Source organism: Megalobrama amblycephala, linkage group LG13 (assembly GCF_018812025.1).
Source record: "Megalobrama amblycephala isolate DHTTF-2021 linkage group LG13, ASM1881202v1, whole genome shotgun sequence".
NCBI classification, from domain to species: domain Eukaryota; kingdom Metazoa; phylum Chordata; class Actinopteri; order Cypriniformes; family Xenocyprididae; genus Megalobrama; species Megalobrama amblycephala.
The window spans coordinates 28993687-29065775 of NC_063056.1; the positions used below are offsets into that span (position 1 = coordinate 28993687).

The 72089-nt window shown below is 37.6% G+C and overlaps 3 protein-coding genes across 4 annotated transcripts in view; 1 reads left to right on the forward strand and 2 right to left on the reverse strand.

The window, feature by feature from the left end:
• The first annotated feature begins 19641 nt into the window (after positions 1 to 19641).
• pou3f2b (POU class 3 homeobox 2b) lies at positions 19642 to 22949 on the forward strand. The gene has a single exon (XM_048153242.1). The coding sequence runs from the start codon at positions 19642 to 19644 to the stop codon at positions 20917 to 20919; it is 1278 nt and encodes a 425-aa protein (XP_048009199.1). The 3' UTR covers positions 20920 to 22949.
• A 1962-nt stretch (positions 22950 to 24911) lies between these two features.
• On the reverse strand, positions 24912 to 37803 carry fbxl4 (F-box and leucine-rich repeat protein 4). 2 transcript variants are annotated; one of them, XM_048153218.1, is made up of 8 exons: positions 37650 to 37803; positions 35572 to 36198; positions 33301 to 33637; positions 32419 to 32663; positions 32112 to 32325; positions 28896 to 28967; positions 28006 to 28318; positions 24912 to 26243 (listed from the first exon to the last, which is right to left on the reverse strand). In XM_048153218.1, exons 2-8 carry the CDS (start codon positions 36075 to 36077, stop codon positions 26080 to 26082), a joined length of 1851 nt encoding a protein of 616 aa, XP_048009175.1. In that variant the 5' UTR covers positions 36078 to 36198; positions 37650 to 37803; the 3' UTR covers positions 24912 to 26079. The 2 variants fall into 2 exon arrangements, with proteins under 2 accessions (XP_048009175.1, XP_048009176.1); XM_048153219.1 differs by having other exon boundaries at positions 35572 to 36015; positions 37650 to 37799.
• A 24862-nt stretch (positions 37804 to 62665) lies between these two features.
• Positions 62666 to 72089, reverse strand: part of faxcb (failed axon connections homolog, metaxin like GST domain containing b) — a 10227-nt gene continuing 803 nt past the window's right edge. The window contains exons 2-6 of the mRNA XM_048153968.1: positions 70207 to 70342; positions 69749 to 69945; positions 67231 to 67448; positions 64294 to 64410; positions 62666 to 63244 (exon numbers count right to left, since the gene is read on the reverse strand). Of these exons, the coding sequence (XP_048009925.1) occupies positions 62952 to 63244; positions 64294 to 64410; positions 67231 to 67448; positions 69749 to 69945; positions 70207 to 70342 (961 nt within the window). The 3' untranslated portion in view covers positions 62666 to 62951. The remainder of the gene's footprint in view (positions 63245 to 64293; positions 64411 to 67230; positions 67449 to 69748; positions 69946 to 70206; positions 70343 to 72089) is intronic.

The following is a 72089-nucleotide window of genomic DNA, read 5'->3' on the forward strand; positions in this document are numbered from 1 at the left end:
TCTTCCTTGATAAAGAGAAAGCATGTATTTTGTTTCAGGTGGTGGACTGGGTTTCACTATCAACTCAGAGGCTTATAGTTGACAGCAAAACACTGAGGACCATGTGCAGGTCAGTGTGTGTGTGTGTGCCCTTTCTTTTCTGGAGGTCTGTGTTGAACTGTTTTTGTGTCCAATTCATTAGTTACTTTATCAGACTTTGAGTGATGGATGTGTCTCTATGGAAACCACTTGTAAATTGTGGTGATGTGTCTTTACAGCCTGTAACTCACTCATTTGTAGGTTAAACACTCACACTCACACTCTCACTCACATACACACACACACACACACCAGTATACACAGTCTAGCAGCTGTGCATTTGACCCTTAACTAAACTCCACCTTAAGAATGTTAGTGACCAATCCTACCTTAGCAACTGTTGCTTTCTGCCATATTATTAGAATTGAAAGATTTATTTCAAGGAAAGCTGCAGATAACAATGTTTTGCAATGCCACATATCATTTCATCCCATGTACAAATAAAATTAATTCAGTTTTTACCACTTTATGAGCAATTTTTACTTAACGCTCTGTAAAGCTTGTCTGATTAAGCAGTTCTTTTTTATTTCCTATTTTATTTTCTGTATTATTATTCTGCTCTCTGCAAGCAGCCACAAAATCTGTTGTGAGGAGCCGGAGTCATGTGAGATTTTAGGCCAGAACACCTATGTGGCACTCTCGGTATGTCCTGATCCCCTCTCTCATGGTCTAAAACTGTATCTCTTTCACTATATCTCTCTCTCACTCTCACACTCAGTGTCCTTTCTTTCCTCTCGCCTTTGCTGTGAAATGTCAAATGGAAATTCAGTTTTTCTGTTTATTACCCAATAGATGGAGGCAACATCAGGATCTCCTGATACATAAAGTCATTGTTGCATAGAGAGAGACTGTGTGTGTGTGTGTGTGTGTGTGTGTATGTGTGTGTGTGTGTGTGTGTGTGTGTGTTTTGTGTGTGTGTGTTTTGTGTGTGTGTGTGTGTGTCTGTCTGTTTGTGTGCAGGTGAATGTTTATGTGTATATATATTTGGAGAGAAATGAGAGTAAATGGTCGGTGGTTCACAGAAAATAGAGGTCTGCAGATGAAAGAGATGGACACACGCACATGTCGCCGACCCCCCTTACCAAAGATTTACTGTCGCCTTTGTGACTGGGACCCAGCTCCCCTCACATAAATACAAAGACAATGCCCAAAATGGGATTTTTGAGGGTCCGAGTTGTGATGTCATTGACCGCCATTTATAGGGGTTTAAAACGTTACAGAAGATCCTACAAATTACACAGTTTACATTCTTTAAAACATTATCACCTTCAAAGGCTGCAAACAGTTTACATAAGTTATGCAAAATAATAATACAATGGTAAAGATATAAACCTTATGTTGTTCTGAAGAACACAAAGGGTGAATTCTTGAAGAACATTTTGGTCACTCTTTTCAATAAAATGTGTTATGTTCCTCACACAAAACAATTGTTTGGCCTAGAAAGACGCAGAATTTGGCAAACAATTGACTCATTTTTTTATGTTGACCTTGTATCTTTTTTAAAAGTTTGAAAGCATTGCAATTGTATACAGAAGAGTGACTAGCGCATAATTTTAACTTTCTCTTTTGGTGTTCCACAGTAAAACAGGCTCAAAATACCCCATAGATTTTTTTAAATTATTTTTTTTAACTGCCTATTTTGGGGCATCATTAACTATGCACCGATTCAGGCTGTGGCCCCTTTAAATCCTCGCGCTCCCTGCCCCCGAGCTCGCGACTATAAAATAGTGCATAAACAAAGTTCACACAGCTAATATAACCCTCAAATCGATCTTTACAAAATGTCCGTCATGCATGCTGCATGCATGCTTCGGATCATGTGAGTATGGTATTTATTTGGATGTTTACATTTGATTCTGAATGAGTTTGATAGTGCTCTGTGGCTAAAACTAACATTACACACTGTTGGAGAGATTTATAAAGAATGAAGATGTGTTTATGAATTAAACAGACTGCAAGTGTTTAATAATGAAAATAGCGACGGCTCTTGTCTCCGTGAATACAGTAATAAACGATGGTAACTTTAACCACATTTAACAGTACATTAGCAACATGCTAACGAAACATTTAGAAAGACAATTTACAAATATCACTAAAAATATCATGTTATCATGGATCATGTCAGTTATTATTGCTCCATCTGCCATTTTTTGCTATTGTCCTTGCTTGCTTACCTAGTCTGATGATTCAGCTGTGCAGAGATCCAGACGTTAATACTGCCTGCCCTTGTCTAATGCCTTGAACATGGGCTGGCATATGCAAATATTGGGGGCGTACATATTAATGATCCCGACTGTTACATAACAGTCGGTGTTATGTTGAGGTTCACCTGTTCTTCGGAGGTCTTTTAAACAAATGAGATTTATATAAGAAGGAGGAAACAATGGTGTTTGAGACTCACTGTGTGTCATTTCCATGTACTGAACTCTTGTTATTCAACTGTGCCGAGGTAAATTCAATTTTAAATTCTATGGCACCTTTAAACTCGTTGCCTTCACAACTAACTGAAATAAAATAAGTTTGCATTGAAGTACTAAAACTAAAACTGAAATAAATTAAATCTAAATAGAAATATTTAAAAAACAAACTAATAAAAATGACAATCGCAGAACGAAATGACTAAAACTAACTGAAATTAAAATGAGAACTGAAAATATAAAATAAAAACTAATTCAGAATATTAATATTACCATAATAGCATATGAATTATACTAAAATAATACTGCACATGGGTTTTAAACAACATAGGGATGATTGAATGATGACTGAATATTAGTTTTTGGGTAAACTATCCCTTTAAGACAATTTTTACCAAATTCCAGTTCCATCATTATTGTAACTTTCAACCCCCTTTTTCTTCCCCATCAGCCCCTCACCATTACGGCCCTCTTGCTGCAGAACCGTGCCTGTAAGACAGGGCTCTGAGCCAGTGTTTCAGCATCCCGCTGTGTTTACACAGAATCCTGGGTAGACTCCAAGGGTTCCCGGTCTGCGAGACTCAATAATGTGAAGCCTAAAGCGCAAGGCCCACATGGGCACGTCTGTGACTGACAGCACCCGTATTTACACACAAACACCATCACCGTCACATGAGCAGCATCGCCCAGGCGGAGGGAGGGAATACCCATATGATCTCCGGTATAGCAAAAAGAGAATTCCCCCTCACTCACATACATGACTTCCGGGAAAGCACACACTGGCCCAAAGTGAATTTGTAGAGGTGCATATATTTGCATGTATTTGCATAGCTAATGAGTTTAGGGATGTTGTGTGTTTTTTTTGTTGTTGTTTTTTAAATGAATTGTACATGTGATGGAGTCAAAAGCCTGTTATATGTCATTCTAGAGATAAAGATGATAAAGGAACGTGGTCCTGCAGAGAGTGACTGATGCGATAGAGGGAGAAAGGGAAAGCTGGGGTTTAGCCAGCGCTATAGTCGTCAACACTACCGCTCCCCTGCTGCTCTACATATGTACACCCAGCAAGAGCCCTGCTGGCACACCCCACCGGCCCACCTCTACCGCCTCCTTTCTCGTCTGCCGCTCACCGTATGACCATCACGCCTTATACATCCTCTTTCTCTCCACCTTTCTTGCCGTTTCTTCCATTCTCATAATATCGCTTTCATTTCTGCCTGAACTCTACACAGCTCTCCTCATCTATCTCCTCCAATCTTTCCTGTCTCTAATCTCACTCGTTCCTGCTGTAGCACCATCCATCTCCTGCAATCTCTCACTTGCTCCATGAACATGCCTGCATTCTCATTTATAAACACCTTTGCTTTCATCTGTTTCAGACCCTGTGGCTACTGTTTTACATTGTTCTCTGAGTGCCTTTAGATGTAGCGCTCCTCCATGACGTGATATTGTATTGCTCATGTTGAGTGATAAACTCATAATCTATGTCACATTTCATGTCTGAGAATGAGAAACAGTCCTAGAAACAATTCAAAGTGTCATTGCATGTCTTTATTATTCATTGGGCCCTTTTCATGGACTGTGATGCCGCATATGTGACACAAGTTTATATATGGGTCAGTGACATGATGGGTAATTTTTTTTTGTCCAAAGGCCTTAATAATAATAAAAAACAAGTCGTTGCTTTGTTGTGAGAAAGAATGTCCGGAAAAATGAATTTCATTGATGTCATTCGGAGTCATGTGGTCAATATCATGTGACAGGATGAGACATCATTCAGACACCTGCAAAAGACCAAATGGTTGCAAAGTAACTAATTCTCTCTTAACTATTTGAAAAATGTAAAAGTTTTCACTTGCTCGTAAGCATGTCCCGAAATATCAGGTCATTCGGTACAACCACTATAAAACTTGGAAAATGTTGTAATATTTTAAAAACTTGTACTAAATATAAAACGTTTGAATGTCCTTTTGCTGGCTTGCTATCAAGGTAACTAGCTAGCTAGCTAGATATCAGCCCGTTAACATTGTTTGAAAATATCGTCATTTGGTATAACCGAAAGTGTCATTCGGTAAAACCGAGTGTCATTCGGTGACAAATTTTGCCCATCTCGTAATAAATAACAAAAGCAGTGTTAATTGATTATAAAAACCACATAATCTCATTGTTAATACTTAATAAAACTTCTAAATTAATTATATCTCAATTATATTTTTTGACACTTTTAAAAACCTTATTCGTCAATGACCCATATATATATGCACTGCCTTTTGGGTCAGATTTTCTTTAAGAGAAATTAATAGTTTAATTAGCAATGATGCATTAAATTGATAAAAACTGGCAGTAAAGACTTAAAATAAATAACAAATAAAGTGGACTTTCTATTCATTAAGTATCTTTCCACAAAAATATTAAACAGCACAATTGTTTTCAACATTGATAATAATAATAAGAAATGTTTCTTGAGCACCAAATCAGAATTTCAAAATAAAACTGTTTTTACTGTGTTTTTGATCAAATAAACATAGCCTTGGTGAGCATAAGAGACTTCAAAAAACAGTTTCAAAAATATTTAAAAAATGCTTTTAAAAGTATTAAAATAATTAACTAAAAATAATAAATTTTTATTTTATTTTTTATGTAATTTTATTTTAATATTTTATTTACATCATCAAGGTTCATACAGATTTGGGATAGACGTCCCAGTTTTTAAAATGCATGCTGAAATCTTTAACAAATGCTGTAAATGCTGAAGGAAGTGAACAGCATTGCTGTATGTATTGCTTCTCTCTTGGTTAGGTTAGAAAGGGTATTGATCCACCAGTGATGTCCAGTGGTTTATTTACCCACAACAAATCAATGCTGTGCTCAGCTGTGGGATCTTCTGACCTGATCCTTCTTAAAACATGTGGTGTTACTCTTGTATTACAAGCATCTTCAAGTGTTCTGCTCTGCAGATATATGAAGCATTCTATTACCTTATTATATAAAAATATATTAAAATACAATGCTTTTGTTCATTTAGAAGATGCTTATATCCAAAGTGACTTGCAGTAGCTGTATTCATGTCTGGAATAGTCCCCTTGGAGCAATCCAGGGTTAAGTGTCGTAATCAGTGGCACAATGGTGATAGCAAATAGGCTGCTCTTTCCGGGAATCAAACCTGCTACTTTTTGCTTACATTAACCACTACACCACCCACAGTTTTACCCATCTGGTGGCAATGACTTTGCCAAGAAATACAATTCCCTGGATCAACATGTTTTGTTTGTCCTGGAGCAACGATAATGTTCAAACTCGGTCCTAACTTTAACCCATCCCTAATCATTAACTACCAATAAAGTCAGAGGGATATTATTCCAGGACATTGATCCAGGAACATATCTTACTTACATTTACTTTTATGCATTTGGCAGAAGCTTCTATCCCACGCGAATTACATTTCATTGAAGGTATAAAGTACATTTGATCAATTAATACTTTGGGATTTGAACCCATGACCTTGGCGTTGCTAGTGCTCAGTAGTTCATTCACTGTCTGTAGAAAAGAGTAGTATGCCAATTCATATTTTGCTGAAAGTTGCATTTAATTGCATTTTACTTTATTGTGTATATTGTATTATTATGGTTCTTAAGATTTTAAGAGTATAGATTTACTTTTATTATTGTTATCTTTCAGATTTTTAAATGTTTTGTGTGTGTACGTATGTGTATTGTCGCTTGGCCAATATTGTATGTAAGACTATCATGCCAATAGTACTTTGAAACTGAAAAATGTAATCTTTAAAAGTAGAGCATGGCACTAGCAATACTAAGGTCATGGGTTCGAATCCTGAGGAATGCATGAAATAATAAACATGTGGTCAGGAAATTACAGACATTTCATTTTTTGGTGTTTTTTTTTTTTACAGGTGATAGATAACAAGGGTACAATAACGGCCTGCGAGCAAGACCACACAGTGAAGGCAGCACAAACAAGAAGAAATCTTCAGGTTAAAGAGGCTTCAGGTTTGTTTTCGAGAGCTTGCTTGGGACCGGCAGAGTCACACAGACCTCCACCCTGCCGGTGCGTACTGCTAATAATCACACTTTTCAGCACCTCTTCGTCTCCGCTCGCTTTGTTGTCTCCTCCTGCCTTGTAATCACTTTCTCACCGTGTGAGCACCGGCCACTCTCAGCGTGTGTCAGCACTATATGATGCTCTGCGTGAGAGTGTGTGTGTCACAGTAACCAGTGGCTGTAAGCTCAGCCGGCCTGCTGCTCACAGAGGGAGTTATATGTGTAATTACCGCATGACCCCTGCTGACCCCGGCCGTCTCGTGTCAGCGGTGTGTGTCGGCCGTGCCGCGCCAGCTACCTTCTTGTTAACCACAATGCCGAGGAGGGGACGGTATTTAGGGGTGAGACATGGACACTCAGCAGAGCATTAGCACAGTTCACACGGCTTGTCCATCTGCCAACTGTTCTAAGCACACATATACACACACACAAGACCTTTTGAAATAAATAATTATGTTTATACATAGCTTATTTTCTTCTGATCGTTTCAGTTTCATTAAGAGAAATCTGACTGGATGAACTATTTTTTTTTTTTTAATTGTTATAAAATAGCCAGTATACAGTACAGCACATGCACAGTAGTAAAATCATTCAAATTTAAATGTACTATTATGGACCTTTGTTTTAAAGCATTAACATGACTCAAAAATCAAAGGTTGTAGATCTGCACTATGAAAACTTTTTGTCAGTTCTACACAAAAAGGCAAAACTAAAAGCTAACTTTTGCTTTTAACAGTTTTTAAATAGTCTTTTACCTTCAACATTAATTTCCTATCACACCTTTCATTATATTTTATAATTGAGTGGAGTAGTATAGAGTGGACGGGAAATGATGGGGGACAGGGTTCAGGAAATATCACAAGTCAGACTTCTTGCTTGATGTGTCAGAACATTCGTGTTAAGCACAATGTTGCGGCTCTGATGTATATTATATACAGGGCCTAAAATTGATACTCACCAAGCGCCAAATGCGAGTAAAAATCGGTGGTGAGTCTGTGAAACTGTGTCAATTGCCAGATGGCCAGTAACATTTTTAGGAATTAACAATGCAATGTTATGAGAACATGTAAGTGAACAAACGTGAACGCCGCTCTGTACAGTTGACGGGTCAGTGCTGCATCATCACAGATGTTAAGCCTTTCTTATGTCAGTATTCAAGCACTAGAACACGTGAAAGGGCGCGCTATGTGAGAATTTATAAAAGACACTAATTTTGTACTTAAAGGGGGGGGGGATCACACACAGTTTCTGCCAATCTCATGTTAATCTTGAGATTAACTCTCAGTCCTGTGCAGCGCTGCTGATGACTTTCATAAAGCCGAACAAAGCGCGTTGATGGGCGTGATCTTGCTCTCTCACTCTGGCCGACATGTGCGCGTGCTCTTATGGGAGAAGTGCCCGTACGTGAGGATTTGGAACAGTATTTTTGGCACAGAAATACTTCGTCATACGTCCAACTCGTGTTTTGAAACTTTGGCCATATAGCATTATAATAGCATTATACCCCCCCCCCCCCCCTTTAATATATTAAAAATTAAGAACATCTAAGTGTACTCAACTGTGCTATTTTGAGACACCATGAATATGAACTAAAATGTGCTTTTAACATACTATCTCTGTATTAAACAACAACAAAAAATGTATTTAGTTACCACTTGTAGTACACTTGAGCCCATAAGTGCACTACAAGTGGTAACTAAATACATTTTTAATACAGAGAAAAAAGTAATCTCAATGGCAAAAAAGTGTCCCAATCACCCTGAATCTTATGTTTGCAGTTTTTGCTTAACTTACATATTGCACATACAATTGAATTCATGTAGTCACAATGTCATTGTGTTAGTCTAATGTGCCATGGGTGGAATTTTCAATAGGCTTTTAGATTGCTGGTTTGGATTTATGAATAGTTTAACATCATTTGAAGAAACTTTCCTGCTCTGTTCTACAAAGTACACTGTCATTCAAAAGTTTGGGGTTAGAAGGACTTTTTAATGTTTTTGAAAGAAATCTCTTCTGCTCACAAAGGCTTCATTTATTTTATTTATCTGAATTAAAGATATATTTTCTTTAAAACAAAACATCTTACTGTCCCCAAACAGTAGACTACATCCTTATGGTAGCTGTAGTTCTACCAGGAAGACTCGGGGAGGTAAGAAAACATGACAACCATATTTATTAACAATCAGCAAGCAAAATGTTGTAAAAGTTCTTTGGCGTAGGCCCCGTCCGTAGCTCAGATCCTGAAGGGCTGCGGACTCTGCATTTCCTGCCTGAAGATGAAGGCAGGGGCATAGCCGACCCCCCTGGGAGGTATGGACAGGGACCATCCTGGTGGTGGTGGGGAGGATGGAGGTGAAGGTTAGCGTCAGCATCTGCAAACTCAAACATGTGTCAGCAATCTTATATAAGCCTAAAGTGCAAGATAATGATTGGTTAGCTCTAAACTAAATGGTGACGTAACATTGAGTCTTCCTGGCAGAACTTACGCTAGAGCTTTCATTTCAGCAACTTATGTGTTTGTGTCGTAGAACAAAACTTAGAATTTCTCTTCCAATAATGATAACCGCAGACCTTCTTTTACTCATAAATCCAAAACCATCATTCTTAAAACCCCATATATCTCCTGAGGGAATTCCCAAGGGAAGCCATGGCTTGAAAATGCTAATTCCATTCCACATTTTAGGACTACAAACAGAACAGCTCTATATATTGGCTAATTAAATACAGATTGAGACATTTAGTGCTGGTGTCTGATGAAAATATAACTTCAGAAGTTCAAAACTCCTCACACAGCCTCAGACTTTAATAGCTGCAAGCGGCTCAGTGTATCAAAACACACCATCTCGTTTCTGCCAAAGCTATCAATGGTCCTGTCTCTCTTGCTGCGTTTCAGCCCATTGTGTTGTGAATTTGTAATTCTAGGCAATGGTGAATTGCAGTGATTATGTAGCCATAATTTAACCAGGATGATGTGTTTAATTGAATTGTTACTCCCTGATGTTTCTCTCTAGTGAGGATGCTGTTCTGTTGACAGATGTGTTTTGTCTGTGAATGCTTGTTGTTGTTTTCTTCTTTTCATCCCTTGCTGTGTGCGTCTGTTTGTGTGCGACTACGCGCTTTCTTCCTGAGTTTGTGACCTTGGATGTTTTCTTTAAATGTTAATGTCTAGACTTCTGATATAGTTCTCTGTAGCGTGCATCTGAGGACATTTTGCACTTGAGTACACAGTGTTGCCTTCATACCATTTTCTTTGGGTTGACGGCTATTTTATTCTGCAAAGTGCAGTGCTGAGAACCTATTTCACCGCAGTCGTCACCCTCCCCCACATCATCTTCTCTCCATGTAAACACACACTCGCTTTCCTCTTCCTCTCCTTCCACGCTCTCCCTTTCAGTCTCTAGACTCGTCCTCACCAGCCCCATCTCTGATATCCACTTTTTTCCACCTTCCCTCTCTCGCCATCTCCTTCTTTCTCTCCCGCTCATTTCCCTCCATCTCTGCGGAGGGGCAATTACCCCAGCGTCTCTAAACGCCGGCGATCTGAGCATCCTTGCACTATGCATTGTCTGCAGCAATTTACCAGCCGCATCTCCAGATGAATGCCTCCATTCACAATTACACCCCCTCCATTAGCTGCTGTCGCTGCTATGTTTGGAGGGGGGTTTGTTGTCTTGTTATTTTTCCCTTCACGTCTGTAAAAAAAAAAAGCAATTAAATGTGGACAAAGCAAGTGAGGATGGAATTGTGCCCTCTTTTCCTCCTCCGAATCAAGAAGTGAAGTTTTTAGGCCTCATTTTGCAATTTCTCCATTCCTTTTCTTGTCTTGGTCTCCTTTTGGGGGTTTGCACTTAGAATTTCTCTGTATTTTCACTTTGTGTAACTCTTTCAGAGGGCAGACTTTAAAGGGGTCATGAACTGAGAAATCAAATTTTCCTTCAGCTTTTGATATAAGAATTTCTTGTAAGTTTCAGAACTGAAAACTTAGTCCAAAAACAGCTTTTAATGTCACCAAGCCCAGCGAACGACTCGTCCTGGAATGTGCCTATTTATGACGTAATAGACTGGTGAAAGACCACCTCTGCAGAAGAAAATTAACACCTTCTTCACCATTGCAACTTTGGTGTTAGTGAGATGAGGAAGAGAGAAAAGCACAGGATCACTCACTGGACTAAAAATAATTGCCAATTCTAGGAATGTGATTATTTTATTTATTTTCAACAATGTCTCAGTTGAGCATTTATGCGGTACATTATACTGTGGAGTCTTTGGTAAATCAGTCACAATTTTGGAGCAGGCTTTGCAAACAGACGTTTATGATATGAACTCGACAGTAATGCAACAACATGTAAGTAACCGTGTTAATTCTAATGCCTGATCTGTAAACAGTGATTTATGATTTGTTCTGATTTATGTACAGTCAGATGTTCTTTGTCTATGTGCCAATAAATCAAACCAGTGATGACTTAACAGTCAACTTCTGTTTCTCTTAGTAGGATAAAAATAAGCTGTTAAATTAAACTGTGATTAAATTATAAATAGAAAGCGATCAAAGAATGCTTCCTTTGCAATCGCTTTGCAAAAGTTTTCGAGAGAGTTAAACATGTAATACTGAACTATTTCATTTGCAAAGATGCTAGCCAATCACAGCAGTGGGCGTTTACACTGAAGTCTCACAGCAGACGCAAAAACAGAGCATTTAAATCTGAGGGCTAAAATCAGGGTAGAAAAATGCCTTTTATTTCTAACTTATGGCAATTTTTGATGTAAAAATCATACTAACAGTATAAGTGCACACTAGGAAACATTCTAAAACAATAAAACAATGCAGTTCATGACCTCTTAAACTCTCTCTCTCAAAGTCATGAGAAACAGTATCTCACCATGCATCTGACTGGCCTATGATATTTCAAGTTTCACTCTGACGGCATCCCAGCAGCCTCAAAGTAGCACTGAAGGTACAGTATGACAGCCTGAATTGATTTAGTATTCCAATAAATCATTGAAACCATCTAATTTCCTATAGATTTCAATTTCCCCTGCCCAAATCTGCATTGATCCATTTCAGGTATAGGAGCATGTCAGGCCTCTCTCAGGACTCTTTTGTGAAGGATTGTTTCAGGAATGAGAGATGCTTGTTTTTACATCTGTACATCAGGACTGTTCTTTGCAAAAATAGATATGGCCAGAATAAATATGATTTCTTACTTGTTGGGTAATGAATACAGCACACATTGGAATCTCTTGGCCTATATGTATGTTCAAAATGCTTCTCATAATGATACCAATAAATAATAACTAAAATACTCATAATGCCACTCCCCTTTTACTGTAATTTAGAATAATGGCTTAGTTTGTATTAGTCATAGCTAGGATTATTTTTTTTAGATGTCTTTTGGTGCTAATATACACTACCATTGAAAAATTTGGGGTCAGTAAATTAATTTATTCAGCAAGAATGCAATGGATTGATCAAAAGTGACAGTAAAGAGTAAAGACATTTAACAAAAATCAAATAAATGCTTATTTTTGAACTTTCTATTCATCAAAGAATCCTAAAAAAAATGTATCATGGTTTCCACAAAAATATTAAGCAGCTGTTTTCAACATTTATAATGATAAATGTTTGTTGAGCACTAAATCAGCATATTAGAATGATTTCTGATGGATTTTGTGACACTGAAAACTGGAATAATGGCTCCTGAATTGTAAAAATATTTCACAGTATTACTGTTTTTGATCAAATAAATGCAGCTTTGGTGAGCATAAAAACATCTTCTGCTCAACAAGATATTACCAATCCCTAACTTTTGAATAGTACCCATTGAACCCATTTCTGTTTTTATTTTATTTATGTCACTTCTGTTGACAGCACTGATGAGATGTGACAGAAAACTATAAAGAGAAAAGGGGGAAATGGGATGGGAAATTACCGCAGGTTGATTCAAACTCTGATCATACTGCAAATATGCAAGACCACACAACATATTGGAGCATGTGGACTACCTTCCAAGCCATGTCTCTGAATTTTTATCGATTGTTTTCTTCAGCATAACTGGCATGCAAGATTTATGTTGATTGGCATTGCATTATGAGGATCAAGGAAGTCCCTTGATGGTTCAAAGTTCAGTAATATTGGCAACATATTTATCAATATATAAATCAGCAAAAACCATGTGTAGCACCTTGTAATTTATGACAGTCTGGGTAATGCTAAACATACTTTATATCAGATGCTTTCAGGGATGTTTTCTTCTCTGTGAAGTAAAGGTACATATCGGTTTATGTTGTGGAAGGCTGTATATCAGGTTTTGAATGTGTTGGGAGGCTGTTCGCCGTCTCTCCTCTGGTTCTTCCCCCAGAGGCAGGAGCCTTATGGATCGCAGGAACGAGGAGGAGAAATAAATTGGAGAGTAGGATAAATCGATGCTTGACGGAGAGGCAAATAGACCTTCCAACCTCAGTCCAAACGTAGAGCTTTGGTTATTTTCCTTAGGGCTGTATTGGATTGGTTGACGGAGGCTGAGGAGAGGGCTCAGACAAGACTTGGCCTACAAATGATGTCCTTTGTTTTATCCATTAATGTGGGGAGAACCTTTACCATTTTGGGGTGGACATTGGGAAGGGTGTCTGGAGTTTCAAACAGCAAGGTCAGATAGAGCAAAATTCTTGAATCTTGTTGTCTGTATTCAAATAGCTTTGAATTTCATCCTCAGCGATCCAAAGAGATGCATTCAAATCATGACTTCAACCCCATATATCGGGCTGACACTCAAACCACTACAGTAAACATCAAGCAACAGATTCAAGATCAACTGGTGCAAGTACAAGTCTCATGTCTCCGCTGCAGTGCAAACTTGTCCAAAAGGTCAAACTTAAGAGAGCGACTGTGCATGTGTGAATTTGTTTGCTTGTGCGCGTGTGCATGAGATGCTGAGTGAGTTCCTAATGGATGCTCTGAACCTATATGTACAGTTTATTGATGTAACAACTTGTCAATTAACAATAATGTTTTGAAGATGAACCAAAGCCTTATGGGTTTGGAACAACATGAGTGTGAGTAAATGATGACAGAATGTTCATTTTTGGGTGATCTATCCCTTTAACGCCCAGTTTAGACTACACGATTTTAGCCTGATTTTGCCACGATCTGCTTGATGTAGGTGTCGTGGGGATTCGTAAACAACAATGGGCATCGGGGCACAAGATTAGATTGTTTCAGCTCTTGTAGTGTCATCGTGGATAACAACCGATGCCGCGTCTGTGATGCTTCACGACGTCACGACAGAAAGACTAGCATGTTTAATTTTTTTCTCGGTCGTCCACGACGAGTTCTGTCACGTGTGACTCTGGCCAATAGAAGCTCAGAAGCTCCTTCCTACATGCTTTCAAACATGCCAAAATGAAAGAGAGAACATAGTATAATTCCTGCTAGGTGGAATTTACAATGGAGGAAATGTTTGTGGAGCTATAGCAACAATACTCCTGTATTTATGATGTTTCCTCAAGAGACTAAGTTACCGCGAGTGAAAAAAGGTAAATAAAACATATGTTACCTCAGTTCTCTTTGGAGGAAATACAAATATCCATGCAATCCAGATATGTGTCTACTTTTGGGCTTTTCTGACACACTGCTCACCATTGTTTGTTTATACTCACTGCACCTTCTGTCCGTCCATAGTCCCTTCTTCTCGATCACAGCATGCACGCGGTTAAAGACGGCACACGATGAATGTTCGGGTAGCAACGTCTAGTCTGACATGTTTCTTGTCCACGGCACGACAAGATTTTAGGAGTCAAAATCGTATAATCTGACACATTGACTATCATGACCGACAAAAATATTGTGGAGTCTGAAACTGGCATAAGACTTTTGAACACATGAACACCTTACTGTACTGTGTGTCTCTAATCTTATTTATGCATACAAAGTGTTACTATTAAAAGCATTGCAGGCCATGATGACTATTTTATTGTCTTAAGGATGCTGGTAACCCATCCCTTAGTGCTTACATATGCAATCCACACTACATTAAGGATCATAAAGTGATTTACATGAAAACTGTTCCCAGATGTAATTTCCAGGAGAACTTTCATCTGTAATCTTTGTCCAAACTTGCAGTGTTGTTCCACCGCGGGATTCTGCTGCAATATTGATGTTTCAATTAGAACAGCGTTACATACCGCCGCAGCCTCGTAACACGGTGCATCTCCGACCATCTGCTGCACTTCCACATATGAAGAACGAGACACGTGGGGCTAATCGAGCTTCACATGAGCGATGGGACCAGGAGCTCGCTCATGTCTCTATACAGATCGAGAGGAGTTTGTAGGCCCGGTATATCTCAGGTAGGCAACCTGCCTACAATCCCTCTAGCAATGTGTTTGATGCATTACAACTGTCCCTGAGATTGCTGTGCTAACCTCATTTGAAGACAACCAGAGTCACCAATAGAAAAGACATGTACTGTTTCTGAAGTAACTTGTCACTTGAGATATGGTTTTTTTTTTTAGGATTCTAAGTCTTAAATGACTCTTCGAATGTCACTAAGGCAGCCTTAAAGGTGCTCTCAGTAAGTTGTTATTTAGCTGTCTGTTATTCATCCCAATAGTACCAGTGGTTTTGACCTTTATAGTGACTCCTTTGGGACTGATTGCATGAAGTTTGTAACTGATGTTAGTATTATTATTATTAATGGTAACTTGATGAATTTTAACATGGTGGCAGCCATGATGGGGAATAACCAGCTTCATACAATAAAACAGCTTTATTTGGACTGACATGCTTAAATGTTTCATATGAACGTACATCAAGTGCTGTTTATTTCTTATAATTAATTAAAGTATAAATAATAAACCATTTTAATTAGCAAAAAGTATTGAGTGCTTTAACAGTAGACGTGTTTTGAAAATCAGTTTAATGTTTTAATTCTGCATCTCAAAAAGTTGAATGTAATGTAATGAAATATTGCAAGTGCATAGTTGAAATCCCTAAAATGGGGTTTTGTCTGCAACCTGTTGTTCATTGGAAAGCATGTTGAAGTGATTAAAGGTTTAGTTGCTTGATTCAAATTAATTCAGGCAGTCAGTCTGTTATTTGGCAGGGTTATTTATTCAGGGATAACAGTAAATAAAGCAAAGTATAGATGATTTCTCTCCATCTCGTAGGTTGTGTCATTTGATCATGGCTCTTGTGTGGAGGATAAAATACCACAGTTCTTCTACTGATCCTGCTCAAATGGAATGATACAGAGTGTCTGAATTTGCTGGAGTCACTTTTGGTGCGTGGATGGATCGCATAACAGGTCTCCACTTTGCCTCACAGGGGTGGTCTCTTGCGCCCCCCACAATGGATGCAGACAATCGGTAGCCAACTGTAGTGAGGGGCAGATTTAACGATGTCTTTGTGTGGATTAATTGCATGGAATTACTAGATTCTCGGTGCAAGACCTGTTCAACAAGGGCTGTAAGGATGCTCCCCCACTGACAGAGTTAGTTCTCCCCATCCCCAGCAATCACACACAGTCTGGCGCACGGTCTAATTTCCTTTTTATAATTAATAACTAATTCACTTTTTTCTAGAATGCTATATGCAACCCGGCTTTCAGTGTGCGAATTATATATTTACTTTCAGGAACCAGCTAGTTTTTAAATTCATTTTGAAACGTAGGCCTAATGTAAACAGTGGTAGTTTTGGGGGCGCAACCTGTCGAGGTTCTTTTTCGCAACGAAAATAGCTTGTTTACCTAAAGAAAATACTTCTTAAATAAAAAACTAAAGTTTTCATTCTATGTTTGTAATGTAATTAATGATTTTTGGTGCATTAGCTTACTGACTTACCGCCAGACACTTATCGCAAAGGAAAGCGCGTGACTGGCGTGCTGTTGCTATGGTTACCTGCTTATTTGCGGATTTGGCAACAGTTATAAAGTACACGCTCAGACGAACTTGTAATCTAACTAAAACCTATTGTACGTTTGAAAACGTTGTTGAAACCTCTATACAGGCTACCTGTATGAAACAATATGTAGGCTACTTCTACTAAGACATCCCCCCACCCCCAATTTCCTATCTGCATTCATTTTTAGATATTTTGATAATCCCAGCTTTTGCTTGGTTTCAGGTGACCAGACCGTCAATGATTAGCATAACTAGGAGAAGAGTTTGATTATTGTGTGATTTAAAGCATGTCTTTGTAAAATGTAATTAATTATTTTCAATCAGTATTTGAACATGACCGGGATCTTGTGTGAAATCCACAGAGGGAAATATGTTGATGTATGGGGAGACAGTTACCTAATTAGACCATAAAAAATGGAATCTTTACAGCATGCGGGTCATATAATTACTGTTAATTTAACGCTCAGATTCTCTGTCATTAATTTTTATTCCCTTAAATGTAGTTTGGCAGCGGCTCCCGGAGCTCAGAAATAGATTTCACTGTATTTGAGAGCGCGCTGGCCCTTCCAAATGAATTACCATAGACCCCACAGTCCAAATAACAAGACTCGCATCATTTATGCGTTGTTAAGCCATGTAATTGAACGATCCATAGTTTGCATATTATACCATTAAAGTAATGTGCTTTGGTTTTCTCCCAACACGACTATTTAAGCTTCTGTGGCGTTGTGGTAATTCTCTGAATTACAACCTTAATTGCCATAAATGTTCTTTTGATTTGGGTGATTTCACTGTTACGCTACAATGATGTTCATTATTACGCGGATGAATTTCCGGAACGTGTCTTTAAAGTTTTCTTTTTTTCGTTTTTGGAACGCCCTTTAACCCCCACGCGCTTTGACACAAATAGGCTGTCTGCCGAGATTTTCCTGCGTCTTTTACCTGTTTTCCCTGGTTGACTGATATGTGCCTCAGGGTTTTTCGTGTTTGTGTAATTTTATAAATCTTACTTTGATATCGGAAAATTATAAATCTAGACCACTGTGCAACAAGAACTTTAGAAGCTTTATAGGCCCTTCCTTTCTAGAAACAAATCAATTGAAAGATTTCAAACAAAATGAGTGTGTATGCCCACATTAAAACAACACTTTTACATTTCATAAACACCAAATAGGCTATTATTTCTCTTTTCTATAAGTTGCAAAAATTATTTTAATTAATATGTTTCACTTAGCCTATGTAAAAGACTGGAATTTGTAAGGGTAAATGTGTTGAATGTTTTTGCAGACCTATGTCATGGATTTTATTGGGATTTCTATCTTGTTTATCATGTAGTCTATTGTTCAGTGATGCGTAATTGGAAGGTGCTGTACGCCCTGCTTCAAAGTTCATTAGTTGTGCAAATTACACTTTATTTACTGCCTTTAAACAGTTCCTTAAAATCAGCTGATCTTTCTCTCTGTCTTTTTTGTTTCTTTTTGTCTTTTGTCCATTACCCATTCTGATTTACGTGGAGCCTTCCAGAGGAGGCGATACTGGTGACGTATGAGGCGTTGTTTAATTTACTGCTCTCTATAGCAACCAGCAGCGCTGCTGAAAAAATGTCCCCCTCCTCGGACAATGTCGTGTGCTTTTCTTTACAGAGGCTCACAGAGGAGCCAGCTGGTCAGCTTTAGACACCTGCGGTCCCAAACGGCCCACTCTTTTCCCTCTGAAATATTCCTTTGACGTGTGTACACCATGCAAACCCAGAGAATTTTTTTTTTTTTTTTTTTTTTTTTTTTTTTAGATTTATAGAGACAGTTGTTAGCTAAAAGAGAATTGTAATTAGATACCCTATTGAAAAATGCCCATTAGATGTTTGGAGTAATTCTATTTATATAATTCTATTTAAATTAAATTAGACATAAAGTAAAATAAACCTATTGGTCACTTACTACTCCTAATAAATGGCATGTTTTTGGCACCACTAGGTTTTGAAACATGTGCTTCTGTCTGTGAATTGTATCATCTGTTTGAACAAAACGGCAAAAAAAAAAAAATTTAAAAAAAATATTCTGAGATCACTTTAAGGTGAACGCAAACTATACCTAAAAACGTTTCATATGGGAGTTTTTTTCTTGCCTTTTTTGTGGCTTTTTTCAATAATAAAAATAATTGTCTTTTACTTTGTGTAAGTGCAGCTGTCTTTCATTCACATTTTATGTCTCTACTAACGCTTATATCATTTGTTTATGAGATGGTAAAGTAAAACTTTTACGCTGCAAACAACAAACATAAGAAAAATGACTACATAAAACAAAATGTCAAGTTTCTCTTTCTCATTATTTCTTACTTTAAAACTGTTGTAATGTACACTAATATATATAGCCTGTATATAAAATATGTATTAGAAACGAATGTTAAATGAAATACGTTCCTCAAAATAAATACCAATTTTTGTTTCTTTTTTATTATTATTATTTTGTTGTTGTTTGCGAGGTTCCAAAATTTTCACTTTGACTAATCTTCTCCAGATACAGCATAATTTCATTAAGAAGTTATTGCCTGTGGTGACCAAAAACCAGGTATTCGTTAAAGCCTTGTTTGTGGCAGTTCTTCAAAATCAAACGTCTGAATGAGACAAACGACATTTTAAAAATGAGTTAACACCTTTTCCTTGTCTAAAGCGGCAAAAAAAAAAAAAAAAAAAAAAAATCCCTAAAACTATGAACATACTGTGAAGTCCGTAAAGTTCACTGTGTCCAAATACCTTGCTCATAGTTAAGCCAGCAAACATCGCGCTAGAAAGATTAAATCGTTTCCCTTATTTGACAAATGAATCCCCAGAACCTGAAATCAATAAATGTATGAAAGGACATCATATAAAATAGATTTCATTTATTGTTTTTTTTGTTTTTGTTTTTTTGGCAAATGCATAAATTCTAATAAATAAGACAGATACATACGCATTCAATCGCAAATTCCATAACAGACAAGTTTGAAATGAATTTCTCTCCAAGTTATAAAAATCATAACCTTTGATGTTCTTCGCTCCGGTCTTGGTGGCCCGTCGGTCCCTCACATTTCAGAGGTGCTGCAGGACACGGAGTTCTTTTGAGGGAAAGAGGCAGTGTTTGTTTAGACTCTCGAGCATCCAATGAGCTGAAGGCTGCCTTCAAAAAAGCGCGTCCATCATCCCTTTCCACCCAATGAGCGTCGACGAGGGGCGGAGCTCAGGTGCGCGCCGCTGCGTCCACTTGGCAAAGAGCCTGGGAGACGCCTGTGGCAAAAGAGTAACTGTCAAATGCAAGGTTCCTTTAATAGGAGCGATCAGTCCGGCTCCGAGAGTCATGGCGACTACAGCATCCAATCATTACAATATCCTCACCTCCAGCCCATCTATTGTACACTCGGAGCCTGGGAGCATGCAGCAAGCTACGGCTTACAGGGACGCGCAAACCCTGTTGCAGAGTGACTACTCACTGCAGAGCAACAGTCACCCGCTCAGCCACGCGCACCAGTGGATAACAGCCTTGTCACACGGAGAAGGAGGACCGTGGTCGTCCAGTCCCCTCGGCGAGCAGGACATCAAGCCAGCGGTGCAGAGCCCCCGGGACGACATGCACAATTCCAGCAATTTACAGCATCAGTCGCGGCCACCCCACCTGGTACATCAGACGCACGGGAACCATCACGATTCAAGGGCATGGAGAACAACGACGGCAGCTCACATCCCCAGTATGGCCACTTCGAACGGACAGAGCCTTATTTACTCGCAGCCCGGCTTCAGCGTGAACGGTCTCATCCCGGGTAGCGGCCAGAGCATCCACCACCACAGCATGCGCGACGCGCACGAGGACCACCACAGCCCGCATCTCAGCGACCACGGCCATCCACCGTCCCAGCACCAGCACCAGCCGCACCAGAGTCACCACGACCACTCGGACGAGGACACGCCGACCTCGGACGACTTGGAGCAGTTTGCGAAACAGTTCAAGCAGAGGAGGATCAAGCTGGGCTTCACGCAGGCGGACGTCGGACTAGCTTTGGGAACGCTCTATGGAAATGTTTTCTCGCAGACGACGATATGCAGGTTTGAGGCCCTGCAACTCAGCTTCAAAAACATGTGCAAGCTCAAGCCTTTGTTGAACAAGTGGTTGGAGGAGGCAGACTCCACATCTGGCAGTCCCACGAGCTTGGACAAGATAGCTGCGCAGGGGAGGAAACGGAAAAAGAGGACTTCCATCGAGGTAAGCGTCAAAGGGGCTTTGGAGAGCCATTTCCTTAAGTGCCCAAAGCCAGCCGCGTCGGAAATTACTTCACTGGCGGACAGTCTGCAGTTGGAAAAAGAGGTAGTGAGGGTTTGGTTTTGTAACAGGAGACAGAAAGAGAAACGGATGACTCCTCCTGGCGGACCTCTACCGGGTACCGAGGACGTATACGGAGACACGCCGCCGCATCACGGGGTTCAGACGCCAGTTCAGTGAGAAAAAAAACAAAAACAATTTCAAAAACAAGGACATATCTATCATATTGACTGCCTCAGTCTTCATTTATGATTATGTTCACATTGGAACTATCCAAAATGAAAGCAGCTGCGGTTTAGACTACTGAGGCGGGAGAGCAGATTATATCCGTCTTCAATGTTACTCAAAATTCGTACTGCTGCAACCGAGGGGACCGTGCGTTCCCCGCGCGAGCAAAGAGAACGGTTGTTCTGTGAATACCCAGCACTGTGAAAAGACGCAGTTTTAAGGTGTAACCCTACTATTTATCAAACACTTTGAGACGAGCGAAATGTCCCTCAAACGCGAGCATGGGTGTCCCATAGACAGTAGTTTACATCTAGACACATTCACGGCATTTTCTTTTGCAGCATTAGCCTGAAAAGTGACTAGTGCTGCAGCATTTGACAAATAGTACACGCCATTTTTACTTTTGTTGTGGGCGACTGAGGGTGAACATCGATTCGATTGAAAAAACAACATCAGTGTGACATGCATCCACCCCGGAGCGTTCAACAATTTTCTTGGGATCAAAGGCCTTTAAACATCATTATTATTATTTTAGATACAGCATGGTTATGTACCAGTTCGCCTACTCGTGGAGTGAGGTGCAAGGTCACACTAAACAGATGTTGTAGTCTTGGCGCCAAGAAATTAGTCTCACACAATTGATCCTGGTCTCCTTCTCCATCTTATCAATACGGATGGGTCTAAATTGGAAAAATAAGAAGAAACTTCTAGCATCAAGCTGCAGACAGGTCACCGAAGGGCTAGTGATAGAAACCTGGCATTTCCTTCGATTTAGTCATATTACCATAAAATACAATTGTTTCACAGGACTCCACACAGTGCTGTACATATTGTATAATTTTTAAAGGACATAGTTACGTTATTCTCTCACTTGAGCACTTTTTCGTATTATTTTGAATTTGGAAAAGATTTTAGAGGTCTTTGTTTATTTTATTTTGGTCTCATTTGTTTTAACATTAGAGCTGGTATATTTTGCCTTTATATTTATAGTCATTTAGCCGAATATTGCTTGCTATCTCTTGCGTGAGTCAGTTGCTTTTTAACCCACATTCAGCTGCTTTTTTATAAATTATGAGCTGACTTTACTATATGTTTATGTATAGTAAACAATGTTCAGTCTTCAACAATGTTAGCACTATTTTCTACCCAACGAATTCAATATTATATATCTGAATCATTTGAATGTCTTTTTTAATTATTTTGAAATAGAGATTATTTACACAATATCGTGGAGAAAGGGAAAAGCAAGTGATGTGACCCGCAATATTTTCATTTCAAGTCAAACGATTCTTCATTGTTTCGTATGAAAGCGGTTTTGTGTATTTTATATTTCCATCATTTATCAAGCATATCAATTTGAAACATAGCACTATTATTATTATTATTATTATTATTATTATTAAATATTCTCCACGTTTACCCAACATTGGAGCTATAGTAAAAGGGTAGCCTTCTTGGGATTTTGGATTTAACTGTTTGTTTGTTTGTTTGTTTGTTTGTTTGTTTTTATTTCCTGTGCTTTATGGTTCTTCATTGTGGTAGTCCCGCGTTCGCATTTATAGGGACACGATGCAGTGATGATTTACTGAAAATGTAAACACTGGAAGATTTGAAAAATGGAAAGATTTCTCCAAGGGGCTTGCTATACATCACTATGTGTAAATACAATACAACAATCAGAAAATATTATTATTATTTTTATTTTCTTATTGTATTATTTTGCTTCTATTTTAATTCATATTTTTGTGTAAATCTATTCCACAGAAATTCCAGGGACATCTGTTATTATCGTTCTACTTTTTTGTTTTTCAAAAGAAACATTTACATAGATGAATTGATCAAACTGTCATGTAATTCTGCAAAGACTGTGGGAGCTATTTATTTGTCGTTTTATTTCCTCTGTCAGAAAGACTCCATCAAACGTTGAACTGGATGAATTTGTGGGTAAAATAAAATGCGCAGAGGTTGTGATAGAAATTTGATTTTTGTAGTAGGCTACATGATGTTTTTAAATCGAAGAATCAAAACTGACATTTTATGTCGTCGGGTGTAAAAAATTATGTGGAAAAAAACCCTGTATTTATTAACGTCTTGGTCATGTTTTTCAACGAATTTTTAAAATGTAAAACAGAAATAACAAAACAGCCTTTCGCTTTCAAATGGGTTGATATGTTAACGCAGTTGCAAATGAAATTGAGAGCGTGAAATGTGTAAACCACAACAAATGCAAACCGAGAAGTTTTGTTTATTTTCCTTGAAATGGAAAATATATATATATATATATATATATATATATATATATATATATATATATATATATATATATATATATATATATATATATATATATATAGGCCTATATAAGATATAGCTCTATTCTTTTGAATTCTGACACTGAGATGTTTTGCTAAGGCAGTGTCCTGTCTTCTTACGTTTAATAAAACACGCTGATTTTGTGGTAAAGGCAGTAGCCTATAAAATGTTCGACCAGTGTTTAGAAAAACTGAACCCTTTAATTTGGTAGATTTTGTAAATTGAACAGTTATAGATGAAGCACTATTATTTTAAAGTGTCACTTATTTTGTGGCATCAAAACATGGACCTCGATAGGCATTGTCTTATATGACATTAATTTATTTCGCATATATATTTTTTTCTATTCTTGTTGCAAAGAATGCAGTTATTTTAGTATCCTTTTGGGAATAACAGACCATAAAAATACTATATTTTACGGATCCAATGTGAGACATTACGTCGTCTTTGTAATATCTTTTATAATTTCGTCATGACTAAAGATGGTGAACTGGGGTGCTCTTCTATGAGTCTTCCGTGGTGCTTTGCCTGGAAGTGTACCGTGCAAATTTCAATCTCCTTACCATTCAGAGAATAAAGTCAAGGCATTTTTCCATAATATCGACAATTTACAGCTAGACTAATTTTAAAAAGTTTACAAAGTGATACAATTTTCTCCATTTTTGAGAAAACAACATGTTTTAAGCCTAGAATTGATATGAAAACTGTGATTGTGTTAAAGCTTATCCTTATCCTGTAGTGCCACCTAGTGAGATTTTTCTAGGACACCTAAAGCAACATTGATTAAACGTAACAACAGCAGCACATGGCGATTTGTAGCTTTTCTTCGATGCCCTGACTTCAGGTTAAGCTACACAGTTTTTACTAAACTAGTTTTGCTGAGGTGTTAGACAAATAAAAGACACGAACACTTGTATTTTTAATCCAATATTTTAAATATCCACCAGCTTATCTTTCAACTGTACCAAGAAAAAGAAAAAGAAATCACATATTTCAATTTTCAAATGTTTTCATTTTATAAATGTTGCGTTTTTAAAGGTTTTCTTTCATTTAAAATTACTTACTAAAACATTATCAGGAATCAAGCATGCACTTGTAAAGTGTTAATATGATTCCTCAAACTAGTTTGTTATTAAATGCTGAAACAGAAAGGTCAAATGCATATTGATGCTTAAGCTATTGTAACAGGAGTCCAGTGACACTTCTAAATTACAGGGTCCAAAGGCAGAAGCACACAGTGTTGTTATGCTTTGTACTGATGATCTATTTACAGGGGTGTAATGACAGTTTTCTTCGTGTACCGACTAGCAATAGTTGTATAGAAATCAAGAAATCGTTTCATCTAATTAACTGCATCCCTCCAGGTCCTCAGGGCACATTAGAGCTCCTCAGTCCATCATTAAAGCAGACATAAACAATTCATTACATCACTGTTAGTCCAATGAGACTGTCACTGTCAGATGCAATATTAAACGACGCTAAACTCAGAGGGATTAAGACTAGGAAAGTTTTTGACTTTCGGTTCAACCAACCTATTGAATCTTACTGATGGAGATTTAGCAATAGTAATAAGATCAATTATTTTATAATCACAGAATCACATTTTCAAATGGAAAAAAAAGAACACAAAATATCAAGCCTCACTTTATTGAACCAAGACCTCGTGTCACTCTCAGATCTGAAATTATGCTAAAAGCCTCCTGCTTCTTACAAACGTCACAAATTTAATACAATATCCAAACTGACAACATTATTTCACTGTAGCTAGTGTATAATTTAACATAAATACAATCTATATAACATTAGGTTGCTTCAAATTAACTTTAGAGTTTGTTTACAGGGTGTGCTTATTATACTGCTAGGAAAGTACAGGTAAGTCAAATTGAAAGAACAATTTTTTTAAAAATATGGCACTTAAAAAAAAACTTTTAACAAAAGCACTAACAATTTGTCCTCATCCTTGTTTTGACTTCAGTAATTGTACACCTTTAAAGAAAATACAGTACATTGCCATCTGTGTTTTTCAAAATTAAAGTGTATTTAAAAAGAAAAACCCTTTGGTTTAGGGTGATTTTGGCAAATCGCAATTTAGCATAGCACAATACAGACGACCAGCAAATGTACAAAGCACTTCTCTCTTTAAACCTAAGGCACAAGGATATGTCATCTAACGGTTAGCATGCGCCTGTGTAAAAGGAAACGTCAAGTTTTGCAATAGAGAAAAGCTTATGTTTTGGTATTTGCCCTATTGTGTACATACAAATGCATAACGGGATTGACTCAAGACATGGGCAAAGTTTCACACAAACTAGGTATTGCCACAAAAGATTTCTGTGCCCACGATTCAAGTCAATGTGGCCCTGAATTTATAATCAATCAATCAATCAATCAATAAATAATCATAGTACACTATGTTACCATTTCACAATATTCAACAGCGATTTGACAACATTTAACAATGCAAATAAAACATTGGTACTGATACACTTGAATAAGTGCGTTTAAAACAAAACCCTTCGGCTGTAGTACAGAATACTACAAACGTCTCTCTCTAAAGACAAAAATAAAACCCTGAGATTAAGATCAAAAACTGAGGTCTGATGAAATGTGTGAGATTCAATACAAGGTGAGACTATTCAAGCTGAGAGAGCGTGAAACATCCATAACATCTTCCAAGCGGCAGTTCACAGCTCTGTGCAGTTCAAGGCAGCAAGTTCACAGCACCAGAATGCGCCACCTTCTCCCAAGAATCTTAAAGTCCGTCCCATAAAGCTGCTCCTGCTCAGGACCCATTGAGTTTTACTGAGTGAAACTCTTCTTGATGGACACATTAGGGAAAAGGCCACTGATCTCCTGGACGAAGCGAGAGTCGATCTGCGAGCAGAAGGACACGTCCAACAGCTTTAGCCGAGGGCAACTCTGCAGTAATTTCCGCAGGGATACAGAGCTCACCATTCGTGTGCCTAAGAAAGCACAAAGAAAAGTTAGTAAGGGTTAGTTCACCCAAAAATGAAAATCCCATGATTTACTCATCCTAGGTGTATATGACAATCTTCTTTCAGATGAACACAATCAAAGATATATTTAAAAATATCCTGGCTCTTCCAAGTTTTATATCTAAAAGTACTCCACACAGCTCAGGGGGGTTAATAAATGCCTTCTGAAGCGAATCAATGGGTTTTTGTTAAAAATTTTTTAAAAAAAAAATCCATATTTAAAATTTTATCAACTATAGTAACTAGCTTCCGGAAGACGGCCGTATGCATTGATTTATGGTGGAAGAGTAACCTCTGACTTGACGCATGACGTAATGACGAACTCAGAAGTACAGAGGATAGAGCAAAACAAAACACCAGTCACAAATTAGAAGCCTAAAATGAGAAATTTTAAAGAGAAATGTATGAGGATTTTGATATAAGAGAAGAGGAACTTGAGTTTGTTGCACAGCCCTGTTTGTTTAAACCGCGAGAGGCGTCTAATAAGCTTACGCTACTCCTACATCCTATGTCATACATCTCATCACGGGTTACTCTTGTGGTGCAAGTCGATTTGCACAGTATGCATACGGTCATATGCAGGAAGCATAGATTTTAGATTACAAAGTTTTAAATATGGATATTTTTTTCGTACAAAAACCCATTACTCTGCTTCAGAAGGCCGTGTGAAGTACTTGTACGATGGATAGGTGGATGCACATTTTTTGGCCTTAAAATCAGGCCCCCCATTCACTGCCATTATATAGCTAGGAAGACCTAATATTTTTTAATTATATCTCCAATTGTGTTAGTCTGAAAGAAGAAAGTTATATACACCTTGGATGGCTTGAGGATGAGTAAATCATGGGGTATTTTTCATTTTTTTGATTGTTGAAATGATTGTTGCGTCATCATTTATTACATTTATTTTCTTTTTTTGAAAGAAATCATTACTTTTATTCAGCAAGGGTACATTAAATGTAAATGTATTAAATGTAAAAGATATTTAATTTGGAATAAAATGTAGCGTCCAAGTCGATGACAACCACATAAACATTCACCACGTTATCTAGATAGTATGCTTGCTGACGATTCAGGACTTTCTGTCAAATACAGGCTATTTTCACTGTGTATAAAACATATAATATGCTCCAAATGGTTATTCATATATGTAAATATACACTTCTTTAGACAAGGCGATGTAGCTGTTGTGAAAGAAACTAATAAAGAATACCAGTCACAGCAGCAATCCTTCTCCTTTCCACCACATTTAAAGTTTATGGCATGCCCATGGAATTTGGGTATCAAAATTATCCATTAATAAGAAAATAATTTCCAGTAATAAATAAGACTTGAGAGGGCGCGCAATGTCCAATTACCAAACTAGGAAACTACAGTATTTCCGATAGCACATGAGGGCAGCATTAATAACATTTTAAAATATATTAAAATAGAAAACACTGATTTTAAACTGTAATAATATTTAAAAATGACTGGTTTTACTGTTTGTTTGGTCAAATAAATGCAGCCTTGGTGAACATAAGAGATTTCTTTCAAACTTTCAATCTTAACGACCCCAAACTTTTGAAAGGTGGTGTATTTTCAAGAATGTTTTTGTTCATATAACTAACATTATACCCAATTGACTTTCATTGTATGGACAAAAAAACACTGAAATATTTTTTTTTAAATATATCTTCTTTTGTGTTCCAAAAAACAACATTTTAAACAAAAAAAACACGCATCTCACCCAGAATATCAAGGTGCTCCAGAGCGCTGCAGTTAGCGGCTAGCTCCTCCAGGTCAGAGTCACACACGGTGCGGTTGGCGGTGAGGAAGAGCTTGCGTAGGCGGGGCAAGCTGCGGGCCAAGTGCTGGAAGCAGCCGGAGCTGCTCTGAATCGTGGAGCACCAACCCAGGTCCAGCTCCTCCAGGAGCCTACAGCCCGAAACCAGCTCTGCCAGTCCACGCTCGCTCAGGTTCCTGCAGCGCCATAGGTCGAGGGAGCGTAGAGAACGGCAGCGTGTGCTCAGCATGCTCGCCACCACATCATAGTCCTCAATCTGTGATGAAAACACCATGTAGCCATAGTGAAGAACTCAATGATATCTGAATATCTCTAAGCTATTCTATGCGCTCCATATGAAGACACACAACCAGACAAGCCAATGTTCCTGTAGCTGAAATGGAACAGAGGCTAAATACTGATTTGCATACTTCATAATAAATATGAAAAGTAGGGTAAATTCTAATAACTTTTTGACAGTGAGATGGCTGTCAATGAAAAAACATGTTCATCAACCAGTACTGGGACATACATAACATCATAAAACTGCACTCTGATGCAACTAATCTTGTGTAGCAGGGGTTGTGGGCAATAATATCATAATAAAAAAAATAAAATAAAATAAAATAAATAAATAAAGGTCCTATGGATACACCATTTTCAATGTATTCTAATTATTATTTGGGATAAACTTAACTTAAGCTTGCATACTGTATAGTATGGATAGTATGTAGCATTTAAAATTTGATTTAAAATTGGTTTTAAAATTTATTTAAAGTTAAACATGGTTAAACACTAGAACATCATTCAGTCACGTAAGTAAACTACATATTTCATCTGTCCAGTAGACTCACCATGACACAGCTTCCCAGGTTAAGGTGCCTGAGCTCTGGGCAGAATGTGAGAATGCTCAACATAGCTGATTGCTGCATGTGGAAAGAAATAAAACAGGGAAAACAGCGACAATTAACACACAGCACTAATGAGAGAATCACATAACCTGCTATTCAGATGCCAGTGGAGTAAAAAGAAGACAAAAGAATGCATATTTGATGACCACAAATTTAACTCCGCTATTCGATATTCTTCCAAATAGATGTGTCAAAATAAAACATCTGGCACGGTCTGGCGCGCACGGCTAACACTCACATCTGAGATATAGTGATGTTTCACAGAAAAAAAACCTTTAGTGTCATGCGAGCATCACTAAGATAATACAGCCATTGTTTTCATTATTGTTTTGGTTTAAAAAAAACTCACGTGAATTGAAACTCAAACAGCTGAAGATTGACGGTATTGTGTGAGTTAGTGGACAAATGTTCTGTGTATATTTCCATTGTTATTTACAATATTAGGTTCCCTACAGAAGACATTTTATTTCCAGTGATGATGACAGAGAGGTGCGTTTGCTACAGACGCCTGTGTGTTCGTGTGTATGTTTACATGCAGTCACCATCACTACAGAAGAGCTACAGAAACATACCTGTTTGCGGAGGCACCCATAAACCTACAAATGCTGATTCACAGTTAACCACACACGGAGGGATGGGACGACCCTAGTTTAATGGCATGTTTGGGCCTGCACCGGCATGTAGCACTTATATAAAGGTGATAATGCACCTTTTGCACTTACAAGACCTGATGCAGTTTAATTAGAAGGACAGGTAACTATAACAGCTTAAAAGAGGCTGGCATAATCATGTTTTCTTCTTCAAATCCCAAGATAACTTGCTTTTTTAATGATGCGGTATAAACAATAAACAAAGGTGATGCATGATAAAGCAGACAACTTTTGGGGGAACACAAAATTTCATGGATCAGTAATTAACAATTTCAGCTTTGATGTTAAAAACCTTCATTATTACCACCCAAAACTATTGCTTTAATCATGGATACAGTCATAAACGTGAGATTCAGGAAATACAGCAAACATCACAGAACATTACCAAAAATTTTTTTTGCGGAGTACAGTGAGGTACAAAAACACAATGCTCTAATCTGAATGGAATTGAACAGGGGGACATTTTGTGTGTATTTATGTAGGAAAACAGCAGTACAGCCCACAAATGATAACACTTAAACCAACTTCGCTCACTAGCCTTTAGCTGAAAAACAAATTGCTAACAAGATTGTTTTTGGATTGCTGATAGTGAATCTTGTTTAAAGTCGGCATTAAATGTGCCCTAGAATTAAAAATTTAATTTATCTTGGCATAGTTAAATAACAAGAGTTCAGTACATGGAAATGACATACAGTGAGTCTCAAACTTCATTGTTTCCTCCTTCTTATATAAATCTCATTTGTTTAAAAGACCTCCGAAAAACAGGCGAATCTCAACATAACACAGACTGTTACGTAACAGTCGGGATCATTAATATGTACACCCCAATATTTGCATATGCCAGCCCATGTTCAAGGCATTAGACAAGGGCAGCCAGTATTAACGTCTGGATCTGTGCACAGCTGAATCATCAGCAAGCAAGGACAACAGCGAAAAATGGCAGATGGAGCGATAATAACTGACATGATCCATGATAACATGATATTTTTAGTGATATTTGTAAATTGTCTTTCTAAATGTTTTGTTAGCATTTTGCTAATGTACTGTTAAATGTGGTTAAAGTTACCATCGTTTCTTACTGTATTCACGGAGACAAGAGCCGTCACTATTTTCATTTTTAAACACTTGCAGTCTGTATAATTCATAAACACAACTTCATTCTTTATAAATCTCTCCAACAGTGTGTAATGTTAGCTTTAGCCACGGAGCACTATCAAACTCATTCAGAATTAAATGTAAACATCCAAATAAATAAACATTCTTGCTCGCTCTTCTTTCTGACGCCGAATTGACAGTTTGACACATACTCGCCTCCCCTCACTCACTTGGCTCATTTGCTCAGTTTGTTGATGTTACAGGTCCTGAATTTCAGCGCAGGGTTGCGGGTATTTTTAATTTTACTCATTCCCGCAGGTTTCGTGCTCACACCAAAAGCACGTCCACTTATCGTATCAAAGTTTCTAAATTCCAGTATCGTGACAACACTAGTAGGGCGGGACTTAATTTTGTCCATCAGGAATTGATTGGGTCGTTTGATTGTTGTCATTTGCTAATGCTGTGATGTCATGTGAATGACAGGTTGCCCCGCCCTCATGCCAGTAACACTAATAATTGATAATGCAGTATTTCATAAAAAAATGAGAATTGTCCATTTTGATTTCATGGTGACCTTAAAAAAATGTTTAAATGCTATGTTGAAAAAGGAATGGATGCAAAAGGCCGAAAGTTTGGTGAGAGTTTTGAATTTGAAAATATGAATGTAAATATTTGAAGGTGCCATCGAAGGTTTTTTTACAAGATGTAATATAAGTCTAAGGTGTCCCCTGAATGTGTCTGTGAAGTTTCAGCTCAAAATACCCCATAGATTTTTTTTTAAATCATTTTTTTAACTGCCTATTTTGGGGCATAATTAGAAATGCGCTGATTCAGGGCTGCTGCCCCTTTAAATGCTCGCGCTCTCTGCCTCCCCAGAGCTCTCGACTCTATCATTGCATAAACAACGTTTACACAGCTAATGTGACCCTCAAAATAGATCTTTACAAAGTTTTCGTCATGCAGCATGTCTAATCGCGTAAGTATGCTATTGTTCTTGCTTGCTTACCTAGTCTGATGATTCGGCTGTGCACATCCAGACGTTAATACTGGCTGCCCTTGTGTAATGCCTTTCATAATGTTGGGAACATGGGCTGGCATATGCAAATATTGGGGGCGTACACCCCGACTGTTACGATTCGCCTGTTCTTCGGAGGTCTTTTAAACAAATGAGATTTATATAAGAAGGAGGAAACAATGGAGTTTGAGACTCACTGTATGTCATTTCCATGTACTGAACTCTTGTTATTCAACTGTGCCAAGGTAAATTCAATTTTCAATTCGATGGCACCTTTGAATTACAAATTAAAAATAAAAAAAAATTACAGTTTTGTTTTAATAAAGCTATAATTCAGTGTATACCAGATGCTTTTCTCGAGAAAATCAGTAATTATAATTTTCTCAGTCTTGCTCTCACCTCAACTTTAGTGCGGTACAGCACGAGCCTGCGTAGATTAGCGAGTTTGGCGATGTGATTGAAGGCCTGAGGTTGCAGACGGTCACAGGAAGCCAAATTGAGCTCCTGGAGGCACGGACACGTCTGGGTGATCACTTCTAAACACGCTTCAGTCAGGAAATGACAGCACGACAGCTCCAAACACACCAGACTCACCCCACAGGCCTTCATAAAGCTTGAGGAAAAAAGACAGCGATGGAGTGACTATTACGCACATTTAGTAGATCAAAATATTTTAAATATCTGGATCAGAGACTCTCGCCGTTACCTGCAGAAACCAGTGGCCGTCACGGCTCCACGGTTGCCCGTCCAGGACATGTTTAGTCTCTGCAGGAGGGTGCAGCGGCTCTGCAGGTGGCATAGAGAGGCATCTGTGAGCCGGGCCCAGTACGGCTGCAGGCTGAGCTGGATGTACTGCAGCGGGTCACAGCAGTGCTTGTGAAAGAGCTTGCAGCTCTGAGCCAATCGGCACAGGTCCGGAACCGGCAAGTGACTCACAATCAGCTGGATTAGCTGCAGTGACAAAAACAAACAGTTACCAAAACACAGCATGCTAAATATTCTTGTTGTGCATCAAAATAGTCACTTGTAAAGACAGAGATACTAAGATTACTCTCAAGACATTTGTGGAGGCACTGATTATGTTTTTGGTGCGCTGTTGGGAAGAGTGAACAATAGTTTGAGTGTGAAGCTGGATATCAGTTAGCAGATAATAGCCAGATTATGTTTCTGAAGCACATTCATGTTTGCTGTAACGAGACTGTGTCAGTGGTTTGGACAGGAGATCTGAGCTGTGTGCAGTTAATGAGGGGTTACGAATTGGAAAGGTATTTTTAAATTACAACAAAAGGTCTCTAATTATCTGAAAATGACTGCAGAAGACCTACTGCAACCACACAAGTTGGGACATGAGGGGCTAGACCAAATCCCAGCTTTTTTCTTCAATATCTGTCTGGTACGTAGAAGATTTCAACATTCTGTGGTCCAACTTGTGTTGTTATCCACAGTCCTTGAAAACCTTCTTTGTTACCTACCCTACATACTATTTACTAAACATGCTGATGGCATGAACTGCATATTCCTTAACATTCCTAAACTCTAAATCTCACAGGCATCATGGGTAATTACAGTGAAAGTTTCCAATGCTAACCTCATAAGGGAGTCTATCAAAGTAGCCGTTTCCCAGGTTGTGCCTGTTTTCTCCACCAGACCTGCAGCAGAGGCCTCCTGCATCACTGATCTCCTCTTCGCTGTCACTCAGATCATTGATGTCGATGACAGGGATCTTATAGAGGGCCAGAATGGGTCTCTCCCGAACGCCTCGCAGTATAACCGCATCCAGCTCTGTGTAGTATTCCAACAGGGAGCAGTTCACCTCGAGACGCAGCAGGTTGGTGGCAAAACTGATCTGCCTTATGCTGGGGGAGAACTGGCGAGCTTGAGGGGTCAGAGCTTTGTTGGGCTTGCCGGCCCACAGAACCTCCCACCTGCAAAAAAATACAACAACATGGCTCATACTCAAAACACAACCCATACTTGAAACACAAACAGCATCCAGCTCTGTAAAATCTGAGTTAATCTGTGGTATTGTTATTCAATTACTAAATGATGCGATCGATGCATGATTGAAATCTGAAATTTGGTCACAATTTGGTACAATTCACAATTACAATCAAAAATGTGACCCTGGACCACAAAACCAGTCATAAGTCGTATGGGTATTTTTGTAGCAATAGCCAACAATACATTGTATGGGTCAAAATTATTGATTTTTCTTTTATGCCAAAAATCATTAGGATAATAAGTAAAGATAATGTTCCATGAAGATATTTTGTAAATTTCCTGCTGTAAATATATAAAAATGTATTTTTTTGAGTGGATATGCATTGATAAGGACATCATTTGGACAACTTTAAAGGCAATTTTCTCAATATTTTGATTTTCAAATAGTTGTATCTCGGCCAAATATTGTCCTATCCTAACAAACCATACATCAATAGAAAGCATATTTATTCAGATGATGTATAAAATCAAAAAAAAAAAAATGGACCCTTATGACTGGTTTTGTGGTCCAGGGTCACAAATATGCTTTTTAAAAAACTGCAGATTTGGCTGAAAAGTTTACTAAAATGGTCTACTTAAAATAAATACAAAGTTTTGTTAACTTGTCAATGTAATTACATGTCCAGAGTAATGTAAATTAACAACATGGACTTATTATAAGGTTAATGAGTTGCTTCTAACTATGCATAATTTACCGCTGCTATTATTATAGTAAGTCGATACATGTAAAATGTTCTTATATATGTATATATATATATATATTTTTTTTTTGTTTTTTTTTTGTTTGTTTTTTTTTTCTCTTCCCCCTTGTATTTATTTATTTATTTATTAGGGCTGTCAATAGATTCACATTTTTTTAATTGCAATTAATCACATAGCGTGAAATTAATCATACATCATTTATCTTGTTTAACGCGTTTATTTTGTCATTATTTGCTTTATAGGGCAAAGTAAACTATCAGATTGAAGGGTGATTCTCACCAAACTGTAGCTGTCTTTCCAAAAAAAGACACTTGAAGACTCAAAAGGACACCTATTAACCAAATGATATAAGGAGTCCATATAATTCATAAATGTATGCACACCAAAGCACACATGGAAAAAAACATTACAGAACAAAACTTTTCATATGTTTACGTTTTAGACATGTCAAACTGCGATAATAAATAGGACCACATGGAGATGCCAAAAAAAAGGCCTTGACCTGACTGCATATACCAACTTACAGTACACAGATCTATTCAGAATTACTAAACACAGCCACATACACATGACAAATAAAACATTATCCTGAATGTGTGTGGAAACAACGTGAACGTATACGTCTGTGCATAAATACAATGTGTGAACAGTGTCGAGAGAGCACATACACGGTTTGTTTGCGCATCAAACGTATGACTCCTGTACGTCACTGCAATCATCTTTACATTGATTACAATCAGCATCCATCAAAACTTTACTAGCGAGAAGCTGGTTTGCTTTATCCAGCCAAGAAACTTGTTTGTATATCATCTGGCCATACAGCGGTGGGATATATTGGTCATTAAATTGCATAGTCAAGGAACTGAACATTTATTACAATATTGTGCATTAATGACTTATTAAAATAAGCAAAAGGACATTAACATTTAATGAGTCAGAAATATATCTGGACAAGCTTTAAAAGTAAAAGGTGAATTATGTAGCTAAGAGGCTTTTACCAAGTAGGTAATTATTTATTAGACATTCTATCCACAGTACAATAACAACCCAGGGCTAAATGCCAATGGTAACAGTTTATGGGTCACACCTTGTGTGATTAAAACTTAAAAACTTTTGATTACAAGTCCAGAACTTTAGCTCACACCAAACATTTTACCTGACATCAGCCGGTGGGTTCTGGGAGAAAGGGTTGAGTGAGCACGCTAGGATTTTGACAATGGCCCCGGGGTGGTAGGTCTCCAGCACCTCCACAGCTGTGGGATAGACGGGCTCCTCGAAGGCCAGTTCCAGGAAGTCCTGGCTGTGAAAATTGGGCGGCGTACGACGGAACGGGAGAACAGAGCTGGAGCACTGCTCCCACCAGCCTCCGTAAGTGCGGAACACGGCCGTCTGGGTGAAGTCTCCTGAGCTGGGATAAACGTTAGGCACTCCCGCCAGGTTCCACATGGTATAGGACATGCTGTTCTCACTGCCATAGTGAGAGCTGAAGTCCAGAACCTCCTTGCCATACTGCTCGACCTCCACGGTGACAGGCAGCGCTGAACGCTGTCCCAGCTCTACCGCCCGCCGGCTACCCAACGCCTCGCTCCGCGTCCCGCTCCTGGAGCGCCGCCGCAGACAGATATAGTAAAACATGCTCAGAAGGGTTAGCATAGGAAACATGGAGCAGCAGGGCTGGGTTTGAGTCTGGAAGCACAGCCCTCGTCCCTTCCCTGCTCTGTAGCGTGATAGGCTCTACACAGCACAGGCTATAGGCCACTTATTTTGAAGCTGCATGCATGACCTGTGGGTTAGAGAGACAAATACAAACACACACACACACACACACACACACACACAAAAAAAATCACACAAGATTGTGAGAACCCTGAAATGTCAAAAGAGATCTGTAATTCAGAGGGTCTCATTCATGACACAAATTAAACAGAATTGTGTAATATTTGTAAAAACACTTGAATGGATATAAGAATGGATTTATGAACAATATACAGAGATTAGTTCTGCTCATGTTCCATGAATGAGGCCAAATAAACAAAAAAAACTGATCAAAATTAAGTTCATTACAACTGGATAGACTAGTGCATAAAGGGATAGTTCATTAAAAAAATGAAAATTCTGTCATCTGCTGGACACAAAAGAAGATATTTTGAAGAATGTCGGAAACCAAACAGTTGATGGTCCCCACTGACTTCCATAGTATGGAAAAAAATACTATGGGAAAAAAAATGCATATATGCACATATATTCATGTCCCAGAATTTTCATTTCAGGTGAACTATCCCTTTAAGTATCTTCTATGTTTTGAATACTAATGGGAATGTTCTGGTATAAATACAATATAAATAGGCTAATACTAAAATAGCACTTGTACATCTGTTTGTAAGCGTATTTCTGTAAATGTTGTTTGGCTTTTTTTTTACAAGACTTAGTGAAATTATTTTCTTAAAGTTTAATTTGCATGTGGCTCAGAATACTCATTTAATCAGAGGACAGGCAAACAGCATGTCATAAATAATGTAGAAAATGTATCTCAAACTGTATTGCATAACTTCCTTGAGCAATCTAATTATTGGCATGAACCATGAAGTCCAACAGAGGAAACTTCCTGTAAAAGGTCTTCCTTATGAGAGATTCATATGAAATAATGACTTCTGACAGTTCCCCCAGTTATGTGACATGCACAATATATTCTGGTGGGTGAAGCTAAAAGAGCAAACTAACATCATGCTGTTTAATGCCAAAACAGTGAAAATAGTCTGCAGCAAAATAATATTCTATCAAACGATATACAATGTCTTCAAATGTATAAAACCAGACAATATGGTAAACTACTAAATATAGCAAGTTAAAGGGATAGTTTACCCAAAAACCTGTATTTAGTTTACAAAATTCAAATTTATTCAAATCACCATCATGTTTTAAACCTGTATGACTTTCTTCTGTTGAACACAAAAGGAGAGAATGACTAAATGTTCATTTTTGGGGTGAACTATTCCTTTAATGTTAGCTTGAAAGCTGTTGCTGATTGCTATGCGCTCTGTCATTACCATATCTTTAGATTTTAGCCATATATATAGCTTTCTATATGATCGAAACGTTTAAAATGTAAGCCGAAAAGAGGAACTGTTAGCGAGCTGAGCTATAGAGTTCATTAGGCTGGGTTATGAATCGGTTAAATAATAGCGCAGGCTGTCATGCCACACCAAACTGACAGACTTAAAAACAATGACTTACAGAGGATGCAATGGTATGTTGGAGTGTTGTGCTGAGTGTGTTCTGCGTTCACGATCCATCTCTCACTTCAGCTGTCATTGCTTGCACATTCTTCACTGTTCACGCGGAATATAAACATCCGCTTCACCTCACCAGAATGCATTGTGGGAAGTGGAGTTCTATCACACTTCATCCCGCATTGTTGAATTAACGAAATCCTTTCTGGAGCTCGGCTGATTTGAATAACTAATCTATTTTATATTTTAAATAACTACAGTTATGACCGAGAAATTGATAAATTGTTAGGCATGAGGCATGATTTTAACGTGTAGAGACAAGCTTTCTTAAATAGACTATAAAAACTGAAAATATACACTGATAGCAACAAAATGTCTCAAAAAATTGGTGTTTGATAGATTTTGTGGTAAACATTTTTATAGCTATTTTATAGTAATGTATATTTCAATCTCAGAAAGAGACATATAAACACATGGTGCAGATAAAACCAGGAAGGAGAAAAATAATGGTGTTCTCTGAGAAAGAATGTGTAGATGGAAAAGTTAAAACTGCATATGCAGTATATTTGGTTCATCAGGTTATTTATTATTAATCCTGGATAAATACTTCCATTTTATTTCTGTTTATTATTGAACATTATTAATAAAAAATAAGCTTAGCCTATGTGATTTTTGCAATTTCATTTTTTGTAATAAATGCTCTCATTCGGTTCTAATTCTCTCATTATTATACTCTAGCATAAGACAAAATCATTTAATGTGTCATTTGAATAATGATGACTGTAAAAAGTGATGGAAACCCTAATGAGTTGAGCTGGAATTGCCATCAATCTAAAGAATGTTGGTTTGATTAGTCTGGCTTGTCATAATTAACTTAAAATATTACCAAAAATAGTGATCAATATCAAATAAATCAAGTTATCAAATAAACACACACACAAATTATTATGCCTAATCATGCCATACAAATGTTTCATGGACTAATGAATGTAAATGAGAATGTTTCCCTTAAAAAAAAAAAAAAAAAAAAATGCTATTTAGTCTGACTTGTAGCCATAGATATAGCCTTTGCTAAACAATTATATTAAAATTTAAAATAGAAATAAAATATTAGGCTATATATAAATAATAATATTTAAAATTACTGTATAGCTCCTCAAGTGATCAGAAACGCCCACTGATGTGTCTTTAACTTCAAACTTTAAAGTACAAATGATTTATTTGTGTCTTATATATTGTCTAAAATATTTTTTGGCCATTTTCTCACTTTTCCTATCACTCCGTTGCTCACTCCTTCTCTCATGTAACAAGCCATTGAGAAGAAAGACATTGTTTTGATGTTCTGAATAATACATTTGTCTGTTAGAATTGACTGAGAATGTGGCGATTGTGACATTTATTTCATCGTAAATGGCCACATTCCCTCATGACCTGTCCTGCTGGCCTCTCTGGCGGATAGAAGGCACCGCACAGGCTTGGCTCCAAAGAATACGTGCCGCTGGCTGTCCATCATGGACAAGCGGTGGGCTCACAGAGGGAAACAGATGCATACGACCACGTCTTGGCTGGCATTTGCATCGATGAATGACTTGTCCAGTCAGTTTGTCTCATGGGTGAATTGAAGCCCCATTGTCACCACAAAGAGCACTGAGTCTCTATGGAAGCGTCACAAGGCAATCACAGGCCAAACTCTCATTAGGGCTGGAGCTGTACGGCAGATAAAAAAGACAATTGATTTTGAATAACAGGTTTCTCTCCAATTGCCGCTTTATTTTACCCTGAAAAAGATGCTTTTTGTGCATTATAAATGTCTGATTTTCATAATTGCCATATCATTTTTTGAGGCCTGCCTGAAATTTATAGAGTATTGAAAACATTGTCCTTATTACATGGCTACTTAAATAAAATACACGTGGGCATAAAATAGTTTTTGATGAGACTTTTATAAGTTTACTTACTTGACTTTCATAACTGACATATACATTTTTAAGGTCTGCCTGGAATTTATATGAAAAAAAGTTTTTTTTTATTGCAAAATGGACTGATGACAATTAAAAAATGGTGGAGAAAATGATCTCTTTCAGGCTCAAATACACAAGAACAAATCAGATGGTCAATGAGAAAACGAAGACAGCTACAAGAGGAGGCTGATGGTTTGATGAGAGGAGAAGTTGGATGCATTTAGCTTTGATGGGAAAAAGTTGCATGAAAAGCGATGATTTGGAAGCTACCGAGAAGCAGTGGATCATTTAGAAAGGAAAAAAGGGGGTTGTGGAAGGATTGACAGGAAGAACGGTCTGAACGACAAAGAGAAGGTTGACGGTGTTGAGTCTGTTAGCCTCCAGCGTGGACAGCTCCCTTGACTGACAGTGTGATCAGCTGTCAGCTCCTGCAGGCATCACCGACAGGCCTCCTGTCTTCTGTCAGGCCTCAGTTCCAGCCTGCTGTTCCATACACACTGCAAACACACACACACACTCACACTCACACACCAAAGCCCTATTCTCCCTCCGACCCAGCTGTCAAAAAGAGCACAGCTAAATAATGAATCTGGCCATATTCCTTGAAGGAAAGGCAGAGGGGAGGGTAAGCGGGGAGAGAGAGAGAGAGGAGTTTGAGGATCCTCGAGGGAAAACCAAAAACAAACCTCAGTCCATTTAATCCCTCTCTTCACAGTCACAGAGGAACAAGACAACAGCATCAACAAAAATTCAGCTATCCTTCCATCAGCTGTCATAAATAAGACTTGCTATGACATTATCCTCTCTCTGTCCATCAAAGGCCATACACGCACAGAGAAGGAAGAGGAAAACAAACCAAGCTCCTTTTATAGATCCCTCGGAGATACAACGTTGGTCAAGAATTAGGTGCCGATTTCTACGTTAATGTGTAAAACGTATAATATAATGACAGGCTCTTTAATATTATGACCTTTGCAGCTTCTTTTAAAGTGGACCACTGATAAAGCCTACTTATGTAATTCACTCTTAAGACAGACTTTTTTTTTTTTTTTTACAAAGTACGCTAACCATTTGTAAATTTAAGTTATCTGGACCCTGTGGCCGCAAGCATTATGTTGTGCATTATGTTGTGCATAGGCACCTATTGTAATCGTTGGCGTTCTTATTGTTATTCTTCTTCAGTTTCCTCTCTGGAAGTCTATGGCAGAAAGTTATGAAATTTGGCACACTGACAGAGGACAGTCTGAACTGTCACCATAGCAAATTTGGAGTCTCTAACTCAATCCATCTAACACTACCAGCTGTCCAAATTTGTACTCACGTTTATGCTAATAACTTTTGAACTGTAAGGGCTATAAAAAAAAAAAAAAAATCTTTTTTTTCCCTTGTCCTTGTTCAAGACAATTCAAATGCACCCTATGATGTAATTTTCCATCATTAAATTTTTTCCCACCGTTTTGAATTATCTGAAAAAAATGTATTTTTTGGAACTCCTAGTCGTCGCTCTGATTTTCATAAAAAACTGCCGACAAAAAGTCGATTTGTCAAACCTTTTTCGAAAAACGCACAAATGAATTTTACATAGAGATTGTGAAAATTGAAGGCTGTATCTCCTCAACGCTTTATCATATTCAGACTAAACTTGGTCCATGTCACCACAAGCATGACCTGAGGTTACATGCTGCGTTTCATTATAAAACTCAGTATGCGCCACCTTGTGGTCAAAAGTTATAATGAAATTTACAAAAATGCTAACAACTTTTGATTAAATTAGCCTATTGTAATGAAACATTCTTAATAGATTCCTTGGGTCATGCCGAGAACATAGATACCAATTTTGCCATATTTGGCCAAACGTCTGCCATTTAGATTTTCTTTCAAAACCTACTTTTTTTAAACTCCTCCTAGACCATTCGTGCGATTTTCACCAAAATTGAATCATATCATCTTCAGATTGTGCCGACAAAAAATTATGGATTTTGATGAGACGATAGACGAAATAGTTTTCGTATACCACAGCAACAAAGTTGAGGCATGATGCCAAAATGACTCTTGAGGTTGTATCTCTGCAATGCTTTGGCATATGGACACTAAACTTTGTTACATCAATTTGCTCACAGCGCCAGCTATTGGTCGAATGTAATAAACCGTTAAATCTTTACTAGTGACTGTGTTTATGATTTTTCAGTCATTTTGCCTAAAATCATCTTAATATGTCTTTAATTGCTCATTGTTGCAGTCAGTGTGTTGCTCCCAACCATGCTTTTTCATGCTTGGTCCCTTAATTGCTGCATGCAGCTATATTGTTGCTTGTTTTTGCTAATTTGTGTTTTCTATTTTGTGGAAAATCAATAATGACTCTGTAACTGCCATTTTTTTTTAACAGCAGTCAACCTCAATTCTTTAAAAAGTTTACAAAGAGTCAACAATACAGATATCCTTATTTTAAGTAATCTAAGTAAGGGATAATGTACAGTGAGATGGTGATTAAAATAAAACAAAATAAATAAAAACTCCTGCTTATTACATGACTAAATAAACTCAGCGTCTGGCTGTACATTACCCTTCTTATTACATGCATGGCTACTTAAATAAAATACACATGAAATAGATGAAAGAGATTTTTATAAGCTTATTTGTTGAAACACTACTTCTAGACAATGGCATTTTTCTGAAATATCTGACTGCCATTACTGAACAATCAGAATTAAGTATTCCAGACATCCATGTAATAACTGCAGATATTTTTCTATAACAGACCTTTATGGTTGCTGAATGCCATTGACTTTAATGGTTGCATGTACAAGGTTAAAACACGAATCGCTCTCAGCATTACCACGCTAGGAGGACAAGCCATTTAATGCTGCCATTTTCAGCCAATGCTGCGGATTTTCTTATCTCATCCTCTCATTCCCTTTAGAGACCCATTCACTTAACAGCAACAATTTTCAGGATTGAAGCAATCAAAATTGAAACCTGCTAAAAATATTCCTGTTCCCTTTCAAGCGTTCCTCATAATGTAACATTCAAACATGTGATGCACGACAAGTCTTTAAAAAATGCGTGGCTGTACAACTGAACTGGTTGGATTACTAAAGGGTTTCAAAGGTTTTAGTCAATGCGATCCATTATCATTTTTTGAAACTTGCTTTTACTTAATAGGCTACACAATAGGCAAAACCTGACCTTATATCAGCTTAATTTCTCCATTGCACCTTCTCTGTTCATCTTGAACCCCCCCCCTGTTTTTAGTAATGAGGCTTGATTATTTCCATACACACTTGTGTTTGCAGACACACACACATCCTGGCCCACTGGCTCCAGGTGAGAGCATTACAATTCACATAGATTTGAATACATTTGCCACCTTGCCAGGTGTTCTCAAACGCAAGTCTATCACCATGGCAAATCGCTCGGCAGCCGCGCAACTGAATGACACTTCACATTCAAATCAAAAGCAGTTACTCCAGCTCTCTTTGGCATGATAGTCTTTTGAACAGGAGCAAGAGTAGGGGGAGGAACCTGTGGCTATAACAACATTATCTGAATTAGAATGGCTTTGATCACTAACAATGGACGGCGAAAACACTTGAAATAAAGAGCTTTTGTAAATCCAGTGCCTCAAAACTGGGTATGACTCAACGTAGCGCAATGGCTTTCCTTTGAGTTAAACTAACATGTAGCGCTCACACATGTGTGAACACGAACATTTTAACTTCAGAACATAAGAGCACATATGAATTATTCATTTTTAACACTTTCCGTTTTTTGATCCCTCTTGTCCAAAATGATACACACCTGTTTTGTTTTGTTTTGTTTTGTTTAATCCCTAATGGCATTCAAAAGGCATATTTGAAAAAAAAAAAATCTCATTGCTTTTTCATGAAGATCATACCTGCCGCTAATTGTAACTGTAAACACGGCTCATAATTATTCACATTTCATATCCATATTCCGCTTATCGAAATGATATTTGATTACCTCCACATATCTTGCAATTGACTTCATTTAGAAAGGTCGACTATTTGCACCGGCCAGGGAGTGATTTAAATGTTTCATGATGATTACCAAAGTTATTCGCCTTTTGTCTAAATGACAGAATCTGCAAATATAATTAGCATGGGTGGAAATGCGAGGAGATAGCGGTGTTGGCTGTCATCACGTTCTCCTATTGTTACAGCGCTGTGTCCTCCAGCTGAACTTCACTACACAGAGTTTAATTGGTTTCAGGAACTCTGCTTTGAGGAAGTCATAACCTTGATCTTCCCCCGGATAAGAGATTTCTCTTTTTTCACCATCAAATACATGCAAATTTCAGGCTCAGCCTGGGAGAATTGTAAACAGACAAACATTATTTTATTCCATTGTGATTCTGATTAAAGAGAAATAATTAATCACAGTGTTTTAGTGGCCCAGAGACAAGAGGTGCACTGATCTAGTGGCATAGACTGACACAAGCTACTGTAGCTGAATAACTCAGAAATGGCCACTAATGTGTCTTTAGCTTACAAGACACAGAGAGATATCTGTGTCTTATATACATATAATACAATGTAAAATAATAGGAATTGAATACTTTTTAAGGCTGTAAGTGGCACTGTTTCAAGCTAGATAGATTGAGGGGACATTGAGGGGACACCAATTCAAATAAAAACGGAAAAATTGTATCTGTTTTGTCCATTTATTTTCACAACAATGGCCTTTTGGGGGCCTGAATGCAAACTTTTTAAAACAGGTTTCAAAGTGCAAGGATTTGAAAATGATACCGTTATTGATTTTGTGAAAATGGGGACGTCATGTGCATGCATAGCATATTACGTTTTCGGTTTATAAGCGCATAGTGTTTCTACAAAGTTGCATTTTTGTGTTAATGTACCTTGTATTTTACATTATTCAGTAGTGTTTCAGTTATTTACTTTCATTCAACCCAAATAAAAATCTATTTAGTACCTTTTTAATGTCCTGACAACCACCACAAAAGCACAGGTGGTAAAGAGATGAATCAAAGTTCATCAGAAGCAGTTTTTCCACAAGCTGGTAAATTTATGTTTTTTAATTGTAAATTATAAGATGATTCTTTGTCACTTGGGTTGGGAAAAAACTGTATTTAACTGTAAAATTACATGAAATGTCCGGTTATATCCTTTAAAGTTTTTCACTGTATATAGTAAGGGAACTTACTGTTAACCAATTAGGCCTACATATTTTACTGTAGCATTTTATGTAATCTTTACACTTAAAATTATGATATTTTTTTTACAGCAAGTTAATATATATACAACCACCACCAACACATCACAAAAAAATGTTTTCTATAAGGCAATAAATAAGTGAATAAACAGTGGACAGGTTACCTAGACACTGAATAGCTATTTCATTCTGCAGTCTTGGCACGCAAAACCTTTTCTGAGAGCACTTATCTCACTATTCCTCAAAGGTACAGAGATCAAATCCCTGCGTCCTTCACACCTGCCTCTCTTTTCTTTTCTAGTCAATACGAACTAGAACTCACTCTTGAGAAAAGCTTTGAAAGTTACAATTTTCAAAAAGAGCAATCCAGGAGAAAGACCAATATAAAAGTGGTAGAAATAATGGACACTTGTGAAACACAAACTCTTTTTCCACTTTCTCTGAGAAAAAATAACTTTAACCAAAAAAAGAAAAATCAATAAAAGACAATGGAAATAAAAAATGGCAATGACCTGCGCCTTGACACGACCACAACGCAGCCCTGAAGTATCAGCAGAGATCGAGTCAACTAGATCATCCACTGTGAAGGCCTCATCGACACGACAGCCAGTAGCACAGTTCCTCAACAAACCGTCCATACCGGCGTGATGAATACGATCCTCAACTGGATGGAACTGAAATAAATACTTTGAATGTTGCGATCCTATCAGATTTATGATAGCAACCTGATTCGTAACAAAGCACTGTTCGCCAGAGGAGAACTGGCCCCCCGACTAAGCCTGGTTTCTCCCAAGGTTTTTTTTTTTCTCCATTTAACACCTATTTGCCACTTGTTTGCCACCTGATGTCACCTGTTGGAGTTTGGGTTCCTTGCCGCTGTCGCCTTTGGCTTGCTTAGTTGGGGACACTTGACATTTGACTTGACATTTGATATTCAACAGTATTCTTGACATTTATTCAACAGTGCTTTAATCTGCCTGCATTGACACTATTCTTGAAGAGCTGCTGTGCAGCAAAAATTATGTACCAGTTATCAATGTAAAGCTGCTTTGATACAATCTGCATTGTAAAAAGCGCTATATAAATAAAGGTGACTTGACTTGACTTGACTTGACAATAAATTGCATTTTTGTAATTCCCGTGAAGCATAAAAATGAAAGCTAAAGAGAGCTAAAAGTCGGGTTTTGTTGTTGTATATAATAATGATGAAGAAATCAACTTTAATGCTGCATCAAAAGCACTAGTCCTTCAAATCTACAGTAATAAATGCTTTTATTTCATGACACTGCTGTAAAATTGTTGTCAAAATCACTGATATTAATACACTAATTTGGGATCAGTAAGGTTTTTTTCATTTTTTGAAAGAAGTCTTTTCTGCTCACCAAGGCTGCATTTATTTGATCAAAAAATTTGATCAAGTAAATATATTTTTACAATTCAAAATAACTTTTTTCTATTTTTAAAATAGAAAAAGTTATAATGAATTGGAGTATACTCCAGTCTCCAGTGTCACATGATCCTTCAGAAATCATTCTAATATGACACATTTCTTATTATTATCAAAGTTGAAACAGCTGCTTTTTTCGGATGAAAAAAAGTTCAAAAGAACAGCATTTATTTGAATTTTTTGATTAATTAAATGTTATTCTCAGTGTAAAAATCAACGCATTCTGGGTGAATATACAAGTTGATATATTTCAATCAATTAAAACTGACCAAATTGTTACTTCTATGAAAAGTGTATTAAAATAAACACAGGAGATCAAAAAATAATTACTATCGGCCCCATGCAGTGTTGCGTACCAAACACTCAGGGTATTTTAAAACTCATTATTGTTGTTATCTATTCATGAAATTTAGATTTATTAAGTGCATATATATAATCACATCTTTTTAATTGACTATTCTTACAACACTATAAAATCCCACTTCATCCAGTAGACGACCCTTTCCCTTTCCACCCCACTGCTGCCAAGCATCTCCCTCTGCGAGTGTGACACACTCCCATGGAATGTATTCAAATATTTTGACATTTTGCCTTTCCTTACTTCCAGAGCAGAAATGATTTGTGACAGATGGAGAAGGGCTCTGTCTGATGAGCTCCTCCAACACCACGGGCACCTCTCTCCTCCTCGGTGTGCTCTCCTCCGTTCGTTCCTTCTCTGTCTCTCTCTCCTGTCATGTGTGGTGGCCTGTCTCTTTCCACAGCTGCCCCAGGTGCATCTTCCCTCAGTGATAAACACACAAAAGGGAGACTCCATCAAAAAGTTGAGACAAGAACATGTTGCTGTTACCTCGAGCCGTTCTGGTCTGATGGTCCGAGAACACTTACACAGCCAGTGCCAATGGCTTGTGACGGAGGCAGCCTGAACACAAAGCTAAATGATGTAAAGTTCGACAGCGGTTTCCACAGCAGAGTTACCTGTCTTACTAAGTGTCCCATTACTATCAGTTAGAAAACTGACGAACGGATGCCGCAATGACATGTCAACATGACAGTCTGCACCGTTCTGTGCCTAATTTAGCCATGTTATTTAGACGTGTTTTTCACTAGTAAAAATGAAGCATAGAGGAATACCTTTAATTGTCACAGTCACTGGGCTGCTTGTCTGTACTAATGCAGAGGCAGTGAGAGACGCAGGACATGCGATGTTGACACCAGAGCAGGCGTTTGAATAATGCCTCTCATTAGCCACTGAAGCGGTACTTCTGCCTGTGTCTGTCCCCGGTCATTTTGCGCCAGCGTGATAAAAAAACAAGCCCATCGCGTCTGAAAGCTGTCATCAATCAAAGGAGGATGCAGTTTAATGCTATGAAAAGGCATGAATCTCTGTGATAGTTTCTTAGGCACAAACATCACAACTGCTCCTTTCCAAACCTAGTGAGCTGCCTATGTAGACAGCATTTTAAGGCAACATGAAGGATGCCTTCTAAGATGGCTTATTTTGGGCAAATTATGAGGCAGCAATGTACATATCCTTCACAGAGAAAGATGGCGGATGAGTCAAAAGAGATATAAATCAATTAAACAATATAGTGTAAGATGGGGATAACTTTAACATGTTTAGTTACAAGTTTAGCATGTGTAGGATGATCAGCCAATGGGGGGCATCTTTCACCATCTTACCTCCTATATATTTTTGGTAACATTAAGGTTTCATTTGTTAACATTAGTTTACTACATTAAGATGAACTAACAGTGAACAATACTTGTACAGCACTTATTAATCCTCATTTACTAATACATTTTAAAAATCAAATGTTTATCTGTTAACATTAGCTAATGCACTTAGAACTAACATGAACAAACAATGAGCAATTGTGTTTTTATTAACACTAACAAAGGTTAATAAATGCTGTAAAATATATACTGCTCAAAGTTAGTTCATGTTAACTAGTGCATTAGCTAATGTTAATAAAGGCCTTATTGTAAAGTTAATGAAATTGTAAATTTTATTAAATACTGAAAAGTGTAAAAAATAATGGTTTTGTGTAATTTAAATAAATTAATTTACTCAGTATTTGTGAACTATGTATTTTATGCCTATTAGAGCATTGCATCTTTACTTTTGCAACATGCAACGCAAAACGCAAAAATCAATTTGAGTATATAATGTAACAGTAATGAAAATAATAGATTTCTATTTTAATGTAGATCTATTTTAAAATGCCATTTATTCCTGTGATGCAAAGCTGAGTCTTCAGCATCATTACTTCAGTCTTCAGTGTCACATGATCCTTCAGAAATCATTCAATATGCCGATTTGTTGCTCAAGTAACACTTATTATTATTATCAATGTTGAAAACAGCTGCGATGCTTAATATTTTTGTGGAAACCTTGATACATTTTTTCAAGGATTCTTTGATAAATAGAAATAACAGCATTTATTTGAAATAGAAATCTGTTCTAACATAACAAATTTCTTTATTGTCATTTTGATCAACATAATGTGTCCTTGCTGTAAAAACAAAACAAAAAACATACTGACTTTTGAACGATAGAGTAGGTTTTGGAACAGGGCTAAAACTCTACAGCCACTGACAACAGGAACAGACATTTTTTTCTTGTATACTGTAAAAAGATGCTTAGCAATCAGTCACATTTGGAAAACAAGAACTGTATATATAAAATAATTTATGAAGCAATTTCCTTCCAAAAAAGACAGATAAGACAAGCAAAAACTGAGAGAGGGAATCTTGTACGGCAGCATCCATCTGTGCTTTGAGCCGTTGATTGAGTGTACGTCTGGACGTACATACTCTCAAGAGCCCACGGGGCAAACGAAACCTCAGCTACACAGCGCATCAATCAATAATACATGCAGCGTATAAGACTGAGAGGGAGGCGCAGTCTGAGCACATATGATAACAGGAGATTTCCAGCAAATGAGAACCCGGCACAGAGCTCTTCATCATCACACAATCTGCAGAATCTCCCTCCTCTGCCATCCCTCAACTCTCTCACCACATTTTCGATGTGTTTGTGCGTGAGGGCTCAGTGGTTTGAACTGAAGCAGATAGACTGAATGTGTTCGTAAAGTTCCGCTGACACGTTTTGGTGTGGGATGTTTTAGATTGTGGCGGTTGTTTTGGTGGAAATGCTCCATTAATTAATGTATATGTTCAGAGTGTATGGAAAAAACTGAATAAAGACTATGAATACCTGCCAGTGAAAGAGGTAAAAGGTCCAGCACTGAAGTTAATCTGGTTGTACACTGTAAAAAATGACCGTGATTTTAACAGTAAAAGACTGTAAAAATGCTGCGGTGAAAAACTGTCAATTGGCTTACAGAAAGTTTCCGTACTATATATACGGTGAATAACTGTAATAGATCTAACGGTACACTTAATGTAATTTTACGGTAAAATACCGTTAAATTCACAGTTTTTGGAAGTGAAAAATAACAATTCATTGTAAAATTTACAGTGAAAAACCGTAAATTGACATTCCCACAATTCCCTGCGTGACACTTCACATTTGATATATTTTCGTTGTAATGTTTCTTCTTAGTTTTTCTCATTTGTTTTCTAATCAGTTATGTACATTAGGGTTTTATGTTACATCTAATGTTATTAAATTAATGTTTATTGCATTTTTAAAATTTCATGCATGTTACCATGATGGTGTTTAGTGTGTGTGTGAATGACACTGTGTGCACCTTCTATATATTAATATTGTCCTACTCAGCTTGTGGAAAAGCTGCTTGTGATGAACTTTGATTCATCATGTGACTCTTATCACCACTGTGTTTGGTGACTGTCAGTGTATTACGAAGGTATAAAACAGATATTAGTACTTCATTAGGTTGGTAAATTAACATTATATGAAATACATTATTACACATACAATGAAATACGTTATTTTACCGTAAATTTAACAGATTTTTTTTTACGTTGCTACTGTATTTTTTACGGTAAAGTTCTGGCAACCACAGCTGCCGGTTTTTTACCATAAATTTTAGTGGGATTTTTTTTACAGTGTAGACTTCATAGAGTAGCTGAAGTTTTGGACTGTGATCATCTGGAGTCATTATCACTGTCACTGGGATGACCTAATGCAGCACAGCACCACAGGATGAAAGAGCTTGTTTACTGATCCAGAATCAGAATAAAGAGCATTAATCACCTTAATGAAGAGCAAATCAAACCATCACAGATGATCCCATGTAACAGAATGTGCTGTTCAATTCAAACGGGCAATGTTTCAAAATGACAAATCAGTGAGAGTCGGTCATATTGATTGATTTCCTCTATGAAACGCTAATAGATTTAGTCCTCACTGGGCAATTGCCACTCATTAACCTTCAAGCGGTTTCATTTGAGAATGTATTGCTGCCATTTTGCAGCACCACACAAAGGCAATTCAGCAGATGATAAATATCCTGACTCTTTAGTGGCAGGTCACATATCAAATGAGCACTTTGGCACCGCAAACTCTGGCTAATAGATAAACATATACACACAGCCCACCATACACTAATAAAGAGATGAAAAATACAAAGAGTGAACATTACAACCATCTGCCGTATAAAATAGCAAATATTTGGGATGTCTTAGAAAGGAGGATGTTTGGGTCCACTGTTATTTTCACGAGTTCACACTTCACACATATAATCAAATATAGTATAAAATATGGGTATTTGGCGTGCTGTCTGAGGAGAGGGCTCTGAGCTCAGAATTTGGCCCGAACCCAGAGCAATCTCTGGCTGGGATAGGAATAATCAAGTTTGGAGGAGGTATGCTGGAAAAAAACTGTTGTGGAACAGAGGTAAGTCAGCTCTATATATAGGTCTTATCCGAATGTACACTTCCTGAACTCTATTAATAAAACATCATTTCTATTTTTATAACCAGTTTTGTCATTGAAAATGTTAATATAATTATGTATGCACATGTTCCCTGCAGCATCACAAACATCAGCAGAGGTCAGAAAGAATTTAAAGTTAGCATGAAATGAAAATTTCCCATCTACGTGTGCTATAGATCACACTGTGTGCGATTCATTCATTTTTTTACCTTGTAAAAATCAATCCAAATTTCATAACACGTCATAACTACATATTTCCTTTTCCCACAATCTGTTAAACACAGATGTACATCACAATACTGAAAAGATCTGTCGCTACTTCCGTTTCACTATGACTTTGGCTAGAACTAAATTTACTAGTTCTAACAAATAAAAGAAGATATGTTTTTTCTATACTATGAAAGTCATTGAGGTCCAGTGGTGTTTTGGACCCCATTGACTTTCATTAACTGGACAAAAATGGTTAAAATATTCTTCAAAATATCGTCATCTGTGTTCTAACATATAAAACAAGATGTTTTGAAAAAAATTCTCTGTGTTTTTTGTCTATACTATGAAAGTAATTGAGGTCCAATAGAGTTTTGGACCCCATTGACTTTCATTATATGGACATAAATTGTTAAAATTGTCTTCAAAATATCATCTGTGTTTTAGAAAGCAATTTTATTTGGTCATTTTGTTCTGCTTTATTTTTGTCTTCATGTGCATTGTAATTTTCACACTTTGTATGTTTATGTGGACCTCAGGAAGATCACTTTTTCAACGATTAAGGATATTACTGACCACACTTGTGTCACATTTTGGGTAAAGTTCACTACATCGGAGAGAGAGAGAGAGGTGTTGCCATGGAGACCCTAAAGGTGAGTTCTGGAGGTTTGATCCAGGGTGAAAGAGCGTAACTGAAGCCACCTGCACGTTCTCTCACTTAACTGACTGACTGAGCACTCATCGAGTTCTCATCTCTGACTCACACCCAAGTAGCGTCTGTGAGCCAAGAATTCAATTAGTCACTCAAAACCCAGCGATAGCCCCAGGGGGAGTCAAATCTCCATCATTTAAAAGTATGATTACAAATAAACCAATAACATTTTGACTCTCCGGGAATGGACCAGTAGATTAGAAAATTCAGATTAGATCTAAGTGCCTGTAGATTCTCATTAAAACAGCACAAACTACTGAGAAACAATAGGTAATTAGGAGCCTAATGAAGCACAGCACCGTTAGCACGACTTGACTGTGTGCCTCTCTGCTGGGACCCAGTTTTACTCTACACTTATCCTACAGCAAAGCTTCCAGCCTTTCATTTGGGCAATAAGACATATTTAATTAGATTAATGAACGTTATAAGCTCTCTGAGGAATGGCTTAGTACACAGTGACAATGCAGCAGCTTATATGTGGGGAGGAACACTTGCTGCTTCAGGGCAGACCTTTTCGGTCTCTCAGGACGGAAGTGAGAGAATTGACAGCTACGGTGCAATCTGTCTCTGCGTTAAGCCAAGAATAAAGGGCGATGTACAAATCGTTTATTGCAAACTCGTGTTTGGGAATTACAGGAGAGAGTTAGGAGTCTCGAGACGCGAAACAGAACAGAAGTGGACTGAGAGAGCTGAGAGGGTTGATTAAAACAGGTTTTTCTTGAGAGTTCATAAAATCGGAAGTAGCAAGTTTGTTTAAGAGCTTATTGGTGCTCGAGGAGAAATGAGAAATTGGATTATGAAATTTATGACAAAAAATTCTGACTTGAGGTGCAACAAGGGCAGAGATTCTGGTTCAGAGGCCAAACAACATCGCTTTTGTGGAATTAAAACTGATCCTATTTACTTTTTTATATGAATAATATGCTGTTTTGCTCAGCAATATGTCACAATCTGGAAGTAAAATTGGTTGTAAATGGCAATTCATATTGACTTTAGGCACAAAAGAGCATTCAGAAAGGCATCTTAAAGTGACACTACTGTTCAAAAGTTTGGGGCCAGTAAGATTTATTTATTTTTTTAAAGAAATTAATAGTTTTATTCAGCAAGGGCACACTAAATTGATCAAAACTGACAGTAAAGACATTATAATGTTACAAGATTTTTATTTAAAATAAATACTGTTCTTTTGAACTTTTGAATTTCTGAAAGATAATGTGACACTTAACATTGGAGTAATGACTGCTGAAAATTCAGCTTTGCTTTCACAGGAATAAATTACAATTTAAATAGAGATTATTTTTAATTGTAAAAATATTTCATAATTGTACTGTTTTTACAGTATTTTTTACATTATATTATAAATAAATGCAGCCTTGTTGCATTATTACACAATAACTTTTGACTTTTAAATTCCACAATGATGTAATGCAAAACTGTTTTTTTATAAATCATGTTTCCAACGGTGGTGCTATGTAAAATATTAAATTTTTTAAACTCTACTAAAATTAGTGCATCATAGTTTGTATTGAATGTAGCCTAATAATGACCTTAACATTAACAGGAATTTATAAACTGACACAGGCATAGAAGTCACTGATGGGAATGAAAAAGTTTGACTTTTGATTATTCAGACTGAGAGCATGTATAATGTTATAGTGCCCTCTATAGGCTGTAGGGAGAATGTGTTCTGTGGATCTTTCTCTGGAGTTTCGGCCTATCCCCGGATAGCAGGTCAACACCAATAGCGGTAAGGAGCAATAAATCAGTAGTCAGGCACAACAGTATCGCAACTGGAACAGGAATAAAATATAAAACTGAGGGATAAGCTATTTTTCACTGTTTAAGTGAAGCTATTGACTTGTATCCATAAACAGCTGTCCACTTAAGCTCATAAGCACAACACATATTGTGGCACGTCTGCCGTCGTTGCAGCAGGTCGCCGCTTGAGTACCTGCAACCGCGAAATAAATCTCTTACACCGCACCGCCTTTGGGAAAACTTTCAGTATCAGTGCCCCCCAAAAAAGGCCCATGCCTAACTGATCCAACTGTTCTGTTTGCGCTCGTGTTTGTAAACAGATGAATAATTGAGCCAAGTTCAAATCCGCCGTGGCAGTGGGGTGAGAGAAGAGGAGGAGGATAGACAGATGGCCTAGAGCAGATAGTCTAAAGCGCGGCGCTCCGAGCGCACACACCAAAGAACGCGGCCCGGCATTGTTCCGCCCGCCAGGGCCGTGCTGTCATGCGGCGTGCAAGCCATCCCCCCAGAGCCAAGGTCTTAGCGTGTCAGTGTCCCGGGCCCATTGTCTCTGCGTTTTTTAATTTCTGGGACGCAATCGAGTGTGACGCCAAAATGTTTACCTAGCGTGTCTGCCTTAGCCATGAAGTGAGGAAAATAATAAAAGACAGAGAAAGGGAAAAAAACATGTCCAAGGGTCTCAGCACAAAATAATCCACCGTAATGCTAGAGAGTTTAAAGAGGCTTTGCCAATATCCCTCTGTTTTCAGGAGGGAAAAAAAGAAGAGGGAGAGATAAAGAGCCAGGAGAAACCATCAGGAGAGAGAGAGAGAGAGAAAGCTGCTAAAAACCCCTCAGCCTCAATGGGATTGCTAATGATTGTTTTTAGAGAACAACAATTGTGGTATTAGGGCATAAGCAGCTGAAGATAACATCCAGGGGAAGAGAAACAGCAGCTTGGGGAAGGAGATAATGAGGGAAAAGTAAGGGATTCTGGGATGGGGCCCCGCTCTGTTGCTCCGATGCCCCTCTCAGTCAGGGGGTATCAAAGTGACTCGCCCTCTCTTCTTCTCTTTTGAAAAAGTACCTGCTCTAATCCACCAAGACGACGGGGGTTGAAGACGTCCTTGCAGAGCAGACCTCGAAAAGCTAGGTCAGAGAACATGCACCCTCGGAAGCGACAAAAGTGAGTGCGGCTTCTCTGTCGTCATCTATTTGTGAGACAAATGGTCAGACATATGTGGGTCTTTGCAGAGAATATGATCAAGAACGTGGCTCGTTCACATTCGATTCAAAACAGGAGCTTACCGTAAGCTTATCGTTTCTGGCTCTGTCCGAGGAGGCTTTGAGAAGCGATGTCGGTGGAAAGACCAGCCCACACACATACAAACTCCTCCTGGCTCTTGTCCAGCGGGCGAGGGGACTCGTCCAAAACGAACTGGATGCCAACGAGCAAACAAAGGCGTAATTGGTGAAGAAAACAGCGCCACCTGTTGGCGTTGTAGCCCGGTCTTTATGAACCGCACCTGAGCCTGGCTGCCAAGGCTGAGGGGAGTGAGGTCTTTGGGAAGGCCTAGGGAGTCACCTGGCACATGCAGAGCTGCACTCTGGGCTCATGTGGGCCGTTTTATTCCCATCTCTCTGGATCCACAAAACACACACAAACAGGAAGACAGCGGGGGGCAGATGGAAGGGTCACTATCTGTGCCAGGTGGCCAGGGGGCCTGAGGATGAAGCCAGATACGATTTTCTTGTATATAACACACACACACACAGACTGAGAAGCAGAAAAATGATACACATAACAGTTCAAAGAAATGGGCATAGACTGTAGACATTCTTCAGATTTATGGTTATGGTCTTTGTGCATTTATTTTTATAGGACAGAATGGAGATACAGGGAAATAGAATGGGATCGAGACAACACAGGCTGGATTCCAGATATCTTGATTCACAGCCTTACAATTCTCTGTTTATCCCAGACGGTGTGAAGGAAGTATGTTCCATATGGATTGTGGGATATGTGTTGACTTTCAGCTGTGTTTGTGACTTTTGCTTGAGTCATTGTGCAAACAAGTGAGCAGATGACTGAATGAATAAATGAAAGTGTATAGCAGAGACATTTTTCTGCATGTTGATTACCCATAAGACTGGTTTTATTCTAAACCATTTAAACACACACTAACTCTTTTGAAAACAAACTCAGCATCTATCTATCAACCATTTTTAACAACTCAGTTGTGCATAATTTAACTAAGTTATGTTCAAAGTCTAGATTTTGCTATATGGTTTATATAGGGGTATTAAATATATCTGTGTAGCACATAAAAGGCAGGGCATGTATGATACATGATGTTAAAAAGAGTTAGTTCAATTTCTGAAATTTCTGTCATTAATTACTCATGTCGTTCCACACCCGTAAGACCTTCGTTCATCTTCGGAACATAAATTAAGATATTTTTGATGAAATCCGAGTAGTACGTCGGCTCATCCATAGACAGCAATTTAACCACCACTTTCAAGGCCCAGAAAGGTATTAAAGACATTGTTAAAATTGTCAACATGACTGCAGTGGTTCAACCTTAATGTTATGAAGCGACGAGAATACTTTTTGTGCGCAAAAAAAAAAAAAAAAAACCTTTATTCAACAATTTCTTCTCTACCATACGCAGTTGACGTAGTGAACGCAGTTCAGCAGTTCTGTGTTTACGTCCGAACGCCGAATCGTTATTGGCCGGCTCCTCCACCGCAGTCACGTCGACGGTTTTAACAATGTCTTTAGTACCTTCCTGGACCTTGAAAGTGGTGGTTACATTGCTGTCTATGGAGGAGTCAGATACCTCTCGGATTTCATCAAAAATATCTTAATTTGTGTTCCGAAGATGGATAAGTAATGACAGAATCTTCGATTTTGGGTGAACTAACCCTTTAAGTCAAGTGCAAAATGTTGTGAAAAAAAGATCTCAATGTGTTACTTGCACTAACACACACCCAAGGGCCGCGGAGAAGAGGCCCCCTCTCTCAGAAAGCATGCGATCCCAAATTTAGTTCTCTTTAGCGGCTTATTGCTCTTGAATGGTTATATACACACACACATTATGTCAAAATGGCCGTTGTGCAGTATTCACATAAACACTATCAGTTATGTTTTAATGTAAACTGGAAAAAATGCGGATGTGTGTCAGTAGGTCTGTGCATTCGGTCTTAAAGTGACAGCAGCGGCCTAATATAGGCCTACCTACAGCCGTCTGTCATCAATCAACAAAAGACAAAGAGAAAATCACTCACGGCTCCTGACTGAATAACTTTTGCATCTTTAATAAGAATCAATTTGTATTTAATTACAGAGAGAAGACATTTGATTATTCAGTTTCTCTAGTAGCTTACTTCTTAGCCTACATGTTAAATAAACCTACTGTACCTGAAAGTTTAATTTCTGTTCTATTGTATTCATCCTATTGTTTGTATTATGTGCTTCTTTGTTCTTGTTAATAACTAAAATAAAATAGCAAAAATAGTGTTAAAATTTCTCGTGAAATAATTTTGGGAGATGGGTGAGTGATTTTTGTTACAGCATTTTATTTTTTACTTAGTTGTTAAAAATAAAATGTTTTTGGCTTAAAAATGAGAGGGGGCGCATTTAAATGAGCATGACGCTTCTGTCTATTAGCAGAAACAAACAGGAGCTTTAGGGATCTGCTCCAGGGTCTGAAAGTGGAATGACCTAAAGTCTCCCTGACGCTGGATGTTTGTCTTGGTGCCGAGCGTGTGCAGGCTGTGCCTGCCTCTGCCATCCTCAGTCCAAAGCCACAGATGCTGCAGTGTTTGTGTGTTGACTCCGTGTAATTTGTTTGCACTAATTTGTTTTGGGGTATCAGGGGAGTTCCCTTTTTAATTTGCCTCTCTCTGTTTACCCCTCTTTGTGGAGCACTGATCTGTTAAGCAGCAGTAAGAGCAAGAAAGAGAGAGGAAAAGAGAGAGAGATGGAGTGTAGAAGAGCCTAAATTAAAAGAAGGTACTATGCAGATTGTTTTAAGCTCTGGCTGCTCCGTCGGGCCCAAAGGCCTTGCTCGCAGCCTGCACCTGCTCCATCCCGCGGGAACCTGGTTCCTGATCCGTGGCCCCTCTCCCTCTCCTGTCTCTCTTCTCTTCTCTCTCTATCTCCCTCTCTCTCTCCCCCCTGCTGTTTCCTCTGCACGCCTCCAGTGCCTGGAAACGCCTTAATCAGCCCTCCTCTGCGCATGAATGGCTGCCACTCATTAGCCTGATTGAAAAGATGGTAGCTCATGCTAAACACACGCATACACACATGCACACACAGGTTGGAAAACATTCACACACTGACTTTTTGAATATTAAAACCTATATTTAAACCATTTAATGTTGTTTTCCGACTATCAGCAAAACAGGTCATAAACAAAAGTTTAATATTGAGTAATAACAGTTCAACAAACGAGACATAAATATTGAGTAACTTAAATTTTAGAGACGGTATTGCCAGGTACTTGGTCTATTTTTGCTTCACCAATGAAAATACTGTTGCTCTAAAACAAGTCAAAATAGAATCAAACATCCAAGCAACACACAGTAGTGGTGTTTTGTTTCGAATGAATCAATACAGTGAATGAATCAATGACAGTCACATGTTTCATTACTGAATAAATCAGTTTTGAAAGAATCAGAAGAGTGAATGATTCAATGTCTCATAAAAACATTGGCTGTATCCTAAATCGCATACTTAGCCTACCTAATATATAGTAGGTGAAAAACAGTGTGTGACAAAAGAAGTGTCAGAATTCGCAGTACTCATAAAAGAGTAGGCAAAAAGTTCCTGAATGACCGTCTTCCGGCAAGATTCTGAAGTGTGCATATGATGGACTCTTTACTATCCCATGAGGCCGGAGAGAGGATTTGCAGGGAAGCGATGCCACTGACGGTGGTAGGTCACATGTAAATGACAGCGAATGTTGTATGTCCAGATTACATTTATTCTACAAACATTCATACTATATAAATAAAACATACTTTTTATCGGTTGCGAAGTAATTACTTATTCATAAGTACCTACTCAAGAGTAAACAATGTCGGACGCAGCCTGACACTTGTTTCTTTCCTGAATGAATCAATGTTTTGAATGAGCCATTTCAATGAATGATTCGCTCATAAGTACAGTCACCTGTTTAAAGGGTTAGTTCACCCAAAAATGAAAGTAATGTAATTAATTACTCACCCTCACGTCGTTCTACACCCATAAGACCTTTGTTCATCTTCGGAACACAAATTAAGATATTTTTTATTAAATCCGATGGCTCAGTGAGGCCTCCATAGACAGCAATACCATTCAAACTCTCAAGGTTCATAAAGGTACTAAAAACATATTTGAAACAGTTCATGTGAGTTCAGTGGTTCTATCTTAACATTATAAAGCGACAAAAATACTTTTTGTGCGCCAAAAAAACTAAATAACGACTGTTCAACAATATCTATATGGGCCGATTTCAAAACACTGCTTCATGAAGCTTCTGAGCTTTATGAATCTTTTGTTTCGAATTAGTGATTCAGATCTCCTATCAAATGGCTAAACTGCTGAAATCACGTGACTTTGGCGCTCCCATTCACTGATTCGATTCGTAAAGCTCTGAAGCAGTGTTTTGAAATCGGCCCATATAGATGGGCTATTGTTGAAAAGTCTTTATTTTGTTTTTTTGGTGCACAAAAATTATTTTTATCGCTTTATAATATTAAGATAGAGCCACTGAACTCACATGAGCTTTTTTTAGTACCTTTATGGACCTTGAGAGTTTCAATGGCATTGCTGTCTATGGAGGCCTCACTGAGTTTTTGGATATCAACAATATCTTAATTTGTATTCTGAAGATGAAGGAAGGTCTTACGGCTGTAGAAGGACATGAGGGTGAGTAATTAATGACATTATTTTCATTTTTGCGTGAACTAACCCTTTAATTCCTGAATGAATCAGTGTTTTGAACGAATCGGTACAGTAAATGATTCAGTACCTCAAACAGTAGGCTTGTTCGAGATGCATCGGCGCTGCGCAGACTGACCGGTGAATGACATCAAAGTACCGCGAGAGCGATTGGAGACCGGTCTGTGCAGCGCCGATGCATCTCGAACAAACCTAGTCATTTCTTTCGTTCCTGAATCAACCAGTGTTTTGACCTAATTGAAGTAAACGATGTGACCTGAAGAAAGGACAGAGACAAATGGAGTGACACAAACAGTGAAAAGTGAGCGCCACTCGACCTGTTAAATCTGAGGACCAGAACTGTTGCATAGTTCCCTAAAAGTGGAAAACAAAAGTAAAGTGTTACGACTTTAAATACATTTTATGAAAAACCACGAAACAACGACTGGGTTAATTAAATTCACTGGCTCAACTGGTTTGGAAGAGAAAAACATGTCCCACACACACTTTGAAATCACCACAGCTACTTTAATGGATGTTTTGGAGCAATCATTGTCAAACAATCACTCAGTTCAGGTTAACTAAGCACTCATGGGAGGGTCTCAGTTATGCACATTTTATATAGTAGAATCTTTGTCTACATATATATTTATAGCCATAATTTTGCTTCCACAGACAGGAAATTAACTCTGTAATATGGCTTCAAAATCTAGTAACATAGCAAAATTGACATCTTATGAGAGCATAATCCAGCTATGTTCTCAACACACAGACACACCTCTAAAAGTCTATTAATAAATATATATCACAGGGAAGAATTTAAATGCATTTTTAAATGTGAATTTGGCTGCAATTGTTATCGTAAATCAAGAAGACAATTTTTAGTTGTGTATCTCCTTAAATCACTGAAAACCTGTTTATTATTATTATTATTATTAGGCTATTGATATCCCAAAAAAATAATCTGCAAAATTAAGTAATATTAACACAAAATTCATATGAGACTGGGTTTACGTGTATGTAACTTCAGATCTATACAGGGAATAAATATTTAATAGAAGATTTCCACTGGTGCACTTCACACCAGCTCACACATATATATACGCACACACAAACACACACACACACACATGCAGGTAAATGATGTATTACAAGAAGCTTCTGTATATCATACACACACATATAACACATCTCACTGATTGTATGGACCCTGTTTAAATTTTCCCATCCATATCTTTACATTGTCCAAAATCTTTGAATAATCTAAAATGTGCAAAACAACAATATGCAAAGTAAACAACAGAATTCTGCATAAAAGATCGAACCTTACAGGGATTTAAATAATTTAATTTAGTACAGGCTTGGGTTTCAAGTAAATTCAACAGAAAGAGGGTGATGATCTCATCATGCTGCTGTTGATCACAACAATTTTCCCTCAACTAAGGCAAATCTGCTTATCTGCACGCACGACACTTTGGTACACAAATCAGACACATGGATAAAGAAAATGTAAAATCAGACTTCACCACAGTTGACTGCTTAGTGTTCACTAGAGGTTTACTGTTGTTAGTAATATTTAGAAATTTTCATTTAAGGCAGAAGCTTGAAGCGATGCCCGCAAAGGCAATACAAGTGGCTGCATAGGACCACCTCAATATGTGAATGGTCACAGTGCCCTCTGGTGGTGACATGCAAGCAGGTCTGTATTACAGAACCAAACAGAAAGAGACACATGGGGATAAGGAGGAAAGACTGTCTCACACACACACACACACACATGTACAAATGATTGCAGTCAGGCACACAGGCATTAAGCACCATTCAGACTGATCAAGAGTCAGCTGACACTGATGACACACACCGGAGCTATAACAAATAAAAATTACAGAAAGGGATTCTGTTCTATTGTTTTAGCCTAAACATGTCTGAAGATTGGATTCTCGTTTAGTTATTTTATGCATTTAAGCAGGTAGAATCAGGATTAAATGCTTTATAAATCTTCATCTGGGAGCAGGAAGGTTTAAAGTCACTATGAAGTCAAAACTGATTTTCCTTTTTTTTTTTTTTAAATGGAATATTGCAGTATTTATTAAAATGTCTTTTCTTTAAGTTCATGTGCCCTCATAATCTTTAATCAAAATAACTTCCCCTCCCTCTTGCCATGACAAGTTAAAGGGATAGTTCACCCAAAAATGAAAATTTGATGTTTATCTGCTTACCCCCAGCGCATCCAAGATGTAGGTGACTTTGTTTCTTCAGTTTCTTTCAGTGTGTCGTCATGAGCCGCAGGGTTTAATTTGGATTTGTCTGTCATGTTTTTTTGATTCTTATTGATAGAGTTCCCATTCACTCACATTATAAGACTGACAAACGGCAACGGTTGGAGTTAAAAATCATCATTTGTGTTCTACTGAAGAAACAAAGTCACCTACATCTTGGATGCGCTGGGGGTAAGCAGATAAACATCAAATTTTCATTTTTGGGTGAACTATCCCTTTAACTGGCGTGAGGGTGGGACAACCTGTCACTCACATGAGATTGACCAATAGCAATCCACAACGATCCAATCAATTTCCGATGGACAAAATCAAGTCCCGCCCTACATTTTTACTTATTTGAGAAGCCATTTCACCCCGATATACATCAGAAAAGACTATTGCAACTTCCTTTTCAAGCCAACTTTAAACAGAAGGTAGAAATTCACACAGATTTAGAAATTTTAGAAATTTTCTTAAATTAAATTTAAGAAAAAATGTAACTGTCAACCTCACACAAACATCCTAGAATCATGCAAGCTAGTGTTTTGCTACATAATTCTCTTCTGGAGCAAATGTTTGATCAACATTTGAGAGGAAATAGATGTATAGAAATGCCTTGACTGGTCTTACAAATTCAGTGAGTAGAATTTCAATTCAATTGTTTCCTTGAAATGAAAGCCAATTAAAACCATACTGAAAATGTGGACAAATGTAAGACGTCTGAGAAAGATGGATGAGATATAATGTTTTTACAAAACATGTCCAAGATATACAACTGAGAACGGATGATCTTTTACACATCACACAAATGGAACTAAAGCGAGCGTCCGACTTTTGTGGTGTAAATTTTAAGGTGTACATGTCCACGACTGAACATGTTAAATACACACATTTTGTTTGTACTTCAGGTCCATCAAAGTGTGATTCATCCAGGCATGATATATCAATATCAGTTTTGTGTGCCATCAGATGATACACCAGATGAAAAGCAACCACCTCTATTGGATTTAACCCTTGACCTGCTCCACATCTGAGCCATCTATTTCAATGTCAGAGTCTGAGAGCGAGCGTCCAGAGTGGTCTGAGTCATGAGAGTGTGTGTTACTATGCGAAGGCAGGCTTAGATCGCTCTCCTCTAAAGTGTCGGTCCTGGAAAAGAGACCAAGGTCCATCAGGCAGGTGGGCGTCCCGCTGCTGTCATTGTCGCTATCGTAACAGAAGTCCTCTAAGTCCACAAACCACTCGGGCCAGAACTTCCTCCGTATGCGCTCACAGTACATGGCGAGGTTGATCAGTTCTCCTGTGGACAGATAGACGTAATTGTTTTTTATGTAGCTTTCTTAAAACCTGTCAAACAGGGTTAGCTGAATTTGATGGATTTAGTTTTAATTAATTTTGTTTTAATTCATTATTAATTTTAATTACATTTGATGAATTAACTCATAAATATACTTTATCACAAGAAAAAATTTAAATAACCCATTAAACATGAAAGTATTATGCAATCATTTAAGATATTTCTATAGATGTATATATATATAAATTATTTTTTAAAATCTAGGGTTCTATATAGAAACCCATTGAACTTTACTCTAAGAGTGTAACTTCTTTAAGAATACCGCAATATATTTCTATAGTGCTGAGGTGGATTCTGGATTGGCAACCTAACTGTAATGTGCAGAAGCACAAATAAATGCCTATAATGCCATCTAGTGGATATACTGACTAATAACATTCAACAAACTGCCATGCAAGGGCACAACAATTTAAGAGTAGTTTATCCAAAAAATGAAAATTCCAATACCTCACTCACTTTTTCCAAACCTGTGTAATTTTCTTTCTTCCGTGGAACACAAAAGGAGATGTTAATCAGAATGTTCGCGCTGCTCTTTTTTTCAAATTAAGTGAATGTGCTGTCGAGCTCCAAAAATAACAAATCTACCCCAAAGTACCATAAACAAAATCCAAATGACTTGTGCACTATATTTTGAATATTCTGAAGCCATATGATCAGAAACAGACCTTAATTTATGTAATTTGTTGAAAACCTTACTTTTTGTCCTTTTTAGAGTACCCGTCCCCATTCAGTCTAACATCTCCTTTTGTCTTTCATAGAAGAAAGAAAGTCACACATGTTTGGAACAACATGAGGTTGAGTAAATAATGACATTATTGGATAAACACACCCTTTAAATACCACAACATCCAAAACTCAAAGACATGCATGAATTTCCCTTTTGTTCTCCAAATATTACCACTTATGTTTTAATCGGCCAGTCAAAAATTTGATGCATACTGTTATGTTTCTATTATGAAAATGCAAAACTGCAGTTGTGAGGTCTTGCTCACCTTTAATGAGCTGCTCGGGCCGTGTGCCAGGCAGTGTCCACATGGCTTGTGCAAGGTGACCGAACACTGTGGCATCCACACTGGACAGCTTCGGACCCATGATGTACTTCTTATCCCCTGACAGACCGGAAAATAAATATTAACCCCCAGCCATAATGTAAGACAAATAACAGACTTCTTTAAAATTGTCTCAGAAACACATTGCTTTAAAACAGCCACTACAAAAACATATTTATACACTTTAGTGTATTCATTTATCAGATGGATATGGATTACATGAAACTACAACTCCATGTGATGACATGTCTTCATGTTTTGTGACAGGTGTAGTTTCACTGACACTTGAGCTATATGATACTAACATGCAGGAACAAAAAAATATTGGCTTATACAATCAAACCAAAATTTATTCAGACACCTTGAACATTTCATTCATTAATACAGTTTATTCACTATAGTTTAAAACAATGGTAATAAAATATGACAAGATCTCAGAGTTAAACTGTGTTTAATCTTAATTATGTCAGATAACACTTGAGCAAAACATGGTCAGGTCAAAGTGTCTCAGTAATTTTTGGTTCCAAATTTTTATCGATTTTCACTGTATGAAGAATTTTTGTCACAGTTTACTTTATTTTGCTATCCTCACTTACATAAATGAACTATAGTGTCCTGCACTCTCTAGTAAAAATATATTAAATATATCAAAAATGTCTGAATAATTTTTGGTTTGACTGTATATTTTATCAAAAATAATTCAAATGACAGTTTTATGGCCTGGAAACAACATAGTTACACGATCATTCAAAAGTTTGGGGACTAAGATTTTTAAATGCTTTTAAAAGAAGTCTCTTTTGCTAACCAAGGCTGCATTTATTTTTTCAAAAATATAATAAAAACAGTAATACTGGGAAATATTATAATTGTTCAAGTTAAGAAACTTTTCTTAAATAAATTTTAAAATATATTTAGTTAGTGTCACATGATCCATCAGAAATAATTACAATATGCTGATTTGGTCTTTATGAAACATTTCTTATTATTATTATCAATGTTGAAAACGATTGTGGTGTTTAATATTTTTATGGAAACTATGATTTTGTTATTTTGTCAGGATTATATTATGAATATAAAGTTCAAAAGAACAGCATCATTTTTTTGGTAAAATATTAAAGGTACACTGTAACTTTTTTCATTCAAAATTTAAAGGTGCCCTCGAATGAAAAATTGAATTTATCTTGCCATAGTCAAATAACAAGAGTTCAGTACATGGAAATGACATACAGTGAGTCTCAAACTCCATTGTTTCCTCCTTCTTATATAAATCTCATTTGTTTAAAAGACCTCTGAAGAACAGGCGAATCTCAACATAACACCGACTGTTACGTAACAGTCGGGGTGTACGCCCCCAATATTTGCATATGCCAGCCCATGTTCCCAACATTATGAAAGGCATTAGACAAGGGCAGCCAGTAACGTCTGGAGCAGCACAGCCGAATCATCAGACTAGGTAAGCAAGCAAGAACAATAGTGAAAAATGGCAGATGGAGCAATAATAACTGTCATGATCCATGATATCATGATATTTTTAGTGATATTTGTAAATTGTCTTTCTAAATGTTTCTTTAGTATGTTGCTAATGTACTGTTAAATGTGGTTAAAGTTACCATCGTTTCTTACTGTATTCACGGAGACAAGAGAGCCGTCGCTATTTTCATTTTTAAAGACTTGCAGTCTGTATAATTCATAAACACAACTTCATTCTTTATAAATCTCTCCAACAGTGTAGCATTAGCCGTTAGCCACGGAGCACAGCCTCAAATTCATTCAGAATCAATGTAAACAATATAACAGTATACAATACTCACATAATCCGACGCATGCATGCCGCATGCATGACGAACGCTTTGTAAAGATCCATTTGAGGGTTATGTTAGCTGTGTAAACTTTGTTTAGGCACTGTTTAAGGCAAGTGCGAGCTCTGTGGGCGGGGAGCGTCAGCATTTAAAGGGGCCGTACAGCATAAATCAGCTCATATTTAATGATGCCCCAAAATAGACAGTTAAAAAAATTAATTAAAAAAAATCTATGGGGTATTTTGAGCTGAAACTTCACACACACATTCAGGAGACACCTTAGACTTATATTACATCTTGTAAAAAAACGTTCGATGGCACCTTTAAATAATGAGTCAATCCTTCTTCCAAAACGTGTTTTTGTCTTATACTGATTCACTATGGTAAGTCTATTATAAGTGATTATATTTTAGACCTAGAGGGATGGCTTTCACAGAAAGTCACTCGCTCGTGCGTTTCTTGTCATATACTGTATGTAAATACAGAAAAGTTGCTCTGGCTACTGGTAGCGGCATAAGTTAGTTGTCACAATGAACAGAGGAGAGTCTGCTGGCAAAAAGAGAACGCAACAGAGCTTGTAATAAAATGAGAATCAACATTGGCTTGGCTTTTCGGAGATGGTGAGAATTGAAGGATCTGAAATGTAAAAGCGATGTGGAAATGTTTTTATTACTCAACAGCTGCAATGTATTTTACACAGATAACAGATAAATTGCCATATGTAGCTCTCTAAAAGAGTACATTGTAAAGCATTATCTATTGTGAAGGGTCATTTCTTTGTTTGTTGTAGCGCTGTTTATTTTCAAGGAAGTACCGTGTCTATTAATGGGTATAGCTGCAGTAACATCTTAAGCTAGTCAGCTTCAGCTAGATCCTTATATCTCTTAAGCCTAGTAGTTAATGTTTTATAAGCAGTAGGATTTCATCTCTCACATATTCATCCACACAGTCACGCAGAGCTGAAGCACAACCAAAACAATGTACTTCAGCAAAATGAATGCAGATTTGTTTTTTAAAGTTACATAGTGTACATTTAAATATTGTGATCTCATCACAAAAACATGCTACTGTCAGTACTTACCTAGCAGTGTGGCCAGTGTGCGCATGTCCTTCTCCATGAGGGTGTAAACCTCCTCTTTAGTGAAGCAGCCAATGCCATGACAGTACATCTCCCTCTTTACAATCCCACCAGTCAGCTGACACAGGATCCATTTGAGCAGGTCACTGAGGGGTCCGGGAAGGTCCAGCATCCTCTGAGTCTCCTGAACATTATCCACCCACTGACAGTATGCAATGGTCCTGTGAGGACAAGAGAGAGAAGAGTGAATTAGAGGTGATTCCCGCCATAAGTATGTATAAAGAGCCATTTGTACTGCGGGGGAAAAAAAGGTCATATAATGAAGACAAACTGTTTAATAATGATATAAATAATTGGCTTTTATATTGTCATTTTTCTACATTTTGCAAGTAGTGATGAGACTTTGCAAAACCACATGTAGATTTGTTTTGATTTCTTACAGTTAAAAACCTGAAAGAAACTTTTTTCTACCTAAAGTCTTTAGAAAGCAGATATGGCATAGTAAATGCATTATAACATGCAATAGAACCATAGAATAAAGCATACAGTAGTTTAGACTAACATATTACTGTGCTCTAATACGTATGCATTTACTGTTTATTTAAATGCATAAAACATTTATTTAGCAGCTGCTTTTATCCAAAACAACTTACAAATGAAATCTACAACAAATAATTGATCATAAGCACAAGCAATTCTTCATAAAATGGGCTTATTTATAATTCAGAGTTTATTATAACTGAGTGCAGCTTTAGTATCACAGAAAACAAATTCAGTTTGGCCTTTGAGATTAAACTTTGAATTAATTCTCTGCTCTGTGATTATCTGAATCAAATTAATTAAAGCTGTCTTTAATTAACTTCTTTGCACACTAGGCAATGCATTAATAAAAGTCGTTCATCCAAAATGGCTTTAAGCGCTCTTTGGGTTCATGGTTTGAACTCACCACTTGGAATTTACAATCAGCCTTTCATCAGGTTTAAATCAGATTCAAAGAGAGTAAGTTCTGTGCCAAAAATAATGACTTTATTCAAACATGTTGCATTGACCAACATGGCATTTTAATCTGTAAAGACATAATACATGAATTCCATGAAACAGTACTGTATCATAACTCTTATTTATAGCTCAATAAATGTCCCAGCTCAGCAAGCTTTTCAGCTGACATACACAATACCACTCCGAAGTGGACAGAGATATTCAAACCTATGAATTATTCAATCAATAGCCATGTGGGATCCTATATATAGCACAGTGTAAAGCGTTTCTAGGCAATGTGAAGACAGAATGCAACAGAAAAAGAAACAACAACAACAACAACAACAAAAAATTGAATTCATTTGAAGAAAGCTCATAATGCAAAAGGAATGAAAATAACGAGATTAGGTTGTAAGAAAGCAGAGTGTTTATACCATTGCTCTTCCCCCACCGTAACACATATATTTATTTTTTTAAGTATAATGCTTACTCTAGTATACCCAATTTGTAGGATTATGTTTCAGCACCACTCATTATTTTTTTTATAAATCTGCTGCAAGCACTGCAAATCTTGCCAGATGTACACTCCAAGCTTATCATGCATATTTTTATTGTAATAATTCACTATTATGGACTCATACAACTTTTCATTCATTTTGTTACGCAAATAGTAATGGCTGTTTTCAAGGATTGAAATCTTACAATTGAAATATTACAATTTGGAATAGAAATTTGAAATATTTTTTATAAAAGAACACATTCACTTTGATTAAGTATTACAAAAATGATGAAGATTGCTAATAACTAATGTCTAGTTAAAATCAGTCATGTGTATGGCAGCTTGTATTTTGTAATTTGCATAATACCAGCCTATGGTCTTCATTGGCTGCCAGCGAATGATGTCATTTTGACCCGCCCTCAAACACTGCAGTTGTAGCTGAGGCCTGGAAGAGTTTGTTCGTGTTGTCGACATGTCGAGAAGACACTGTTTTCTGTGCTGCGAAAGCAAATCCACTTTGCATGCACTTCCAAAGGAAGAGGACTCGTGCTCAAATTGATACGGTAAAACCGCCACTGTTAGTGTTCGTATCAGTGTATATACAAGTGCTGAGGAAGCCTCCGGAGCTGAAATTCAGATATGGTAATGAGGGTTTAGTTTTTGACACATGTGGTAGACTAATCACAACAGACTGAGCCATCTGACCAATCAGAGCAGAGTAGGCTCTCAGAAAGGAGGGACCGGATTCTTGATTGAACACTGTGAGAAAAGCTGTGATGCTGCAATGCATATTATGAGAAAGTTAAAGTGTTTTTTGTCCTTGGATGCATGCATGTAAACCTGTTGTAGGAGACCTCCGAAACTAAATTAGGAACATGTAAATATAGCATAATAGTGGCTCTTTAGGATTTCATTCAAATGAATAATTCCTCAACTAAACAAAAAAACTGTGCAGAACTCCATTGACTGCATATTTGCCTCTCACATTCCAGCAACGGCTCAGCAGCAGAAGTGACTCATTCTGAATGCCAACACATGACTCACCAGTAAAAGTGTTCCTCCACCATTGTGGTGATGGCCCGCGCTACCGCCTGCTCCTGAGCGCTCAGACTCTTGTTCAAGCTCACACCAAGTTTCTCCTCCAGAAAGTCAATTATAAATTCAGTTCCGCATACCTGCTCGTAGTTATACTCAACCCAAGGCATCTTGCCCTGGGAAGAGAGGCTTCCGTCAAAGTAATTCTGCAAAGAAAGAAATATGAAGGTGAAAAGATGTAAACCGTTAATAAAGTTATTTTTGCAATCTATTATAATAACGATAATTTAATAATCTTTATTCTGGAGCATCTGGATGTGAATGAAAAAAACATAATCCTATTTTCTAAGGGCTTTCTTGAATTTCATTGACATTTCAAGAGCAGATGGTGTGACTTCCAATAACTGCATGTAACCAGTGATCAAAAGAAATGGACTCCATAATCCATATGGCTCCTTCATGCATACTTGATAGGGCAGATCAACCATGCGCAGATATGTCTCCAATTTCAGGCAGAAAGGTGACAGGCTCGGCACCCCGTTTTTTGGCCTGGAGAACTGGTGAAGGATGATGGCGTCTTTAGAATCCAACTCCTGCTCCTTCCTGTAAGGAGGCGATCAACCACAGATTGTAAAATCAGACAAATCCTATTTGAGATTTCAATATGAATAGATACAGTAAGTCAAAATACTGATGGTTAAATATCAGAGTCAGACATATGTAACAAAACTTTACATGTATTCATTTGCCATGCATTTTTATCTAAAATGACTTCACGGTACACATTTTAGAATCATATTTTTTTCCCAAGGATATTCCATCACTCTAGCATTGCAAAGCGTCATGCATTACCAGCTGAAGTACAGCAAGAAAATGGTTTTACAGGAACACAATTTAGCTTTAAAAGCAGCTATTTAGCCTCCTAAAATCTTGTGGAGTGCAGTGGAAAACACCTTATACTATAATTATGAGGAAACAGCAGGATGTGTGTGGGAGGACACAGTCAGGTTTTATTTTACAAGCAGCAACTACAAGCTCACAAAACAACACAACCTCCTATTCTGATCACAAATCACAAACAATTTTAGAAACAACAGGCTGAAACTCAATACATAATCTAATTAGCGATCATTAATAAAAAGCAATCATGATTTCTACACTCAGAGCCAACGACAACTACAGATTTCCAAGTAATAACACAGTTTAAGTGTGTAGTAGACCCTGTCAGGGCATTGATGTGTTTAATATGATATACAAAAAGAAATTCCTAATACAAACAGAAATTGATTGCAGATTCATTTGCATAATGATTACATAACATGACATCAGAGTATTCCACCTGTGGGTCTGTAATTAACCATGATGGTAACAGAAAGATACTCGACCATATTAGGATCACAGAAAGTTTACCTAATGCACTGTTTTGTGGCATGTAATTCTCAGAGTTAACAAACTATCACGTGTCATTGCCCAGGCCAAAACAACACCTCCAGGACTTATTTTCTCAATTAAAGGTGCAGTAAGCAATTTCTGAGAAAAGCTGTTAAAAAAGTGGATCAGACCTTATCACCAAAACACATTTGTAGCTAATCAGCAGTAAGGGGCGTATACACTCATTGGGGGAGGTGCCTATTTTGCAGCGGGGCGGAGCTATAAAGATAAGGGTGTGATCGTTTTGGGTAGGGGCATGTTTGTTTTGGTGATTTCAAATATCAACAGCGTTTCTCGGAAATCACTTACAGCATCGTTAATATAAAAAGGCCATTCAGTTTTATAAGGACTCCACTCACCCTCTCAGCTTTACAATTCAGATGCTTTCATGTGGCTATAAAATGAACATTCTGATGCACTAACAATGTCTATTTATGTTTTTATTTTTGTTTAATGTTTGTTTATTGCACACGTTTGTCTTTTTACGTCATTATCAAAGACTAATTTTCATTTCATGGCAAACTGAATAGATAATAAAGTGTAAAGCATCAGTATTGAATGGTGCAGAGCTCAGGGCTCAAACATGACGCTGTCCACTGCTTGTGGTGCTGAAATCTCCCAGTGAAGTATTGTTTGAGGATAAAAACGTATTTTGCCACATTAAAAACAGCTGTAAGTCTGCAAGTTGAGACTTCCAACAGCATAGAAGCGCCTTGAATTTATTATTAGGTAATGGCCAGCAGATAAGGAAGGTCGCTTGTACAATACAAGTCAAGGGCATCGCGATCCAGTGAAGTAAACAGTCACGATCACGTGCCGCATATTACGCTTTATTTGCACTAAGAACGAATGTAAGGTGCTGTAGGTCTATGCCGACGTAAACAAGAGAAATTCCAGATGAGTACTGATGACAGGGCGT

Excerpts from the sequence above, each read along its gene's own strand:
- pou3f2b (XM_048153242.1), top strand. The coding sequence starts at position 19,642 with ATGAGCGTCGACGAGGGGCGGAGCTCAGGTGCGCGCCGCTGCGTCCAC.
- fbxl4 (XM_048153218.1), bottom strand. The coding sequence starts at position 36,077 with ATGTTTCCTATGCTAACCCTTCTGAGCATGTTTTACTATATCTGTCTG. Across the intron at positions 32,326-32,418 it reads ACGGCCACTGGTTTCTGCAG|CTTTATGAAGGCCTGTGGGG; the intron begins GTAACGGCGAGA and ends TTTTTCCTCAAG. Across the intron at positions 28,968-32,111 it reads TGTACCGCACTAAAGTTGAG|CAATCAGCTATGTTGAGCAT; the intron begins GTGAGAGCAAGA and ends TTCCACATGCAG.